Raw genomic sequence first — 72,089 nt, 5'->3', positions numbered from 1 at the left:
ACATATATATATATATATATATATATATATGGGTTCACTATAGAATACCGAAATTCCAAAATCCCAAGACTCTAAATCTAGAGGACCTGAATCTTGAGATTGCAGAATCTCAAAGATTAAAAAAACAAAAAGTAAAACATCCACCAAAGTATTCCGACCTGTATGCAGGGGGGTCTGTAATGACTGCAGCACAGTGAAGGACATAGCAATGTCCTCCACTATGGTGTGATAGTCACGAACCTTAGGGTTAGGGCATGGATTAGGGTAAGGGGATAGCTTTACTAACTATTCCCTTACCATAACCCGTGCCCTAACCCTAAGGTCCGTGACTATCCCACCATAGTGGAGGACATAGCTTGTTTTTTATGTCCTCCACTGTGCTGCGGTGTTTTCAGTGAAGTGCACTTAAGCAAAAGTTCACTTTCATTAAAGTGAACTTTCGCAGAAGTGAGGCTTCCTATTACAAGTAGTGAACTTTCGTTCTTGTAATAGGAATACATAAATATATATATATATATATATATATATATATATATATATATATATATATATATATATATATATATATATCAGTGATTATATTATGAATGGCTGACATGTTAAATGACTGACACAAAAAGTCATCAACAAAAGCATCAACCATTTATGATATCAACAGCACTATACAGTGTCGCAGAGTACATCGAAAAGGGAAATCTACTTCCTAACCCTACCATGCATTCGGCTCAAATTTGTCCGAACAGGGATAGTCTTATGGAAAGAAATTTTTAAGATAAACTGCTCATAAGGGATAGGGTCAGGGGCAGAGTTAGGGTAAGCACGTATTAGGATTGGATTGCTTCAACTCAGTAATGAGTGTTTTCCCTAACCCTAACTGCACAGCTGCAATATAACAGCAAGAGAACGTGATTCACCCTCATTTCCAGTACCTTTCTTAGATGTTATTGTGTGCGTTTATTCTGGAACTGAGCTGATAATCACCTGGTTCAGATGCCTCATTCTTCACTTTGCTGAGGAAGATCACCCTTGTCTGACGCTTCAAATCAGAAACTCCCTTACTTTAGACAATTATATTAAATTCTCCATCAGTAGCTAAGAGTAGCTCTGCTTCCCATTGAAAACTAGTCAAATAATTCACTCTGTCCCTTTTTTCTTCTGCCTCTCCCCCTTTATCTTCTAGATAGGTGTCCTGTTCTCCTCAATGGTGATTGGACTACCTAAGGGCCCTAATTCATTCACAGGAATGTGACAATGGGCTGCTTGCAGGTCCAACTTAAAAATCTCACCTAGCTTTTTGTTTTACATGGAACGTTTTGAAGCTGTGTCATTTCTTAACTGATTTGCACAAAGTACCTTCACATATCTCTAATCGATTTAATTATTCTACTATAGCTTGTCCCTGACAATTAACACCAAGGATTAATGTCATGTGTTTTTAACAAGCTGCTCTCTGTAGTTGTGGGTTTGAATTCCACAACCTCCAGTTCACTAGTGTGTGACTCTGAAGAAGGAACTTACCTGACAGGCCTCTTGGAAATTCGGCTAGGCTTCTCAGTGGTCTTCTGGACCACATGCCTAGCAGTTACCTATGAGCCTTTATATTTTTTTATGTCAAGTACCCCTTATAACTTCCCCTCTACCCACAAAAATTCTATCCAATAGGCATTTCAATCTGCATTTTGCTCATTGCTTCCTCTTTCTATTTGGCAATGAGCTGTATTTCTTCCATATAAGATTATATAACATATACAGAACTTATTTCAATGTATAATAAATTTTGAAATTTATATGCAATCTGTTTTTAGAGACAATGGCTGGAAATCAGAAGCATTTGATCCATTGTCCTATGTAAAATTGTTTGGTGAGTGGTGATGCATAGAGAGGGTCCAATTCATATATACACTTATGTAGGTTGATAGCACTACTCGATAGCACAGTCAGCATCATATGCAAATGAACATATGGAAATGAGCAACATTATGCAAAAGAGGATAAACACCATGGCAGCATAATTCAGAAACATATAAAATTGCGTGATGAAACATTACAGGTGGTGAGTTGCTGAGTTTGTACACCTTAATTTCCCAGTAAATGAAGACAGAAATCAACTTAAGGTGCTACAAGTAGCATGTGCAACATCTGGTCAGCATATGTTAGATGATCACCTTACAGCCTCCATGTCACTGATGGATCTGACCAATCCAGATCTAACACCACCTCCATGCAGCGACGAGTTTACCATTCCAAGCTCCCTGTGATGTGTATATCATTGTCTGCAGATTGCTGTTGAGCAACTCCCCACTAGCTAAGGTAGCTATATGTACTCTGCGACCCCCCCCCTTGACCTTGGCTCATGTACCGTTACTACCCTTACCACAGTAACTACCGTACATTTATCTGCTGTAATACTTGAATAGTGTCTGGAAATGATCCATGTGCTATATGCCCTGCCTAAATAAGTGGCACAATGAGCAGCACAGTGGCGATGGTGGTTTTTATCAAGATGTCATGGGGTTAATAATGCAGTAATTATGCTAATGAAGCAATATAGTAGAAATGTTAATTCACACACACATTATGTTAGTAGCCCTACAGAGCTCTAAAGGGCCCCTGTCTCCTTATGAACATGTATGGTAGGCCTCAGTGCATATTATGCATCCCTAAGCAGCTCCCTAGGTTTCTCCAAGGCAGCTTTACTGTATGTTGCCATGCCAGTGGACAGTATATCTGTTAGTAGAGGCACACTGCCATATTTACAAGCATGCATCTCACACATCCATTGTGGTTGCAGTAGGGCAAAGTGACAGTACGCTATAACACAATCTCATGCTACCTGTTAATGCACATCATGTGGTTCCTCAAACTTGCATTGTTGTAATTCAGTTACAGTTTCTCTCCTGGTAAGAGCTATGGCATCTGGAAATGTGGTGCAACAAGGTGACAACATTTTTTCTACACCTGCTGAGGTACTCACACGATGGTCCCCAGTACTAAGTGGATGCCTGGGATTGTTTTGGCAGGGCAGTCAGTCATACTACAGACATCCCAAACTCTGGTGATCAGTATCTGCATTATTACAAAGACCCGGAGAAGCACCACCTTGATATTCTTTACCTCTGGAAAGAAGAGTTTAGACAGAGAGAGCCTGACTTCTACAGTATATGTGACTAAATAATTATTTGCTTTACAGTGTACCTCGTGACAGTTATAAATGCTATTTTGTCTCTCTTTTTTCTTTTGTTTGTTTTTAGCATGGGAGGAGGTAGCAAAATGTAGACTAATCTGACAGGGGAGGCTGTCATGCCTGTCGAGACATCAGGATATGTGTAATGTCACTGTTCTAAATACCACACCTGTTTAGTGGTATGTGTTTGACATGATGATTACTAACTGCACCTGTGTGTCTAGTTTTGCTGAGCTGCAACTGCACCAGTGATTATACATTAATATTACTGTAACTTTAGCTGTGACTCTCATCTTGCTTTGCTTTAACTTCACTAGTACTTACAGGTATGCTTTGCTTTCACTTCATTAGTTCTCTTAGTTCTACTTTGCTTTATGTGTCTAAAGCTATGGACAAACAATGATAACAGCTTTCCTAGTGTGAGGCAGTCATGATAATGTCATTCTATTGTATGCTAGACTACGTCAGGTAGAGCACTGCACTTATAGGTGGAGGTCTATGTGGTGATACATTACCTGTTGGCATTGTTATGTGCGACGTACTTGTATAACATTTTGCAGGTACTCCACACTGGCCTTAGCAGCCACCCATTTTGCACTGCCCATCTTCTCTTTACACAGTCCATGCCTGTGCTAATTACACCTGACAAAACCTGAGCATACAAAATGCTTAGCTGCAGTGTAGTAATGCACTTGATATAACATTTGTCAGGGGATTGTGCATCGCCTGTGTATTCCTGTTATATTCTCAGGGAGGTATCATATGTGGTTTGGTGGCATGCTGAATGATGCATCCCAACATTGACAACTCCCAGTATGCCCCTGCCCATACCCTCATCTGGGGTGTACTGGTCATGAAATACAGATTGGCTATTCCTTTTCAGCTTTGCTGTACTTTGCACTCACTCTAGCTGAAACCTGTACAGGATTCCTCGTTCCTTTGCAATAGCGACAGTGTATGTTCTGTCATATCCCACCCTGTAGCCCTCAATGGTCTGTTGTAGATGTGCTCTATGCCTGTATGTCACCTCTGCATTGCCACTGCTCAGCTTAATGCTTTTTCTCATTCCTAGGCCTGTAGTAAAAACATGGTGCAGCACAACCTGAGGATCATAGCTTTTTTGTTTGTTTGTTTTATCACTACCATCTTTTTAATTTTGTGTTCCTTTCTCATTTATGCTCTCTTAATTTCTGTTTATGTTTTTGCAGTGTCGGCTTTAAAGCTAGATATATTGAAAAAAAGTTCACCACATCGTCCACCTGGCTCAGCACTGTGTGCTAGGACCCCAGAAGTCCCCAAGGGCAATATCATCCTGCAAATTATGATCTGAAAGGTCACTGGTGGCCTTGAATGTTGATTCCCTTGTAGGAATGTAGGCTTCTCATTAGGAAATGTCAGAGGTGGTCTCAGCGATTCATCAAAAAGTGGATGGTCTGGTGATGGGTGGCAGTCTTGACCATGTCATGGAGTCACACAGCTGCCTGGCCCTGATCAGCTGGCCACCAGTTAATGGATCCAGCCATGATGGAGGTCACAGAGGTGACTGACTTCTGGTTGGGCTCACTACTATGCAGCTTAGGAAGCAGCCCCCACCCTACCCTATCCCTCTTTATGGTGTTCCTCTTCCTTGTGTGCCACTCCCTTTCTCCATTTGATGTCATATCCTTCCTATCAACAAGTGTCCTCCCTCTGTTTGCTTACATATCTCATTTCTGGTCTCCACCATTTGTAATAGCACCTCCTTTGTCTGTCTTTGCCTCTCATTTATGTTTATTTATCTGCCCCTGCTGCCACATGTAATCCTACCTTCCTGCCCATACCTTCTTCATGTTACCTCCCCTCTTTAGCACTCTTAACAACAGATCAACTGTCCTAATAAAAAAAAAAATCCTTCTTCCCAAACCTCATCCACTCTTCCCTTCTCCTGCTTAAGTACAAGTTCAGGTTTATTTAAGTGCTTAAAACTAAGCACTGTCGCAAACAGTACAATAGAAAATAAATACATAATAAATAAATTCAAATATAATTAAAATAAACTAAGAATAACAACTTGCAGCTAGAGTTCATATACCAGGTCAAACAGACAGGTTTTAAGTGAGTGTTTAAAACTGTCAAGTATTAGGATAGAGCTAAGCCATTCTAGCAGGAAATTCTAGAGACATGGCTCCTGGGTATCAAAAATGAGCTCTTCAAGTACTAAGTCAGACCCCGAGAACTTCAAGCAATCAATGCATGGATGAATGCAAGGTGCAGGCTGGTACAAGCATACAAGTTCCATGAGATAAGGGGGGCTGAAGTTGTGTAAGGTTAAATAAACCAGAACAAGTTTTTTTATAGGTAAAGCAAGACTGAATATGTAACCAGTGTGGTCTCCATAACACCAGCATAATATTATGATGTCTATACACCCCAACATGTGGCCGAACAGCAAAGTTCTGCACCAGTTGTAATCAGTCAAGCTCAGTAGCCAGGAACTGCAGATATAGCGTGTTGCTATAGTCTAGGTAGGAGGAGACAAAAACATCCATAACCAGAGGTAAATCAGCAGGATGAATAAGATACTTAATCACTGAGATGTTCCTCAGATGGTAAGAAGAAGATTTGCAATGGCAGAGACTTGGTCCTTAAAAATAAACAGTTTGTCAAATATCACAGATCTTATACTTTACAAACTCCAGCTTTTCACTACTATACATAATATAGGGCAACAAAGCCAAGTCCAAAGAATTATGTATAATGGCATGGAAAGTGGTTGACGTCATCTTGCCATTTTGAGAAGATTATAAATCACCTAAATGTGGACGCATTCCAAGTCCGAACATGTTTCTTTAGAGCTGCCATAGAGTCTTAAGTGAAAGAGAGGTATAGCTAGGTATCATTACCATAAAAAGGAAATGTAATCTTCTACTTTGAATAACATGCTCTAGTGGGAACATACACATGGTAAACAACAATGGACCCAAAATGTAACCCTTCTGGCAGACTACGTATAAGGGGCTATAGTGAAGAAAATTAAATTCCTGACATAACTTATTGAATATGACCAGCAAGGTAAGGAGCAAAAACATTGATTAAACCTCCACCCCTTTCACCTCAGCTATCAGACCCCAGGATCATAGCAAGACTCAAGGGGGTACAAACTGAACATGCCATACACAACTTAGGACTAACAGGTGAAGAAAGGGTATCAAGATACAGTTGTATGTCTCAATAGTCTTGTTGTCCTACTCGTTGTTGCTCTGCTTGCACGTCTCCATTTCATACTGTCCTATTTACCCATTATTTTACCATTTATATTATGAGAGTTTTAGGGATTCTGCTATGAGGACTTCATCTGGGATGTCCCCTTGCCTGTGTTGCAAATGAGCTGCACAGCTTTGCACATGCGGATGTCCATCTTTTCTGATAGGCTACCTCTATTGTACCAACCATTGTGAAGTCCTCATATTAGCATGATGTATGTCTATTTATGCCAGTGTTGAGCCTGCTTAGACATATCTGGGCTCACCATGTATGGGTTATGTTGATGATAATACATAACTAATCCCTTTAGGCAGAATTGCATTATTTTAATAGAATGTTTTTTACTATACAGCTCTGTCACTGTTTTTTTTTCTTTTTTTTATCCTGGACAATGAGTATTTAATTTACTATTTATTTGTTTAACTTTTCTTGAACAGATTAGTATTCCTAGATATGTGCCCATTTTCAGAGGATTCCTGAAATAATATGTAAACAGATGGAGGGGACACTTGGTCAGAACACTAGGGAAATTATCCTGTTCTTTTTAGGGAGCACTGCTGACACTTTTGGGAGAACTGGAGAAGTTCTGAGTTGGATGAACTGGCAAAACCCAGCTTTAAAACTAAAAATATAATTGTAAGCTAATGCAGTACCTTGAAAGTAAGTATGGATGGCAGCAACATGAACACAGATGTCAGGCTGTCACTCTGCACTCCAACAGTTATCCAGTTATGCTGTTTTGTGTTGCTAATAATGTAAATAAACACAAATATTATGCGTTATAACTTACAAAATGGCTCCATAGTAAACAAAGTTAACACCTCATCAGCAATGAGCATGCTCAATGAGCATACCAGACACAAGGCATTTTGGATATTTGCATTTTTTAATAACCCATAGCTATATTCAATATCTGCAGATCCATATATATGTATATATTACATATTTAAAGCTGCACACTTTTAGCATCACATCTCCCTCTCAAAAAAAAAAAAAAAAAAAAAAAAGAGAGAACTCTAAGGGGATTCTCTCTAAAAACTGGCATTGCAATGGTCTAATGTTTGATGCACATATGTAACATTCTAAAAGTCAATGTAGGTATTATACAAATGGATTGCAAAACATTGTATACATTTGACAAGTGATTTTTCAATAGTAACATTTGAGGTAGTTAAGTAGCTCTTAACAGCAACATATAAGTGAGCTCAGAGGCAAGGAGAAAGAAATTAGTCATTTGGATAGGACTGCATTCATGATATTAGGTACATAGATTAGTACTAGGCTAACTGCCCTTATGAGCTATTTTAAGCCTAGCCAATTATCCCATGTGAGACTCTACTACTTGGGCATATGGACATTTTCACCAGACAAGAACCTGTGGGTGAAAAATGGTTCTTTAAACAATTCAAGCACTTTAGGTTTTGTCCAATGCCTCTCAATAGACAAGTCTGAGAGGCATTAGAAAAAGTTTCATTCAGACTTACAAATGAGTTTCAGACAGCCTGTGCATGTTTTGTACACATTTTGAATTTGAGACTTTCACTTTTATCTCAGAAAGCTAGTTGTTATTGAGCATCTGAAGAAATTGTAATGCTGTGATTAGGTATGGACTTTATCACCCATGGTTCAAATATCTGACCATTTAATTCAAAGCTTTCTTATTGAGATTCTTCGGAAATGACCTGGATATGTCTCTGGTTGCATCTCAGAATGGTATTATCATCACTTTGTGCCATGTATAAATTGGTTCATTAGTTTTTTTTTGTTTGTATTGAAACATCAGCTGTCTCCCACTTCCTATCCCCCTCAAGCTTACGGTGTGCTGACTGGTTTGGATGAAGGATTGGTAGAGTTTGGATGGGATATCGCCTATCCTAAAAACACATAAGAGTAATTTCCTCTGATTATTTTTCATGGAGGATTGAAATGAAATAGCTCTTTGTTCAAGTTTGGATGCCAAGATAGGTATATTAGTCCTGATTTGCCTACCAAACATGAGCAGGAGTTACTCTAGCAGTACTGTAGGGAGTAACACAGTAAGACATGAACATCTGTGATGATCATGTTGATGGAGATCCTTTTCATTTGTATGGACCCTTCTCTAAGCAGCTTTGCTGCACTGTCGATATTGAAGACTTGATTTTGATATGCAAGCATGAAGTGATAGTCTTCAGCAAATTGCTGCAGCCATATGAATACAAATAGTGTATTATTGTCTGTGATTAGTTCAATAGGTATGCCATGTTTAGTCAACTTTGTCTTAAATCTGGCAATAATTTGTTGGCTTGTAGTGGATTGCACATGCAATATTTCAATACTTCCAGAGTAATAGTCCACTACTACAACTTATCTCTTTCTTTTAAAGTCAGCAGCTATTTAATAACAATAACCATGTAGTAAAGGATCATATTCAGAGAGCTGTGCTCTGATGATGTAATATTTGTACATTGCATATTTTGTCTATGTCCAACAGTTAGGGATCTACCCTTACATATATAATGACTGTTTCTTACTCTTTGCCATGTTTGGCAGCTTGATTTAGCTGTTATGGCCTTTTTGTAATCACTGTTTGATTTGCCATAACACATTGTACATAGACAGTAATGTATTTTTCATTATTAGATTGCATCTGATCAGGTGCCAGGTTTCTGTACAAGAAACTGGGTCAAAACTGATTGCTTTCCAGGTACATGATTATAGTCTACCATTTAACTCTCTCAGTCTCATAAGCAACCTTTGACATCTTGGCAGTACTTTGTCCAGATGATAGGAATTAATCATTGGACCAGTGGTTTGTAGTCAGTGTGATAATGGAAATTCTCTAGCCCCAATAGGTATCTGGAGAACTTTTCACATGCCCACACACTTGTAAGGCACTCTCCTTCTGTTTATTATTATCTTGGTTCACCATTAATTAGCATTCTGAAGGAATAGGCAACAGGTCGTAAAATATATACATACATACATCTGGAGTAAATCAGCACCTAGTCTATTACTACTGGCATCAACACTCACAGCTGTAGGTTTTATAGCACCATATTAGGCAAGTACTGGAGCAGTCAATAGCATTTGTTTAATGTTGTTGATAGCTTGGGTTTAATCATTCTTCCATGAATAAGATATCTTTTTCTTGAGCAAATCTGTCACTGGAGCTCTGTGGATACAAACTGCGTATCAAAGCTTTCTCCTTCAGAATGTCTCATTAACATTCACTGTACACCATGGAGATAGCCCACTCTGGTGCCCTACATCTTCATGGCACAGCACTGAGGTAGGGTGGTCTTTGAATTAGAACTGGGTATTGCAAGGGGTAAAATGGGATTACCCTTCATGGTAACCTTTCTGAATAACACCAGTGGTTTCAAAATGCGGTGTAGGGATAACATTCAAAGTTTCTTAACTTTTTGGCCTCAAAGACAAGGGTGCAATTTCTGTGCAATGGAGTAGAGGGGTAAAGCCCTAACTATGGCCCAGGCCACCCAGGTCCAATTAGCTGCTTGAATGACTGAGGAGCTGGCAGGGAGGGATGAGGTTGCCTATCCTATGGGGAAGGATGTTTATCTCTGTGCTCCTTGCTTGGAGGCTTGGCCCATAAAGAAATGAGTAGCCTTTAGACAGTTCCCAGATTGGTGAAAGTCATAATGTAAAAAATCCCCTCATGATAGCATTTGCTGGCAAGAGCACCCCAGAAAGCCCCTTAAGTTTTACGCTGGCCCCAGTCTGAAATTCAGCATTATTCTGAGATGGTAATTTTATTCCTTTACTCTTTAATATTAATTTATGATAGCAGTTGTTAGACAATATATGGTTTATTCTACTTAAAATATAAATAGTTGTGTATTTCATCAGATGGATATCATTTACAAGCTCTTCCTTTTAATAATATGGAGCTGTTTACTATTAACATGCTTATTGTTTCTTTAACAAGCTGAATTAACTCAGCATGAAATTGAGCATTCCAGCAGTTTGTTTGTAAGGAAAGACAGATTCTACCTGTATTCAAAATCTTTCTAACTACTGTGGAGTGGATTGAACAAGAGCTGCTGATGTCATAGGATCATAGGAGGTTACAAGGCTATTGGCCCTGAGGCCCTTATAAGCCTAGCCAAGAGTTTAGCCCATGTTTAGACAAGTCAGCACCCAATGCCCCTGTCAACAGTGACATGGGTGGAATCCCACAGGTGTATTTTCTGTTTCCCATCCAGTTATCCAGGTCATGCTTAAAATGGGTTAAAGAGGTACTCTGTTTGATGTGGACAGGGAGTTTATTCCACAGATGGGAGAGTCTCTGGGACACAAATCTATCCTGCCAACAAGTCCTGTTGATGTCACAGACTAGGTTGAGGCCATGCGTGCAGGTTACTTGAGTGGAGTTTGACTTGCAGATATGCAGCAGTTCCATCAAGGTGGGGTCCATGATTGTCTTGTATGCCAGACAAAGGTCACCTCTGAGGAGTCTGTATGAAACTGAGTAGAGGGATAGGGCTTTTAGTCCGTCTGTGTAGGGTAGATGCTTGAGGCCCTGGATTCTCCTGGTGAGGAACCTCTGCTCTCCCCAGCTGCTGCATGTGCTTTGCGAGGTACATCCCGAAAGGGGCATTGTACTCAATAATGGGCATTATAAGGGAAGACTACAGGGATGTTATGACCTCTTTGCCCCTGGATGAGATATCCTTGCTTATGAGGTGGGCCATGTAGAAGGCTTTCAATTCAACAGAAGCCACATGGTGGTCAAAAGTCAGGTTGCTATCAACCTGGGTGCCCAAATCCCTCACAACTGGTTGCGTGCTTAGGACATTGTTATTAATGTGATAATTTGTGGGGACATCACTCTCTCCAAAGGGGATGTTGATGCATTTTTGGTATTCAGCTTGAGGCCATGTTTCTGGCACCAGTCATTTGTCTGAGTGAAACCCTCTTGGAGAATGTCCACATCACTAGGGGAATTGATGACAGCACCCAGCTTGCAGTCATCTGCAAACAATGTCAGCCATAGCCCACTAGTTTTAGCCTGCACCTCAGAAAAGTATATCCCAAATGACAGAGGCCCCAAGACCGAACTCTGGGGTACGCTGTTTGTTACAGGTCTACTGTTTGAGGTGACTTCCCCTATTTTGACTAGGTTGGTTCTATCAGTGAACTTGTTTGCTACTCATCTGGTAACATGTAGATTGATGCCTAGTTGAGAGAGTTTATATATTATGCCCGAGTGGGGAATAGTGTCGAAGGCTTTGGCCAGGTCAAGGTAGGCAGTGTGCACCGTCTTCCCCTTATCCATGGCTTTGGTGACTGTCTCAAAGAAGTCGATCAAATTTAACAGACATGACCTCCCCTTGACAAAGCCAAACTGTGTGGGAAAAAGTGCTTGGAGATTGCCAATGTCCTTATTAATGAGGTCCATGATAATCCATTCCATGGCCTGGCAGATCATGCTAGTTAGGCTGAGAGGTCTATAATTTCCCGGATCAGTGGATGCTCCACCTTTGTGCAAAGGGATGACAGTGTCTGTCCTCCACTCAGTTGGGATGAACCCGGTACTCAGGCTTTGGTTGAATAGGGCACCTAATGGTGCTGCAAGTTCCTGCCTGAGTTCACGTAGGATGCAGCCTGGGATGTTATCGGGTCCCATGGAAGCTGCATTTTTTGCCTTTGAGAGAGCAGTGATGATCTGTTCCCTAGAGCTAAGGGGAAGGGGCCAGGTACTGGTGATGTCCTGATTTACTGATAGTGGGACAGAGGCGTAAAGTTTTTACTGAATCTGTCAGCCAGCTAGTTTGCTATATCTATAGCATTTGTGTATGTGGTATCCTTGACCACCAGTTCTGAGCAGATCTAGTTGCCTCCTTTGAGGTTGCAGATATATGTGAAGAAGGCCTTATGATTGTCTCTAGTAGATGTGGCCAATGTGAACTCGAAGTTTGCTTTGCAGGATTTCACTAGTGCTTTTATTTGCTTGTTCAGGCTAAGGAGACATTGCTTCCATTTGGGCACCTGCTCCTTCTTGGTCTTGGGCAGCAATTTTTTTCCTTTTGTTAGAGAGTTTATTTATTGCAGATGCCCACCAGACAGGTTTACTCTTCCTTGCGGAGGATGATTTAGTCCTGTTCAGTATTCCTAATTCCATTCATCTATATAAATGCTTGTATAGTGCTTTGGTGTAATTTTGGATATTGGCGCCAGTTTCTACAGAGGAGGAGGGGGCTGTGAAGCTGTTTATACCATCCTCAGGAGGCTGTAATCAGCTTTGGAGAAGTTTTTATGTCTGACTCTAGCTAGAGGGGCATTGGAGGAGATGTTGACTTTGAAAGTGACCATTTTATGGTGGGATCTTACCAGGGAGAACAATACTGTAGGGATGCTGCAGTGATTACTCATGTTGGTTAATAACAAGTCCAAGATATTATCACCTCTTGTGGGGGTATTGACTAGCTATTCCAAGGCATTCGGATTGACAAAATTGAGGAATCACTGGGCATTTTTGTTCTGGCATGACTAGTTCTTCCAGTCTATGTTTGGGTAGTTAAAGTTACCCAGGATCAGGGTAAAGGGTTGAATCTTGATAGATTTGAACAGGTCCAGATAGGCTGATTGGGCATCTTGAGTCAGATTTGGGGACCAGTAGCTAGCTATGATTTGAATAGGAGTCTTGTCAATGGTTAACTGCACCTGGAGTGTCTCCTGCGTGTCATACTGTTTGACCAGCCTGGAGGTGTATGTGTCTTTAATATATATTGAAACTCCACCTCCTTTGGCTTTACTGCCCACAGTTTGGAGTCTGAATGTATGATAGGATGAGTAACCAGGTAAGGCTGGGGTGCTCTCCACAGCTTTGAACCAGGTTTCTGTAACTTCACAGATGTCAGCATTTTCCAGGGTTAAGAATACTTGCAGTGAGTGCAGTTTCATGTTTAGACTCCTAGAGTTTAGCAGTATGACCTTTAATTTGTGTTTTGTTGAAATTTGTATGATGGCAGTTTTAACCTCATCACTTTTGCTAGAAAAAGGCACTATGGGAGAGGCAAGAGCTTTTGCCAGAAGCCTGAAGCCCAGGTGAGACAGATGCAGGCCATCTCTGGCAAAGCACTGTGGTCTGTCAATCATATCTTCCCAGGCTGTCAGCTACTGGATCCCCCTGGAATGACACCAGAAACTAAGCCAATTGTTAAAGCCAATCATTTTATGTTTGTTTTGAGGCATCATTCTTGATGATGACAGAATGCTACCTAAGGTTAGGGACATACCTGCTTGGAACACATAATCAGCGAGCTCAATCATGTCTCTCTTCATATAGTAGAGGAGGTACATCTCAAGTCATTCAAGAGAACATGGACTATGACAGAGTCATAACAGTACCTGCTGTTGAGAGACTTGAGTGTGTATGTGATATGGTGGATTCTGGCACCTGACAGACAACTAACTGTAACTTTCTTTTTATTCAGCCTGGTGAGAGGCACATATGTCTCAGAATGGAGCCTCCTATAACTAATATGTTGGGTTTATGGTGAAACCTTAGTAGCTGTGAGACACAGGTGGACTATGCATGGTATGTGGTGTAGAAGGTTATGGAGATTGCGTGTGTTTTTGCCTCAGTGGTCTCCTTTGTTTGGGTATGTTTTTGTTGTGGACCTCCGCATATGTGGGTGTGTATTGTGTAGGTGTGGGTAGTGTTTGACGTGTAGTGATTGTGTTGAAAACCTTTTCGGTGCCATATATACTAGCTTGAGAGGGAGAGTGTATGGACTCTAGATTCCTAATGTAATTTCATCTCTCACAAATTGTGTTGCTAGGTGGTAGTAGTAGATGGTTGTCCGTGTACATGAGACAGTTACTACACTGTCTCAGGATGCCCATAAACCAGACTGGCAGGACAAACTGTAGGAAATTGTCCATCCATATTTGTCAGAATCTGAGGGAGAAAGGTCAGGAAGAGCTAAGGGCTGGGCCTAAAGCCCAAGTGCTTAAACCAAAACTAGGAGGCTTAGACTAACACTTAATTTAGACAGGCTATAAACAAGCAATAATAAATGCAACAGAAAAGATGCAGTTGAACACTTCAAAGAAAGTAGCAGGAAAAATCAAGATGAAGTAACAGAGTAGTAGGAATAAACACAAATACAGAACAATATAAGCAGCTGCATAAAGTTTTTTTTTTGTTAATAAAGAGGACAGGGAGAGAGGAGGAACAGAAGATAATTCAGGGTTAAGGGACTAGGGGGTTTGGCCTTCCCTGATGATCTCTGTATTCGGTAGAATGAACTAATGAGATGGAACTGGGAGGAGTGTCCCAGATCAAATTTATAGTAGGGACAGGCAACTGCAAATACCACCAACTTTAAGAACACAATAACAGTTGTGTGGGAGGCTGGGAGAAAAACACAATTCGTCCACAGGTCAGCAAATATATAAATGTAGACACAGATAAGTAAACAATTCAGTCGAGCAAAAATAAAGACAGTGCAGAACCCTGAACAGTTAGATAAAGTGCAAAAAATATACTTATAAGCTTTATATTTCTAGATTGTTTGAGAAGCACTCTCAGTCAATCAGGCAGAATGTTGATTCTAGCAATGGTATGCAAAATTCACACAAAGGTCATTTTTTTCTGTTTGCCTAGGACTGTTATTTGGACTTCTGAAACTGTAACTAACTAACTGTAGAGAAAGTTAAGATGAACATTTCTGGATTACAGAATAGTAGGAATTTATTTTTGACCTGACGTTCAGACAGCTTTAATAAGTAAGAGGAAACAACAATCGATACAATTAGATGTTTTTCTATAATCAGTCAATCTATAGGAAACATTTTGTTTTCTTTTCCTTTTATAACTACAATATTGTCTTGTGTATATATATATATATATATATATATATATATATATATATATATATATATATATATATATATATATTTATAGATATATATTCAAATCATTTTAAAAGTAAAGAATTTCCATTAATTTATAAAAGTCTGTGGCTGGTTTCTTATCTTATTAATGAAGGGCATCCTGTCAGAATTGGTATGACTGCTTGTGTCTGCTATTTTTAAAGGAAGACTGCTTGGCTAATAGCTATTATAATGTAATGCTCTGTGGCCTATTGTGAGAGCGCTCAGTGACTGAGCTCTTGATATCAGATTAATAATATTAGTGTTGCTGCATGTGCCAAAAATACAGGGAAGGAGTACCAGAGAGGTATCAGTAGTGGCTCCAGGCAAACATTGTGTAAGAGTGTACATTGATAAAATGGTTTGCTTAACTCCTAGTCATTATTTGTAAACTTGTATTAAAAGACATGGGGATCAGACTGAGATGTGGACAATCAGTGAAAATAATGCTGATCTGTAGATGGTGGTGTAAAGCTTATTTGGATGCAACATGTGTTTGTCACAAACCAAATAGTAGGGCAAATTTGCCATAAACTTTTAAGGCTGGCCACTTCCTGCATGCATAGATGCCGCTGGTGTGGATTTAAGGCTTTGTAACCTTTCCTGTCAGTACTGTGGGACAGAAGACATGCTTTCTTGCTAATCACATTACTTTATAGCAGTGGTGGAATTAAACCCCATCAATCCACCTTAAATATACAAGTTCCCCCTAATTTTTAACTGAATATGCTCAGCATAATTTGAGGAAGAAACAATGATGATGACTATATTTATCTGGTCATATATCTAGTTAGATCTTATTTTAATTTATTTTTAACTGGATAAGTGTGCTGATGAAATGGCCCTTCACTGACTCTTTGCAACCGCAAGAGGTAATTTCAATATGTATGTGTGTATATATATATATATATATATATATATATATATATATATATATACACACACACACACACACACACACACATATATGTGTGTGTGTGTGTGTGTGTGTGTGTGTGTGTGTGTGTGTGTGTGTGTGTGTGTGTGTGTGTGTGTGTGTGTGCATGTGCATGCGCTGTGTGTGTGTGTGTGTGTGTGTGTGTGTGTGTGTGTGTGTGTGTGTGTGTGTGTGTGTGTGTGTGTGTGGGTGTGGGTGTGTGTGTAGATATAGATATATATATATATATATATATATATATATATATATATATATATATATATATATATATATATATATACACACACACACGCAAATTTTGATTGGCTAACAATTGATCCTAAGTAATTCAAAGCCAAAGCAGTGAAAAAACAAAATACTTAGGCTTTTTTGCAAGCTCCTCTTGTGCCCCCATACCCCCTCTTAATTATATATAACAACTTTAAGATTTCCCTACAGTGGGGAAATGACAATTTTCCTGACTCCGATTGTGTACAATCTTGTATGGACTTAACACCAGCAGAAACAATCAAATGAGTTTTGATTACTTCTGCTGATGTCAAACACATCAGAGACTAAGAACATTTGATTATATAGAGTGGTCGCATATATATATATATATATATATATATATATATATATATATATATATATATAGATATATATATATATATATATATATATATATATATATATATATATATATCTATATATATGGGTTCCTATTGGAACATCGAATTTTCAATTGTTCGAATCATTAAAGGTTGACCTTTAATGATCGAACAATTAAAAATTCGAAATGTTCAAAATGAATAAAAAAAAAAAAAAAAAAAGTAAAGGGTGTAGGCAGGGGTGCTGCACCCCCCACACCCCCACTACTTAAAAATACCAACTTTGAGATTGCGCTACACTGTAGGAAAGGGAAATCTTCCCTTCCTGCACTGTACTGCATTCAAGTGCAATCTCGGAGTTGGTATATTAAAGTAGCGGGGTGTGGGGGGTGCAGCCCCCCCTGCTTTAACCCATCAGGGTACGTTGTCTTTGTTTTTTTTGTTTTTTTTTTAATTTCGAAGTTATGGAACTTCAATCATATGGTGTCAACCATATGATATTCGAAGTTCCTTAACTTTGATTTTCTAATACATACATGCACACACACATACACACACACACACACACACACACACACACACACACACACACACACACACACACACACACACACAAACACGTGTGTGTGTTTGTTTGTGTGTGAGAGAGAGAGAGAGAGACAGAGCGAGAGAGAGAGCGAGATTGACAATTTAATACAATCAATCCCAGTTTAACAAATTCCAGTCCAGATAATATCACAGCTGAATGCAAGAAATCTGAGCAACAAGAACTCTGAATGTGGGGACTTCCATACTCTCAAAGACATCAGTAATAGCATAATTTCACAAGCTTGGCGCTCACCTAGTGACAGCAGTCTCTTGTTCCTGTGTTCAATGCCTATCAAGCATTAAGATTTACTAGCAGCTGTGGATAAGTATCTGTATTTACCCAAATCCCAATTTTTCTTGCCATATTTTGTAATGTACAGTTCTGGAACTGGTTGAAGTCCTAGTTACATTCCATAAAATTAATCACCACATTGTACCCTACTGCCATCTCTGATGCCTTCAGAACATGCCAAATACCTTAGCCAAATAGAAAAGGTAACAATTGAACTAAATAATATTCTTGTGGATGACTTCCAACAACTACAAATAAACTTACAATTGTATGTTACAAACAGTGAATATGGTATGAGATTTCCAGATTTTGAAAATGTCAGTACACTTGCCCAAAATTTTCCTCTGGTCACCAGATGTATTAATCTTCTAGAAACTTTAATCACAAATGTTTCCTTCATTTGTACCACCTTCTCTTATTCCCCCCTCCTTTGTCAAATCTGACCATTATGCTGTGATTATCTTATAGGTTCATAGGTTCATAGGTATGTACTAGGCTATTAGCCCTAGGGCCTATATAAGCCTAGCCAAAAAAGTACCCTGGCTTTCACCACCCAAGAAAATTATTTTTCTGTGCCCCTGTCAAGGAGAGCCACAGAAGTGATCTCGGGGTGAATTTCCTATTTCCCATCCAATCATTAAGATTTTTCTTGAAGAGTGCTAATAAGGAGCTTTGTTTGATATAGATAGGTAGTCTGTTCCAGAGTATGGGAAGTCTCTGGGACAGGAATCTATCCCTCCAGCATGTTCTGTTTATTGTGGTTATAAGGTTTAGGTCCCTAGAGTGTATAGCTCAGAGGGATTGGGATTTCTTTAAGTGGAGCATATCCAACAGCTCTGGGTTTGACATAGCTTTGTATGTTAGGCAGAGATCACCTCTGAGTAGGCGATATGCGATGGAGTAAAGCTGGAGTTTTTTGAGACGATCTGCGTAGGGCATCTGTTTGAGGCCAGTCATCCTCTTTGTGTGGTATTTCTGTGGCCCTTCCAGTTGTTGTAGTTGTCCTATAAGGTACATACCAAAAGGGGCATTGTACTCTATAATGGGTCTAATGAGTGATGAGTAGAGGGGAACAATGACCTCTTTTTTTCTGGATGAGAAACCATTTGTGATGAGGTGAGCCACGTAGAAAGATTTCCTGACCACTGTGGCGATGTGATTATTAAAGGAGAGACTACTGTCCACCTGTGTCCCAAGGTGTTTTATCACACTTTTGGCATTCAGTAGACTACCACTTATGTGGTAGTTCATGGGTACAGAGTTTTTACCAAAGGGGATGACAATACACTTTTTGGCATTGAGCTTCAGGCCATGGCTTTGACACCAGGCATCTGTCTCAGTGAGGCCCTTTTGTAGTATGTCCACATCATTAGGAGTTTCAATTATGGCTCCTAGTTTGCAGTCATCTGAAAACTTTGTCAGCCAAAGACCTTCTGTGTTAGCCTGTACATCAGAGAAGTAGATACCAAACAGGAGAGGACCCAAGACTGAACCCTGTGGTACTCCACTTGTCACTGGTCTGAAGTCGGATTTGGAGACTGCTACTTTCACAGTGTGGGTTCTGTCTGTGAGCCAGTTGGCAACTCATCTTGTGACATAGGGATTTATACCTAGTTTAGTGAGCTTATCTATAATTCCAGAGTGGGGGATGGAGTCAAAAGCCTTGGTGAGATCTAGATAAGCTGTGTGAATCACCTTACCCTCATCTATGGCTTTGGTGACTGCTTCAAAGAAGTCAATCAGGTTTAGGAGACATGATCTGCCTTTTACAAACCCGAACTGGGTAGGGTCCAGAGTTTGGAGATTACCAATGTCTTGTTTATGAGTTCCATGATGATACGTTCCATGGACTTGCAAACCAGGCTCGTCAGGCTAATGGGGCGGTAGTTCCTGGGGTCTGTCATGGCTCCCCCTTTGTGGAGTGGGATAACAATCAGGGTGCGCTATTCAGTGGGCACAAAGCCTGAGGTGAGGCTATGATTGAACATGGTACTTAGGTAGGGTGCCAGTTCATTTTGTAGTTCATGTAGAACGCAGCCTGGGATATTATCAGGTCCCATGGCTGCTGTGTTCTTGGCTTTGAAGAGTGTGTTTTTTACCTATGCAGTCGTAATTACAGGAACTTTGCATTCTTCCGGTATAGAGATGGGCCCTCTAGGGGGTGAGAGGAGGGTAAAGTTAGCACTGAACCTATCTGTCAGGATATTGGCAATATCAGTGGGTTCTGTATATTTAGTGTCATTGTGCTGTAACTCAGAGCAGATCTGAGTGTTGCCATTGAGATTCTTGGCATAGCTATAGAATGCTTTGTGGTTGTCTTTAGAGTCAGTGGCAATTTTGTTTTTGTAACTAGTTTTGGACGATTTTATGAGGGATCTCAGCTTCTTACTGAGGTTGACCAGGGAGTTCCTCCAGTCATGGGATTTTACTCTTTTTTGCAACAGTTTCTTTCTTCTGTTGTAGAGTTTATTTATGGCAGAGGACCATCAGATTGGCTTCCTTTTTTTGGAGGATAGCATCTTGGTTCTATTAGGGATAGCATGATCCATGCACTTGTGTAAGTGCTTATAAAGTGAGTGCGTGTGTAGGATTCAGCAGTCATACCACTATTGTCCATCTGCATGGGTATCATGAAGTTTGCCACTTCTGTCTTAAGAAGTGTAAAGTTTGCTTTGGAGAAGGTTTTTCTGGTGTTTTCCCTAATTGGGGGTGGGGGCGGGATGTGGATGCCTTGGGTGATTAGCTTGTGGTCGGATCTGACCAACGAGGAATTGACCTCTGGTGTGGAACACCAGTTGCCCATGTTGGTAATGACCAGGTCTAGGATATTGCTTCCCCTGGTGGGAGTGTGAATAAGTTGATCCAAGGCATTGGAATTTATGAATTCCAGAAAACGTTGAGCAAAAGAGTTGGTACAAGAGTAGTTTTCCCAGTTAATGGTGGGGTAGTTGAAATCACCCATTATTAGGGTGTTGGGTTGTACCCTAATACTTTCCAATGTATCAAGAAATGAGGAGTGGGAATCCTGGGGCATGGTGGGGGGTCTGTAGCAAGCTACAATTTGGATTGCGGTCTTGCCCAGAGTTAGTTGCACTTGGATAATCTCGGATGCATTATGCTGTGCAACTAGCCTGGAGGTGTGGATATCCTTAATGAATACGGACACGCCTCCACCTTTAGTGCTTCGTTCTGGGTTAGATGACCGAAAGGTGTGGTATGAATTATAGCCTGGTAACGCAGGTGCTCTCTGGAGCTTTGAACCATATCTCTGTCATTGCACAGATGTTGATGTTCTCCATTTTAAGGAGTGCCTTGAGTAAGTGCATTTTGAGGTTTAGACTTCTAACATTGAGTAGCATTACCTTCAGATTTTGCTTGCTTGTACCTGTTACGGTGGTGAATTTATCATTTGAACCTTGCCTAAAAAAGGCACTATAGGGGGTGGCAAGAGCCTTAGCCAGTATCCAGAATCCGAAGGGCGACAGGTGCCGGCCATCTCTGGCAAAGCATCGTGGTTTGTCGATCATGTCGTCCCAGGCAGACAAATACTGGATCCCCTTAGAATGACACCAGAAGCTTAGCCAATTATCGGAGTCAATCATTTTGTCCTTGTACTGTGGTATCATTCTGGGTTATGGCAAGATGCTACTCAAGGCTAGGGTCATACCTGCCTGGGCTATAAGATTGGAAAGCTCCTCCATGTCTCTTTTTATGTAGTCCAGGGAGGTATGTCTCAGGTCATTCACACCAACATGGGCAATGACAGTGTCATAGTTGTACTTGTTGTGGAGTGACCTGAGTGCGTGCATTATGTGGTGGATCCTGGCACCTGACAGGCAGCTGACAGTAACTTTCTCCTTGTTTAGCCTGGTCAGTGGAACATCAGCGTGCCTTTTTCATGAAAACCTACTCACTGCCTCAAAATAACTTCCCTACAGTCAGGGATTAATTCTAAAACAATTTACTTACTTTTTATTGACTTCATTCACAATCACAGACTGCATAGCTTCTCAGCAAACCATGTATCTGTGGTTGCTTGCTACTCATCTGTTTTGTAGATCAGAGTGTAACGAGTGTGTGCTATGTTTTTAAGAAGCATGCGAGGCTGTGCGTGTATGTATAAATTCAAGACAATCCTTAGTGCCATTTTGTAGAAGCAGCAGTGAGTGAGCATGTATGATCACAGTACTTAGTTTGTATATATAAATTACTTAGTCATAGTCAATAAGCCAGTGATGTGTTTGTGTAGAATAAAACTACTTAAATTGAATTCATAAAGACTCATTTATTCATGTACCAACACAAAAACAACATGGTGTCAGAACTGGGATGGAAAAGAGAAGAACATTTGGAGCCATGAAATGTAAAGACAACAGCAAAGGTAAAACTGAGATAAAACAGTAGAAACACAACCAGAAAGAATTAAGGATAATGAAAATAATACAAATGATTTACTCGATGCAAAGAGGCACTAAATGGCATTACAAGGGCACATGTAACCAGCAGTGCGAGACTTGGGCATGGAGGTGAAGAAATTCAAACTGAAGGTTCAGTAATACTTTCATATTATTTGGCTGATAACTGTTACAACCTATTATTCTACATAGTCCAATGGCCAGTGCAATTTTTACTAGGTCTCAAAGACAGTTTGAAAGTGAATCTGCTTTCTTTTGCCAAAGAAGTTCATCATGTGAGTGCAGTTCCAAGTTCAAGTTTTTCTGAGGCCATTTTCTCAGCGTATGCTGATGTTTTCAAAGACAAGTTGGGCAGACTTTCAGTTGTGCAGTCCATGAAGTTAGACCCAGCAAGAAAAGTTCCAGTAGCAATGCAAAATAAAGTCAAAGCTCAGTTGGATAAGATGGTGCAGCAAGGTGTGATTTGTCCAGTCACAGAATCAACTGAATGGGTGTCCTCCATGGTAGTCATTCATAAGAAAGGCTCAGATGAAATTCAGAATACGCATTGATCCTAGAGATTTGAACAAAGCATTAAAAAGGTCATATCATCCAATGTGCACAGTTGAGGAAGTTTCAGCTCTAATACCGAATGTCACTGCATTTTCTGTTTTGGATGCAAAGAGTTCATTTTGGCAAGTGATGCTTGATTGTAAATCCTCATTTCTAACTACTTTTGGTACTCCATTTGGCAGATACAGATTCCTAAGCATGCCATTTGGAATAAATTAATAAAGTGAAGTATTTCAGCATGCAATGGAACAAAATTTTCAGGTTATCCTAGTGCCATAATAGTACACAATCTCTTAGCTGGAGGCAATGGTGAAGCAGAGCACGACAGAATACTCAAGAAAGTTCTAGACAGAGCATGTGAAGTAAATTTACAACTCAGTCCTTTGAAGTACAAATTCGGACTTCCAAAAGTAACCTAAGTAGGACATTTATTCACAAGTATAGGCTTAAGACCTGACCCTACCACACAAACAGCAATGCTAGAGATGTACGGGCAATGTGCAAAGTTTACAGCATTTTCTGGGTATGGTCAACTAATTAGGCAAGTTTACACCAGATTTCAGTGAGCTGAAAGCACCTTTGAGAGAGCTAACATGCAAAAATGATGTATGGTCATGGTTAGAACATCATCAGAAGGCATTTCATGACCTTAAGCAGAAAATTGCCACCCTACCTATGTTAAGGTACTATGATGTCAACAAACAAGTTGTTCTTTCCTGTGATTCTTCAAAATGTGGTCTAGGTGCAGTTATTCTTCAAGCGGCAGACTAGTACCTATGTATCTAGGACATTAACTCAGACTGAGATGCATTATGCACAAATAAAGAGTTTTGGCAATAGTTTCTGCATGTTCCAAGTTTCATGATTATATTTATGGTTGAGGTATTCAGACTGAGATAGATCATCAACCTCTTGTTACTGTTCTAAAGAAGTCTATGCATTCTGCTCTGGTGAGATTACAAACAATGATGCTCAAATTGCAAAAGTGCAATTTCAAAATGGTCTACACTAAAGGTAAATTGCTCTATCTGGCTTATACCTTATCCAAACTGCCTAGAAGTACCACAGAACAGCTTAATGCTGAAACTTTTGACTTTGATGTAATGTCAGTGCATAATTTTTCCACCACAAGACTTGATGAGTTAAGAGATCACACTATGACTGATGCTATTTCACAAAAGCGTAATCACTACATCAATGTTAGATAGTTGTCAAAGCAATCTAGTGTATCATTTGAGGTGCAAGCATATTTTCCTTACAGAGATGAATAGTTGATGGAAGCTGGTATTATTTACAAAGGTCTTAAAATTGTTGTTCCTGCTTCCATACAGCAAGAATATGTTCACATTTTGTATCATGGTCACCCAGGTTTGTTATCCACTAAAAGAAAGGCAAGAGAACTAGTATTGTGGCCTTCATTATCAAAGGACATTGATAGAGTTCTTTCTTCTTGTTCAGTATGTAATAGTACCAGAGCACATTTGTGAAGAGAACCGCTTCAGCTAAATCCAATACCTGAATTACCTTGATTTACTGTAGCAACTGATATCTTTGAGTGGAACAATCAACACTATTTGGTTTTGGTAGACTCTTACTCAAATTGGTTTGAAATTGATCTGCTACCAAACTTAACCTCAGCAGCTGTTATCACTGAGTTGAAACATCATTTTTCAGTTTATGGTAGTCCACACAAACTTTATTCTGACAACAGTACTCAATTTTCTAGCCAGTTGTTTCAGATATTTGCAACAGAATGGGACTTTGCACATGTTACTAGTAGTCCTGATTATCCTCAATCCAATGGTCCAGCTGAACGAGCAGTACAGAGTGCAAAGCAATTAGCTGAGAAGTCAAATACTGATGTATTCTTGAATCTGTTTAATCTCAGAAACATTCCTCATGATGATATTCTTGGCTCACCTGCTCAAAGACTACTTTCCAGACAAACTATAACTATGTTACCTATTTCATCCAGTTTATTGAAGGCTAATTCTAAGAGCAATAAAACCATCAAGGCTCAATTGTTTAAGAAGCATAATATCCAGAAATCTAGTTATGACAAATTGAGCAGAATTCTTTCGTTGAGGGAAGGAGAGATGGTACGAATCCCGACAATGAAAGGTTTTGAATAAATAGGACAGATTACAGGCATCTGTGCCTATCTGAGATCCTACTTGGTAAATTCCGAGGGTGTAGCATATAGGAGGAATTGCAGACATCTTCTTTCTGTACCAGAACTATTATCACTGCAATCACATTATGTCTGTGATGCAAACTCTAAATCGAAGAATGAGTCAGTAATTGTTTCCAGACCAGAATGTGTTCAAAAGTCTGATTCTGTTCCAGAAAGTAATTTGAACATTCCACAGGTCAACCATTTTGCAGAGACTGTTCCAGTTGCTAAATCTGATTCCCAATTTTATGTTATACGATATGGACAAGCTTCTAAGCCTAGTGTGAAATACACAGCAACATGGACTTGATTGTATATATCTTTGTACTTAGTATTGTATAATGCATTTCTTTAGATTATCTGTGATTTCTGAATGTCATACAGTCTCATGACAAATTGCATGATCTATTTCTCAAAGAGGGAGGATGTAGATCAGAGTGTAATGTGTGTATGTGCTATGTCTTTAAGAAGCATGCAAGGCTGTACGTGCACGTATAAATTGCAGACATGTGCAATCCCTAGTGCCATTTTGTAGAAGCAGCCAGTGAGTGAGCATGTATGATCGCAGTGGTTAGTTTGTATTTGTTACTTAGTCATAGTCAATAAGCCTTTACAGTGATGTGTTTGTATAGAATATAGCTATTTAAACAGAACCCATGAAGACTCGTTTATTCATGTACCAACACGAAAGCAACATGTATGTTATTTCCTCTTCAATAGATACATCAAGGCATCTGTCCATCTGAAGTAAGCATAATGGAATGGTTAAAATAAAACCCATAAGGTGGAACTCCCACATCAACTTATTCTATATAAAGCTTCTGTCAATCTTTAAAATATCTCCATTTCATTATTATAAAATGTATTTTATACTGGTAAGTAAGTCACTCAAGCTAACCCCTAGGAAATGCAAGGAAGGACTTCTTCAAATACATTATGAAGCTTAAGAAGAACCAATAGTATCTATCTGTGTACATTTTCATACTGAACTTACCTGTCTATGTACATCCTTCCCTGACATTGAGACCCTCTGTGATCCTTCTCCATTTTCATCCCACCCATCCTTCCTTTTGCCTTCTCATTCCTCTCTTACGCTTCTCTGGTCTAAAAGCCACTCTGGACCAATTGCCTTTGGCACTTTCCAAAATTAAAAATCCCAGTTCTATGGGTCCCTACACTATCTCTGGATCTGTGCTGAGAAGCATTCAGCCCCACCTATCAAAACCCCATAATCAACCTTCAAATTGAGTTTTTCTCCTGGTTACATCCCCAAAGTGTGGAGAACAGCTTTTGTGGTACTTCTACATAAAGCTGATCCAGCTCCTGATGCTAGAAACTATAGGAATGTTAGTCTTACTACGATTATATGCAAGGTTGTGGAATACATTATAGTTGAACTAATAAAAGACAATATACTTGACATTGTATCACTGGATATATACCAGTTTGACTTTGTAAAGGGTAGATCATGCCTGCTCAAATTAGCTGAGTTCTTTGAATGGGTTACCAAAGTCATAGCCAAGGCTTTCAATACTATCTTTATCACTGGGATTATTGTCAAACTACCCAACTCAACATTAACCAATGTGTGGTATGCTGAATGGGTAATTGACTATCGGGCAGAACTCATACTGTTAAGGATAAGGATATTTGTTCTAGGCAGAAAAATGTCACCAGTGATGTCCCGTAGGTCCCTGGCCTGGATCACGTTCTCTTTAATGTACATTTCTGTGATATGAATGCTTTTACTAAGGGGCTACAAGTGGCAACGATTGCTGATGATTGCAACCCAACGGCTTTCTCATGTTCCATCTGATATGCATCTCCTCCAGCAAGTGCCAGTGTTCTAATTATAAGCTTCCCTCCAAACACAGTGAATTCTGCAGAGATTCCTTTGGTAAACTTAAAATAAAATGAAGATAACTTTCTATTTCAACCGGACACAGTCATCAGAGGCTTGGCATCTATCTTGATAAGAGATTTTACTTTGACCATCATGTCAATATCATGGTTGAAAAAATCCTTCTACCTTGAATAACTTATCATTCAAGGCATCTCCTCAAGATTCCAAAGAAGCTGTAGTCTCATGTGATTCCTCCTTTATTGGCCCATCAGTGAATATAATGCCCACTTGAGAAAATACCTTGCTAAGCACCTAATATAGCTTAAAAGACCTCAGTGCTTCCTCACCAAAATGATCTCAGCACCCTTTGATAAAAGCTCTGTCTGTCTAATTAGGATTGTACAGGCTTCATAGGGTGTGCTCTATGCTTAGCCTTCTGTACTATGAATGACCTAACATTTTTTGGACTCCTCAAACTAAATCAAAAGAGTGGCAAAGCAAACACCAGTTCTACAGACCTAAGCCTATTTTTCCACATCAACCTTGCCAGATCCAGATGGAGGAAGGTACCTGTCCTCCAACATATTCCCCATTTCTGAATTAGCTGTCCTTACATATCAAGCAGAGTACTCTCTGTCAATGTAAATTCAGCCTGGATGACAGAATGGGCATTTGTAAATTTTCGCCTGGTATATATGGAAGAATCAACTTAATGAAGAGCACTGTTGTTCTCCCTCCAGTATTAGGTGCTATGGTTGAGCTTTCCAATTATGTCCTTGCTCAAAAGCTTAGCAAGATATTATGAACCAATATATTCTTATTATTTGGTAGGAAACTGAGTACTCAGAGAAAACTGTCATAGATGCAGAGAATAATGCACGCCCCACATACATAATTTATTGTCATCTCACCATGCTATCCTAAGCCAGCTGTATTATAATTAAACATACAATGGATCATCCCTGAAGTGAGATAATTGTGCCTAATATTAGTAGCTGTTTCTTCCAGTTAGCAAATTAATAAAACAAATAAATGGAGATGTAACTGCACACATGCACAAGAGTGTGCACATATTTATTCCATTTATTTATATATCTAAATCATTTATTTATTTACTTGCATTTTTTGCTAATATAATCTGTCTGGTTAAAAAACACCCAGTTTCAGCAGAGGCCCTGAGGCCCTAGGCAAGACACTGCAATGAAACAAACAAACAAAAAAAGCAGTAATTATTATACCCTGCAAAGAAATATCATACAAATGTTTAAAAATATAGTACAGAAAAATGTATATGACATAAATGAATAGACTGAATATTGGTTTACAATAGAAAGAAGACTAAAAACAAACGTGGAGAAAAGCTGACTAGCAGTTGTGATGGGAGAGACCACGATATTATGGAAAGATTTAGAATGGACTAAGCAAAGGAGGGTAGTAGAGAAAGGTGAAGTAAAATTTGTAAACAGGATGACTGTAATAATTAGGAAAGATGTAGATATGTAGGCAGCGATAGTCACTTGGTATATGTAAAGTGTGAAGGTGTAGGTTGCACTTTATAAGGAGATTGTTAATTCATTAAGAGGAGGTAGACAGTTACACTATACACTTGAAGTGGTCACTAAAGATACTGGGGAAATGTGTGTGTGTGTGTGTGTGTGTGTGTGTGTGTGTGTGTGTGTGTGTGTGTGTGTGTGTGTGTGTGTGTGTGTGTGTGTGTGTGTGTGTGTGTATGTATACATGTTATATATATATTTGATGATGTGAGGTATTGCCAACTTTGCTTTGAGAAGTAGGGCAGTGGATGTGTAACATATGCCAGCATAGCTATCTGGGTTTTTATAAAGAATGATATGTCATTTGTATATCAAGCTGATTTGTACAGATGTTTATATTGAAAAACATATTTGTAAAGCTGCTTGTGTTAAAAATGTACCAACAGTGGGTTCTGCTTGACAGAAAAAAAATACTCCTATACATCAGAATGTATTGTAACTGTTGAAATGAATATATTAAAACAGAGGATACTGGAAGAGAAGAGGTTAATCTCAGTCCAGCTAACTTCAAAAAAATAGTCTGAAATGAAATTACCTTGTTTAGGCCATAAAGATTGTATCATACAATTCTGATTGCAGCCAGAGATAAAATATCTGTGAAAACCATGACTAGGAATCTTTCTGCATTGTCCTTAGGAATTAACTAATTGCTACCCTGGAAGGGTGGAAGCTTTTGAAATGATTTTATAGCTTCCAGATGCTATGTTAACACATACATGCAAGATTCTAGCTCAGTTTCTAGTAAAGGGGGTAGGTGGGAACTAGAAGTCAGGTGAGGAGATGTATATGATGTCATTCTGTAATTCAGCACTGAAATGATGTTTTAATACTAGATGAGACAGAAGTCTCAGGGCAGTCTGTTTATGAAGCACAAAACCACACGTCCAGCACCAAAGGGTGATAGAATCTGGGTTAGAGTCTATCCAGTTTTGTCTGGATAAGGCCAATATTTATTCACCAGGTTTTAATACCCTGCTTGTCAGTCTGACCGAACATGTGTTAACCAAGAATGCTTTTTATTTCCATGGTAGATGTTACTGGCAGGTGAAAGGGACCACTATGGGAGTTTCTTTTGCCCCCATTTATGCTGACCTACTCATGGGTTATATCGAGGAACAAATCTTTTATGACACTAGCTACAATTTATATCTTGATGAGATTGACATCTGGCAGCACTATCTGGATGATTGCTGGATGGTGTGGAGGTGGGATGACACATATTTACAGGAATTTGTCCAGTACCTTAATGAATATAAGTGGGGTATTCAGTTTACGTTAAATTTTCATATCAATCAGATTACATTTTTGGATGTTACTATTATTAGAGAATCAGACCATATCCACAGGACTGAGGTTTTTAGTAAACATCCCCAATACAACACCTTGCTTCATGCCAGCAGTCACCACCCATGACACATCATCCGCAACATCCCCAAATCCCAATTTCTTAGGATAAGGTGCATATGTTCCTCAGATAACTCTTATTCTCATTTTCAACAGGATCTGAAAAATAAGTTTTTAAACAGAGGATATGACATTGGCAATATTAGTGAGGCTAGTCATTTTGCCTCACAGCAATTCAGATCTTCTCTATTGCAATATCAGCATACCTCCAGGGATGACAACTGAGTTGAGCCGGTCCATTTCGTCACCACTTTCAGCTGAAACATTAATACCTTAAGGCAAATTATTGATCACCATTGGGACATTCTTATGGCTAATCATAAGCTTTCTGAGCTTCTTTCTTCAAAATGCCTTTTTTGTTATCAATGGGGTCCCACTTTGGGCTCCTATTTTAATCATTATAAACATAAGATGTCCTCCGATACACAGCAGATTACATTACTTGGGGACACATTGGTGGGGTGCATACCCTGCGGTCATTGTTCAGCATGCATTCACGTACTAAAGTGTAAACAATTTACTAGCAGCAATACATCTAAGGTATATGATGTTTTGTGTTTTGGTAACTGTAGCACTGACTGGGTCATATACTTAGCCACATGTTCCTGCTCTGCTTTCTATGTGGGGCAAACATCTATGTCACTGAGTGTTCATATTTCCTAGCATCTCTGTGACATAAGAAATAAAAGAATGTCTAGTTCTTTATTTAAACATACTATGACCCATATCACTGCACAGCTTAAATTTATTATCATTGATAAGGTCACATGGAATAGAATGTTTAAGACAGGCTGGCATGCTATGCTAAACAAAAAAGAATCCAGTTGCATCATCAGGTTTGGGCCTTTGTTCATACCTGGCCTTAATGAGTTAAGTTGATCATCCAATGAGATGCTTGTTTTTTAATTAGGATGACTATTTCAATGCATTGTGTGTGCTTTATATTGTTATTGCACTGGGGAAGGCTGATTTTTTGCTGAAACCGGTCTGTTTACATGATTTAATTTTATACCATTTGCTGGAGCTGCCACATTAAATTGAATAATTTCTATCACCCTTTGGTGCTTGACATGTGGTTTTGTGCTTGATTCACTTGGTTTGGTCCATACACCTGCCTTACCTGCAGATCTTCTTGTGTGGAACAGTCTGTTTATGAAACCTGACAAAGAAGGACCGCATACCCACTTCATCTTGCCTTGCTCTAGTAAGTGAACTAGGGGACAGTAATTCTTAGATCATTCAGGAAAATATAGTGAGATGAGTTAAGCATTGTTTTCTGTATCTGTGTGCATCTTTTCATTAGTGTTGTTTTTAATATTTCCTGTGATTAAACCTCTGGTGTTTATTGTAACTAGATGTTTAGTATTTTCATGTTCTTTTATGATTTATTATTAAATATATTTAAATTTTCACTGTGGCTGGTCTTTTAGAGAATAGTTTAACCTTTGAGAGTACTTATATTTATTTGGTGACACTGTGGCCATTTCTGAAGGCTTTGCTGCATTGGTGAAACACTACCATTTGTATTAGAATAAATTTTACTCAGTATAATTAGGTACCCTTGTAAGAGTCTTAGAGTAGCTGACTTTGGAGTGTTCTGGTGGCAATACCTACCTTATAGTCTGTGCAGATCTGTGCCAGGCTTTCCCAGGTGTGTGTGTGTGTGTGTGTGTGTGTGTGTGTGTGTGTGTGTGTGTGTGTGTGTGTGTGTGTGTGTGTGTGCGAAAATCAAATCTCAAAGAGTGTGTGTCAACTACTTGGAGCAGGGACACAAAGCATTGGTTTCACAGACAGGGTGGTGTAGGACTAGGCTTGGAACACTTGGATGGGGACTCAACTCTACAGCTGTGTTAGTGGGGAGTCTTATTTGGGGCCTGGAGAGAGAAAGAGAGAGATAGAGAGAGGGAAGCCCAGCCCCAGGATGAAGTGTGTTCCCTGTGTACTCTTGCTTGGTGCAGAGAGCTGCATGTGGAAATTCTGTGTATCTATCTTTGCTCTAAGTGAACATCCCTCACTGGTGTCAGTGGTGAGGATTAAGAGTCCTTGATTACTGGCCCACAGCAGGGGTTTCACAATATATTAATAGATATATGTGTACATATATTTGAAAAGAAGCAGTCACCATAAAATGCAATGCACCGAGAAACCAGTAGACTGCTGATTTGTAACTGAAAAACATTCATTGATATGTTTGCTGTCTTGCTTTGCTTCCTATATATTATTCATACCCTCTTTTCTCTGCATCATGTCTATGACACTAGCGTAATAAATTCCTTCACAATATGAAGCCTGCTTACCACAGAAGCCCTGCAGTGTATTGGCTGACCAGTGGTTATCTCCTGATTCAGCTTAAAAAGTTATCAGTATTACTATGTCTGTAAGTGAAATACTGTCATAATATTCTTCATCAAAAAATTATTTAAATGGGGAAATGCAAAATTGTTGACCACAGTTTTGAAACTACTTATGAATGATTCTGATACCACAATTCCATTGTAGCTTACTAGATCACCACTTTATATTTCTATTATACAAAGAAATGATTGTCTACAACACAAGCCATATTATGAAAGGCTAGAGAAGCTGGAGTTGTTTTCCCTAGAAGACAAGGTGGAAAGACTATTATCTGTTTCCACTTAATAATTAAGAAACAAATATTCTGATAGCATATAATGGCTGCGCTGCCTACCAAGTCTGTTTGTGTCCCTTGCGTTCTGTATAAGATGTATCTTATTATCTTCTTTCCAGCATAATAATTGCCTCATGCCCTTCTTTCTTGAATTCTTTCATTTTTTTCAATGTTACCAGCACTTTAGGGACATTTATCTAGAGTAGTCCATTCCCCTTGTCTTTCTATGTCTCATCTGATCTTCCATAGTGTGTACTCAAACTCTGTCCTTTTGCCCCCCCCCCCCACACACACACACCTTTTGAAAAAGTGGTCACACCTGGCCAGTGGAATCCTTAGAGGTACTTAAGTATTTGATATCCTTCTCTTTGTTTATATGGCTTGTGTTGAAGAGCATGCACTGTTTTGTTGTGTCCCTTGCGCTGCATCTATTGTTTGCATAGTGCTACTGAGTTTTAACAGCCATCTGTACTGACAGACAATGACAAACAAATTATGTTATTTTAGGGTTGCCTTTTCTTGTGCATGCTTTCTATCCAATGTTTTCATTTGACAGCTTATTACAGTAATTGCTAATCTTTAAGTAATTTGATGACTACAGCTTTTTTCTGTTTTGGTTGTTTCACATTCATTTTTGCACTCCTTTTGCAGGTCCCAGATGTTTCAGCTGCATATTTAACATAACATTTTTATATACTTTGTCCAGTTCTAAGACCACTGTCACTATGTCTGTACTTTTTTGTACTTGATCTTTGTTGTATATCTGTATCCCACCAACAAAAAGGCATGTTTATTTCTATAGTTCTATAATGTCCTTTATACAGGCAGTGAGAGACCATGTCTCAGTAATCATTGTGACACACAGTGTACTATACAAATTTATGACTGGGTAAAAAGATTTTTTTCATTGTCAGGGGAATAGTCCCTTCCTCTTGATGTGACAACCACATAAATTATTAAGTTGCAGAAGGTTGTGTAGAAACCACTGTTTGAGGATGCAATGGAGGGCATTTCCCCCAAGGAAAACAAGAAAGTCATTATCATTGTTTTGTGTCCTTTATTCAAGAGGCATCTTGATGAACTGCATTGTTTTTTGTAAATCCACACCTTGTTAGCAACCTTGACTGAAGATAAATGCCATTTTGGTACCCATCCTTTCCCATGACTGTTCTTCATTTCCTATGGTCATGTGTGTTTTCTTCTGTCTAATAATGTATCAGTCCTATATCCTATTGTTGATACATCAGCTATCTGATTTGGTCACTTAATTTTGGTAGCAATATGTCAATATCTGGCTGAAATCTAAATAGACCACTTCTACAACCCTTTGCTGGTTTGCATTCAGAGTTAGCCAGTCACTGAATTCTATTAGATTTGTGCAGCTTAACCTTTCTAATAAGAAGCTGTATTGCCTCAGGTCTAGTGGTCTTCTGGTTTCTGGATATGCCGCTGTTCTCTATTATCATGGACATTCCATGAGTTTAATTACAAATAAGGTCATAATAACATGTCCATTGTTTGTCATCATCTGTCTTTCTTCCATTCTTGTGAAGAAATTTACATTTGCCACATTCTGGCTTCCAGAAACATTACCCTTCTCTCATGATCTGTTGAAATAGTAGTATTCCTAATTTTCTGATCAGTTTGCAAAGAATTTTGGAATGAATCACATCAGAATACATTGCTTTATTTACTTTTACCTTTTTAAGTTCCTTTATGACCATGTTCTCTGAGAAGTGGCTGGGATTGGTCTCATTTTACTGGCTACCTCTACTGTCTGGATCTGATAAGTCTCTCTTCTGTATTTCACTTCTGCAAACACCAAAATATATTATTAGGTAACCTTGCTTTAACACTGTTTTCTGGCAATATCTCATCTATTTTATAAGTTTAGTATTCTTCCTTTTGTATACCTCTCAGTTGTCCAGAAGTTTGCAGAATGTCCAGATTTTTATCTCAGATTTTAGTCTGTTCCTCACAAAATGTAAGATTTTCTGGGAAATTATTGAGGACTGAAGTCATAAAATTTTGACAGGCACAGACATCATATATTTCAGAAAATGCACCTTTTAATGCAAAACCTATAACTCTAGCAATGTTATGAGTTTATAAAAGCAATATTTGAAATTTGTCCTTTATATGTCGTCTTTGTTCCCACCAATTATTTTTGGCATTGTCCAGAATTCTTGTTCGGAAAGGTTGAGCACTATATCCTTTTGTTGCTGTTTATTGCTTGTGTTTCTAAAAAGCATTTTATCATGTTTTTGAATGAATTAACTAGCCTTTCCCAATTTTTGGCTTTTGCTTTTCTGAATATTATTTTTGCTTTTCTTTTTTAGCTGGTACTTTTGTCTGTATTTACTTCCTATGTTGTTTTAAAATTCATCATTGATATCCATTTTCTCCAAATCTTTGTTGACATGTAATTTGAGAACCGCATTTGCTTTATTTCCTCATGCCAGTGTTTGTTTCAGGCAAAGGTTTTATAATTCTGTGATGACAATTTTGATGTTTCCTTGTTGCTGCCATAATACATTCATCTAGGTTTGCTAGAACTTTTCTGAGACACTGAGCCATTTGGTCAGTCTGCTCCCTCCAATACAGAATTTTCAATTTTGTTTGCCATGGCTCTGTCATTATGTTTATTCTGAACTCTCTGATGATCCATTATTTCCGAATGTTTTTTCATTTCAAAATGTTAGATCATCTCTCCTCCTGCATTTCAGAATACCATATTCAAAGTTTATCTTTCTTGAGTATTTGCTACTACTAGCAGGCTAAGGCCTGTCATTGTACGGCATCACAGCAATCCTGCTGTCAGCGGTGGTTCCCTATCAGTTCAGGAAAAAATCAGTTCAGCGAATGGCATTTTCAGTGCACCTACATTGAACATGCTATTTGTCGAACTGTTCATACAGAGATCGCAGTACAGTGAGGATCCGGAAATTTGCCTTTTTCCCACTGTAGTGCGATCTCGGAGTTGGTATATATAATTAGCAGTGATGGGGACTGGAGCCCCCCACGAGTGGAATTCGATGAACAGCATGATGAAATGCCATTCACTGAAGTGTCACTTCAATGAAGTGATATAGACCCCGTTGGGTGTAGCTGCTGCCAGGGTATTTAGAGTAATATCGTGCATAATAAAGCATCCCATCAGTAATGCCTGTCCTTCTCTGATAGGTTCTGACATTTTTTCTTTCTTCTGATTCATCACAAGAAGGAATTCTGTGCATAACCTAGATATGGTCTGTACTGCTTTTCATATCTTCATTGAGAATCATACTTCTCTTCCTGCTCATGTTTGTTGTATTACCAGGATTTTGTAATTACTAAAATATCTAGACATTACTCTTCCATTAAAGTTACTTCTTCTGGAGTATCTAGACATATATATCTGTATGTCTGTCTCGCCTTCTCTATCTCTCTATTTTTTTTTTTTAATCTTCACCACTGGTAATGACTTGCTTCCATTTTGTTAATTTATCTGTAATGTGATGTACATATCTCTAATTTGCCTGCTAATCTGAAAGGGCAAATTAGGATTTCTGTGCTTGCTTTCTGGGCTTCCCTGTTGTTGAATATATGTGCTTTTTGAAGAAGGACTAAACCTATCACTTACAAACCTCATCTGTCCAGGAGAAATGCAGATCATTCCTCCAGTATTTCTTTATTTATTTAACATTTCTTTGCTGGAAAGTCCAATTGGGATACAGCCCATTTTCAGCAGAGGCCTGGGGTAAAATGACCCAGGCGCATGTCTTTGGAATATTGGAGGAAACTGGACCATGTGGAGGAATCCACTGCAAATGCAGGGCGGGCATGCCGAATCTGCACAGAATGCACCCTAGCCAAGAACTGAACTGGAGAGCCTCTTGCTGTGAGGTGACAATGCTAACCACTGCACCACTGCATAGCACCAGTCCGCCATAACTAATGATTCCCTGCCCACTGATTTGTGACTGCTTTTATCCAAATGTTGAAAACAGTGGCATAGTAATTATAAGCCTTGCTCGTGCCATGGAGAGATAGTTCATTATATGCTATGGGTAGGTGGCAGCTCAGAGAATGCTACTGTGTGTTATTTGTCTGACCCCTCTCCAACTTTCCAGACTCTGCCTCCACTGTTTGCTGCTCATTTCTTTCTAGTTCATTTGTCTCTAGATGGACTATGACCTCTTCTTCTTTGCCTATCCAGCTGCTCATGCAGTCTGTATCACTTGTTCCCTAATCCTCATAGCCATGTCAGAAGGCAGGATCCTTAGGACCATATTATCTCTATCTGGTATTTGTACCTCAAACAGAAGATGGTTTCTCATTCTATTTGTTTATTCTGTTCTAAGAAGATTATCAACAGTTTCCTCATTTATGAATTCTGGAGCTACATAGACAGACCAGTACGTGCCACGATGGCATATGGATTTTGAGGAGGTAGAGTGGTGGGGGTGTCTCTGTTCCACTGCCCTCACACACATAAGCACACTGTTGTCCATTTTCTCCACTTTCTTGGAAGCCTCGGTGGCAGTGGTGCTGGTATTTGAAATGTTGCAGTGGGATTAGTACCCTTAATACTGGCCAGTTCTTTCCAGAGACAGGAACCTTCCCTGTCAGTCTCAACAGGTGGCTGCATGTGGGATAGCACTATATCCTCAAAAATGTTTGTTAGGAAATTGTGTCTCCACAATGACTGCATTGAACCACACCCATCCTATTCTTTGTTTACTAACTTAACATTTGCTCACTACTCCTCATAGCCATGTCTCAGGTCAAGCACCTTAGCTCCCTATTATCCCTATCTGGCATTTGTACCTCAAAGAGAAGCTGTTTCCTCATGAGGTCTCTTCTAAGGAGGTTTTCAACACATTCCTCATTTATGATTACTGGGGCTACATAGACAGACCTGTATGTGTCACAAGGGCATATGAATTTTGAAGAGGTAGAGTGGCAGAGGAGAGTGTGTTCAGTAGATGGAAAGAGTATTTTGAGATGCTGATGAATGAAGAGAATGAGAGAGAGAGAAGGTTGGATGATGTGGGGATAGTGAATCAGGAAGTGGAACAGATTAGCAAGGAGGAAGGGGATGAAGAATGGAAAGGCTGTTGGCCCAGATGACATACCAATGGAAGCATGGAGGTGCTTAGGAGAAATGGCAGTGGAATTTCTAACTAGATTGTTTAACGAAATTTTGGAAAGTGAGAGGATGCCTGAGGAGTGGAGAAAAAGTGTTATCTTTAAGAATAAGGGTGATGTGCAGAGCTGCAGTAACTACAGAGGGATAAAGCTGATCAGTCACAGCTTGAAGTTATGGGAAAGAGTAGTAGAAGCTAGGATAAGAAGGGAGGTGATGATTAGTGATCAGCAGTATGGTTTCATGCCAGGAAAGAGCACTACAGATGCAATGTTTGCTCTGAGAGTGTTATTGGAGAAATACAGAGAAGGTCAGAAGGAGTTGCATTGTGTCTTTGTAGACTTGGAGAAAGCATATGACAGGGTGCCTAGAGAAGAGTTGTGGTATTAGTGGCAGAGAAGTATGTAAGAGTGGTACAGGATATGTACGAGGGTAGTGTGACAGTGGTGAGGACTGCAGTGGGAGTGACAGATCCGTTTAAGGTGGAGGTGGGGTTACATCAAGGATCAGCTCTGAGTCCTATCTTATTTGCAGTGGTGATGGACAGGTTGACAGATGGGATCAGACAGGAGGCCCTGTGGACTATGATGTTTGCAGATGACATTGTGATCTGTAGTGAGAGTAGGAATCAGGTTGAGGAGACTGGAGAGGTGGAGATATGCTCTAGAGAGCAGAGGAATGAAGGTCAGCAGGGCTAAGACAGAATATATGTGTGTAAATGAGAGGGAGGGTAGAGGAATGGTGAGGATGCAGACTTGGGATCAACAGTTCAGAGTAATGGTGAATGTGGAAGAGAGGTGAAGAAGAGAGTACAGGTAGGGTGGAATGGGTGTAGAAGAGTGTCAGGAGTGATTTGTGACAGACGGGTACCAGTAAGAGTGAAACAGAAGGTCTACAAGAGGGTAGTGAGACCAGCTATGTTATATGGATTGGAGACAGTGGCATTGACAAAAAGGCAGGAGTCCGAGCTGGATGTGGCAGAGTTAAAGATGTTAAGATTTGCACTCGGTGTGACTAGGCTGGATAGGATTAGGAATCAGTATATTAGAGGGTCAGCTCATGTTGGACAGTTTGGAGACAAAGCAAGACGAGATTGCATTGGTTTGGACATGTGCTGAGGAGGGATGATGGGTATATTGGGAAAAAGATGCTAAGGATGGAGCTGCCAGGTAAAAGGAGAAGAGGAAGGCCTAAGATAAGGTTTATGGACGTGGTGAGAGAGGACATGCAGGCGGTTGGTGTGACAGAGCAAGATGCAGAGGATAGGAAGAAATGAAAAGAGATGATCCGCTGTGGCGACCCCTAACGGGAAAAGCCAAAAGAGGATGATGAGAGTGGCAGAGTGTGTCCCCTCTTCTACCACCTTCAGCCTTGATAAGGAGAGTGTTGTCCAACTTTTGCACATTGTAGTAGCCTCTGCAGTATTATTGCTGTTATTTGAAATTCCACAGTAGAAGTCTCCTAGATATTACTCAGCTTTTCCCAGATACAAGAAAACTTCACTGTCAGCTTCAACAGGTGCCTTCATGTGGGTAACACTGTATCCTCCACAATGCCTGTTAGGAAACTGCATCTCCACGACCACTGCACTGAACCTCACCCATCCTATTCATTGTTAACTGATGTATTGCTTCTTGGCTGACTCGGTTTATTTACTTACTTAACTTCTTTTCTGACCTCTCTTTACATTTCACATTTTCTCTTATGTCCATTATCAGAATCTTTCTAACTTTCCTTGTTTGAAATTTTCTGATTTGCCCTACATTTTGCATATTGGGAAAGATTTAAACCTCTGGCCAATAGGAGAGATTTTGAATTCAATAAATCCTCTCTGAAAAAGTTTCTTTTTCCTGCAACAGCAAGTATCTGCTATCTTGTCAGGGGCTGGCTTTATTAAAAGTCAAGTAATTTCACGAGAAATTGAGGTCTGTGTGTCAACTATGGATGCTAGGATTGACTGTTGAATGACAATGGGAACTCCAAGTCCCACAGATACACAGCATGAATGATCAATTCTGCAGGCAGACAATACAGCCTTTTTCTTTACTCACAGTAATGGACCTTATCACAGCAGCCAGTCAACCTTAAATGTAAAAGCTAATAACCAATAAAGACAGGCCATTGTAAATTCCTAATGTCAAGTAATGTCATCATCACATGAGTGGATGTTGATTTGACAGGCTGTACAAGTAACTATTCACCAGTAAGCACAAGAAAATGCTTTCCACTGTGTATAGTTTCATAAAACTTATGTTGATAACCAACAACTTGAAAGAAAAAAAATATAGAAAACAACAATGCCAGTAGGTAATAGTGGTTTAAAATATATTGCTACTGTTATGCCTAGACTACATGTGTTGCAAATTGCAGTGTTTAGACTTGTTAGGAAGTTGCATCTACTTTGTTATTTTGTAAATGATGGATTTATTAATGTTCCTATTAGTACTGCTTTAGGTGGAGATTCTCTGGGTGAAAGTATAGAAATGTTTTTCTTGTAATTCATTTTGTGAAATGGAGACAAGTGAGAATGCATACTGTTTATTGGACACTGCTAGAATTAATATAAAAGTAGGTGTATCCCCCTTTTATTAATGAAACTATAACGTCATTCTTATGTACGGTAAATTTCTCATTACAGGAAGCATATTTTGTATTTTTGAATGAAAATAAAAATAACGGCACGAGTTACCATTTAACTAAGAATGAATGACTGGCACTTAGATCTATGAGTGAGAGTAAGGATGGAATTTTAAACCATCAGATAAGGGTAATAAAGTGGTAGTCATAAGTTGTATGTAATATTTAAAAGTGTGCTGTGACAACCTTGCAAATAAGGAAGTGAATAGAGATGTTGGTTGGGCTGATTATGAAGCAGCTTTAGCTAATTTCGATGATTTGATCCAGAAAGGATATAGACTGGGATATTTCACTGCAAAGGATATAGAGACAGAGTTTTGTATGGAAGGTTGTACCATGGCAAAGTTTTATTGGCTTCCTAAAATACATAAGAGTTTTATAGACCCACCAGGTCATCCAATTGGTTCTACATGTAATTATTTCTTACATAATGTGGGAATTTTACTGCACAATCAGCTGTTGCCAATAGTAGAAAAATTGCCCTCATGTAAAAGACCCATTTGATTTTTTAAATAAAGTAAAATCTGTTAAATGAAGCGAATCAAAGTATTGGATAAGAATAGATGTCAAGAATCTTTATACTAATATTTCACATAGTTTGGTATTGAGGCACTTAAATTTTTCTTAGTAGATACTCCTTTGGCTTATTGTCTTACTGATTTGGTGTACGTCTGCCTCACGAACAACTATTTTCAATTTAATGGTACTTTATCATCAGATTGAAGGTACAGCGATGGGGGCATCATTTACCCCCATGTACACTAATCTATTTATGGGGTTATTTGAGGTAGATTATCTTTATAAAATGCAATTTTTCAACATTATGTTGTCAAATACTACCGATACATAGATGATCTGATCTTTCTGTGTGAGGATGGAAGACCTATGGTGGAGTCCTTTGATCAGGATCTACACAAGAATAGATTTGTTATAGCATTTGATGGATTGCAATATGGAAATAATGTTGTTTTTCTGGATGATGATCTAGGGGGAGAAAGGGAGCATTAGAACTAGAATCCATAGGAAGTTTAATAACATTAATCATTTTATGGATGATAGAAGTTGCCAGCCCCACCATTTGATCAGAGCACTTTCATATAATGAATTATTACGCATTAGTAGGTTAAGTAATAATTCTAACAATCTTACTGAGGAAATATCTAAAACTTGTGCAATGTTTGAGATGAGGGGTTATAATACTCATTCCATACAGATGGCCATAAAACATTTAAATCAAGACCTGTGCCCCACAGTTTCTATTAGGAATAACGACATATGAGCTAGAAGTGTAGGTAGTAAAGTTGATGACCAAGTATTTTTTGTTACTACATATAGGTTCATAGATTAGTACTAAGCTAACTGCCCTTGTGAGCCATTTTAAGCTTAGCCAATTGTTCCTTGTGAGACTCAAACCCTGCACCTTGTGCTTGCAAGGCAAACACCTTAACCATTAGGCCACCCTCTCAACCCTACATAAAGTATTTAGAGAGAAATTAACTGCGATCGTTATGTTTTACTGAGATTTTTTTTTTGCAAGATAAATATTTACAGGAGCATTTGCCTCAAAGACCTGTAGTCTCTTACAAGAAAGGCAGAAATGTTCATGTGCAGTTTACTTTTCCAGCACAAATGCTGGGAAAACAAATTTCTGAGTTTGGACTTTATTGTTCATGTAAATTTACTGTGCCAACTTTTCATTATATAAATGATAAAATGCATTCTTCTTGTGACACTTATAGTTGCAATACAGAAGGGGTTGTTTATGTTTTAAAATGTGAATGTAACCTATTATATGTGGGTGAAACTAAGCAAAGTTTTTGAGTTAGATATTTAGAACATCTCAGAAATATTAAGAACAAAAAGTTAGAAAGCTCTTTAGGGTTACATTTTATGACTTGTAATGGTGGGGATAGTAAAAACCTAAAAGGTACTATTATAGGAAGGGTAAAAATTGTTCTAGGTATGTCTTTAAAAAATAAGTTGCTTCAGAAAAAGGCAGGTTTTATTCTTAAATTTGGTACTTTGTTCCCAAAATGGTTAAATGGGGAACTAAACTGGAAATGGTTGTCATAATTGTTTAATTGTTTGATTGTTTTAATTAACATTTTTTGATATAAATAGATGCATTATGGGTATACGCGTTTATACTCTATCAAAGGCTGTTTGTCCGAGGTGCTAGAGTGTATTTGCTTTTTATTAAACAGTTTGCATCTTCTGGCATTGTTGTTTTTTAAACTTACGTTGATGCTTGCCTGCAATGCTCAGGGTAGTTCCAGACATATAAGTAGGTAAATTCCTGCTGTGTTTTTTTTTTATGAGACATAATAAGCAGGCTTTTAGGTTTGTAGGTATGTAATGGGCTATCTGCCCTTGTGGGACATTTTAAGTCTAGCCAATTTCCCTTTCAAAAGTGAAACTAAAACCTTGTACTTTGCATCTCTGAGGTAAAGACATTAACCATTATTCCAACCAGCAATAGCACAGTTATTTCATTCAGTTCTCTACTGGCAGGGAATATGATTTGCTCTTAGCTTAGCTTGTGTTATCACAGTTTTTGGCAGTTCTTTGTGTACTGTTTCAGCACAACTTTTTTGCATTCTGTTGAAAATGAACAGCCTTGTTTTTTTCATTAAATGTTTACCATTTGTTGAAACTCTTTTCTCCTGTTTACAGCCTTTATAGTTCTTTATTGTTTATGCTTTATTTTGTTCATGTTCTTATGCCACATACCTTTAGTGCAAAATTCCTTAGTTATTATACTGGGTCTTTGCTTCAACTTCTATCTTCCTCAGTGTAACGGCTTTTAATACTGTGTTCTATGAATGCATACAAACAAAGGTGTTCATAATGACTCACTGAGACTCATTTTGTGAAGATTCAGTAAGTGAGAACTAAATTGTTGCAACTCAAACTTTTGATAAGTAAAAAAGAAGTTATGTGCTCACCATAAAGTTCCATCTGTGTTGTTGATCTTCATTCATTCTTGACGAATGGGACTCAGTTCCAATCTTCAGAACCGGTTCAGCCATTATATAGCTCGTGCCAGCCAAAAAGTCTTAAGCTAAGACTCTGCCCATAATGCCCCTCTCTTCATTACCTCAGACCGAGTTTGCAGATCATAGCAAGAGTAAGTACAGAAAATGTAAGCAGAAGCAATGTCCAAGGTAAAAACTCTATGTAAACCCAGGACAAGGTTTTGGTCTCACAGGAAATCTACAGGAGGGGTAGATGGGTGGGATGTCAAGAATAAATGAAGATCGACAACACAGATGGAACATTATGGTGAGTAAATAACTTCTTTATCTGATGTTGTAAATCTTCATTCATTCTTGATGAATGGGACACAGACCCCAGTTACTTTAGTTCCTGGCTGGCATTATGGAAAGATATAAGGATGCTCTTCCCCTGGAGACCATATTCAATTTTTAATGAGTGATGAAGGTATGAGGCATAGCCCAAGTTGGAGCTGCACAATGTTTGTCCATAGAAACTTTTGAATGAAAAATTGCTGATGTGGCAACTGATCTAGTTGAATGCGCTTTAACAGGCACAGGTAACTTTTGGTTGTTATGTGCATAAATAAAGATAACAATCTCTCAGCCATTTAGATAAGGTCACTTTTGATACAACTTGTCCCACCATTGGACAAGAAAAAGAAATGAACAATTGATCTGATTTCCTGGACTCTTTAGTCCTGTTCAGCTAAAAACATAGTTGTCTATGTATGTCCAGTAAGTGTAAGCAATATTCACCTTTGTTGGAAAACTAGGCAAATAAAACTGGTAATTCAATAGTTTGATTAATATTGGATTCAGAGACCATCTTAGGAAGGGTTTGTTCTCAATGATATCCTGTCTTTGTGAAAGATGATATATGGGGGTTTTGCACATAATGCCTGGATCAAAGAAACTCTTCTGGCGGAAGTGATGGCTACTAGAAAAAGAGTTTTCCGGGAAAGGAATTTAAGATGACAAGTAGCTGCCAGTTCAGAGGGAGGTAGTACTAAAGATTGCAAAATTAAGGTAAGATCCCACAGAGAAAAGGGATCTTTAAATGGAGGTTTTAGACATAAGGCATCTTTGAAAAAGACCTTGCACAAGTGATGGGAAATTAAAGGATAGCCATTGTAGCCATTATGAAAATTGGAAATGGCTACAAACTGGACTCTAATCGTGGAAGCAGAAGCTTCTTGGTCAACAGAGTGGCTAAAAATTGCAAAACATTTTCAACAGACGTAGAAAAGGGATCTAAATTGTTTTCAGAGGCCCAAGTTGAAAATCTCTTCCATTTACTGGAATAGACTCTCCTGGTGGAAGGCCTATGGAAGAGCAGAATAATCTTTTGTACTGGGGAAGTTATATTATTCTGTCTGGTGATTAACGAAATTGGAGGAACCAGGCTGTGAGCTTGAGAATACACAGATCAGGATGCATCAATCCCTGTGGGTGAGAGAGCAGGTCTGGAACTGGGTCCAGAATCCATGAATGATGACTCAAGTGATGCCATAGAAAGAGGAACCAAATTAGGCTGAGCCAGAAGGGAGCAATGAAAATTACTTTGCTTCACAACCTTTGGGCTTTCTTTAGGAAGAGGGGTATTAGAGGAAATGGGGGAAAGGCATAAAGAAGACCCGAGAGCCAATCAAGAAGGAGAGCATCTCTTGGGGACTCCTCCTGAGTGGGGATTAGGGCAAAGTAGCTGCTGCACTTGTTGTTCACTGGGGAGGCAAAGAGATTGCAGTAAGGCTGGCCCTATCAGTGAAAGATTAACTTTGCAACTTTGGGATTGAGAGACCACTTGTGAGGCAGTACAATGTGTCAGCTCAGCATGGCTTGTCTGCTATCACGTTGGAACTCCCCAGGATATTCATTGCCATAAGAAAGTGGTTGGAAGATATCACCCATTGCCACACTCTGAGAGTTTCCCAGCAAAGGGGGTAGGATTTGGTTAAACCTTATTTGTTGATGTACCATACCATTGACATGTCTGACTGGATTGCAACTGTTCAAATGAAGTCACATAGTCATATAAAGGCTGGAACACCACTAAACAGTAAAATGTAAAAGAAAAACTGGAGCTTTGGACACAATGGCTTAAAACTTTAATAAATGTCAGTAAAAAATATAAGCCCTTTTCCGGTGAACATGTGTCTTGAAGCCAGTTCTTAAGTCTTAACCCCCTTAAACAATAATATTTACGTCAGACAGGTATGTACCTTTTTCAAGATACTATTGGTTCTGATAAGTTTTCCATGTCACTATTTTAATATTCATGTTTTAAAATGGTGTGTTGATACACTAAATCTTTACTGGCCAGTTACCTGCTGCAGTGGACTGTGTTTTCAAATTGGAAGATTGTTTTCATTGGAGAATGTCTTTTTGAATTTTGTGTATGTATGTAAATATCTATATATATATATATATATATATATGAGTTCACTACATAATCTCGAAATTTTGAAATATCGAATTTCAAAATCGCGAGACTATGTAGCTGAAACCTCTAAATACTGAAAGACTAGAAGCACGAAATTCAAAATCCCAATGTTCGGAGATATTGAAGTAGTGCTTCTGGTGTTGCAGTTTGTTGATGGATAGGTGGAAGTTCAGGTAAGTATCTATGTGTAAGTGTGTTGGTTAGGGGCTTTCGTGTCTGTCAGTGTGTGTTGTGACTGTGATGTGTGTGTGTAAAGGACTGTAAAATGTGTGGGTGTGTGTTTCCCTTGTGTGTCTGTTTGTGCAATCTCGGAGTTAGTATATTTAAGTAGGGGGGTGTGTGGGGTGCACCCCCCCACATGGTGGGTGCAGGGGGGCTTGCTTATCTGTAGTGTAGGATGATATGTTTGATTGTGGGGAGAAGTTGTGTGTATGTTTATGTGTGTTCTGTATGTGTGTTGTACATTTGTTATTTTGAATTTTGTGCTTCTGGTCTTTCGGCATTTAGGGGTTTCGGCTATATAGTCTTGAGATTATGAAATTCGATATTTCAAAATTTCGAGAGTATGTAGTGAACATATATATATATATATATATATATATATATATATATATGTGTGTGTGTGTGTGTGTGTGTGTGTGTGTGTGTGTGTGTGTGTGTGAGTGGTTTGTGTAACTTTTTATATGGTCTGAAGAAGCGAGTTTATTTTCCATGAGAGCGCTTGCTTTTTTTACTGAAGTTTATTAAAGTTTTAAGCTGTGGATTGCAACTGATCCCAGAGGAAGAGCAGATTGAAAGGCTTGCAATGCTAAGAGCACTGCTTTCATTTCCAGGACATTGATGGACAAGTTGGCCTCTTGTGGAGACCATGTGCTTTGGACAGTTCTTCTCAGATAATGCCCCCCACCCCACCCCATCTGGGAGGCATCTATGTTCACTATGGCCTTGGGATGTGGGGGACGAAAGGGATGGACCATTAGGATTTCTTCTGACTGCATCCACCAGGATAGATCCTTTTTGCAACGTCCTGTTACTAAGATCCGGTGAGTCATCTGATGAAATAAAATGGACCATTGGGAGGCCAGAAGCCATTGAAGTATCCTCATGTAAAATCTTGCCAAGGGAACCAAGGTGATGGCTGCTGCCATAAATCCTAGGGCTTAAAGGACTAGTAGAGTGGACACTTTACTTTTTACTAGAATGAGCTGTACTTAAACCTTATCTTTTGGAGCCTGTGAAAGGGTAGAGAAGCTATACATGAAACTGTGTTGAGGTGGGCACCTATGGAGTCTTGGTCCTGAGTGGGAGACAGCTGTAACTTTTCATAGTTAACTGTTATGCCCAGGGCACTGAACAAGTATATGATGAAGTCTGTGGCTTGAAGCAGTAGATGCCTGGTAGGGGAGGTGAGGAGCCAGTCGTCTAGATAAGGAAACACCTGAAATCCATGTAGTCTCATGTGAGCAGTGACTGCTGCCAAGCATTTGATGAACACTCTGAGGGCTGTGGTGAGGCCAAACGGCAGTGCTCTGAACTGATAATGACTGGCTCCCAGCCAAAAGTGGAGATACCTTCTTGAGCATTTCTCCATCTGTATGTGTTAATATGTGTCTTGAAGGTCTGTAGAACACATCCAATTGTTTTCTGCTAAAAAGGGAAGAATCCAGAATTTCTGAGGCTGAGGTCCAGTACTGGCCTCCAGTTTCCCCATCTTCTTTGGCACTAAAAAGAACCTGGAGTAAAATCCGGATCCTATCTGGTCTGGTGGGACTTCTTGGATGACTCTTTTCTCTAGCAGCTTTTGAACCTCTGTGGCTGCTTGATCCCTCTGATTGGGTGGAACACTAGGGACTTTTGTCAGTGAGCTTAGGAAAAAGGTAAAAGGGATATGTTAGCCTCTGGTAGGTAATGATTCTCTGCACCCAAGTATCGGAGGTTATTTGTTGCTAGGCTGTCAAGTGCAGTGAGACTCTGCCCCGACTTCTTCCAGAGGTAAGCAATCAGGCCTCCTTTAAGGACTGCTGGTAGGGTTGTCCAGAGAAGGAGTCTCTAAAGCCCTGGTTTTGCAGTCCACCTCTACCACAGGGTCAGCGTCTTCTGTTTGAGCTCCCCACTCTTCCCTGAGGGGAGCTACCACCATGTGTGTCCTGGAAAGGCCCTTGGGACTTCTTGAACCACATTATTGCACTCCTCTGATCTCTGGAGTAGGATCACTAAGGAGTAGAACAATGAATGCCTGCAGTAGACAGGGCCTTTCCATCCTTTTCACACCTGGCTAGTGTGTCTTTTACTTTGGGGGCGAACAAGGATGAGCCGTCAAAAGTAGCACTGATGAAGGAAGACTTGAAGGGCTCCACAAATTCACACAAGGACAGCCAGACATTGTGCCTTATGGCAATGCCAGAACCCGCTGTTCTGGTCGTACCCTCAGCTGCATGTGCAATGAGCCACATGGATGAATTCAATATAGATTCTAGAGTGGCCACCTGAGAGGCGATCTTATTTTGCACCTTGTCAGACACTGCTCTCATGAGAGTATACAATAACTCTTTGATCAGATCTCTCTGGAGTCTAGTAAAATGAGCCATGAAGTTGCCTGAGTGCAAAGACTGATGAAGCCTAAACCTGCTTTCCAAAGCTTTCCATCATCTTAGACTCCCGGTTAAGATGATGGACAGTAGAACTTTCATCAATGAGTTCCTTCTTGGGGGCAGCCACCGCCAACTTGAAGCTTTGGTCTGCGCTATCTTGTTGTGGAGATTGCTGTCAGCTCTGGACCAGACGATATGGTAATGTGACACTCTGATGCCGGAGGAACCAGCTGAGAGCCTATAGAGGCTAAAGCTCTCACTATAATCTAGAAGGTTTGAGCCCCTGAAAAGGAGTGGAAGCCTGGAACCAAGAAAGACCACTTTGTAACCGAGTTCACACTCCACTGCAAGACTCTGTCCTCTGAAGCAGGAGCCAGGGAAGGCCCCACAACAGACAAAGTCCTGAGAGCCAACGTCAGCTCCACATAAAAAACAGGAGCTGATCTGAGACCCTCAGAACCAGCAGCTGAGTCTCGGCCTCGAGAATCTGCCATTAATGAGGAGGGAACCAAAGAAGTCAGAGCAACATCCAGTGCCGAGGTAGGGATGCCTAATGACACTGGAACAACTGGTACTGGGGTTATTGAAGTGCTGGGCTCCAAAGCCCAGGTGGAAGTCAGAGAAGGAGACAGTGTAGGAGTCCTTGGAGAAGATACCCCAATTCCAGGAGGGAGAGGGGCCTGAGAAGGGGCAGGAATACCTCTGACCACCAACAACTGATCCACCAGTCTCACAATGTCTACCTAGGAAAGACTCCTGGAGGATCAAATGGATAATCCTGAAGGAGACTCAGGTCATTCCAGAAAGGGGATGGGCAACTGGCCAACAAAGGGGTCTATGGAAGGTGAATACCTCATCCTGAAAAAAAGATAAGGTTTTGGTTTTGGCACCAAGGGTGTGGGCAGAGTGTGCTGAGGCACATTGGTGAAGTCGGCACAAAGCCAGAAACTAAAGATGGGTGGAGACATGCGTGAATGGGCGTACCTTCGTTGAAGGTTGTACATCAGGGCTGGCAACTCGGTACGTAAAAATCTGCTGCCAATCATTAGCAGACCGGAGTTCCACTGTGGTGACCCCTAACCGGCAAATGCCAAAAGATACAACAACACACATGGCAATGAAGTGGAAGATGTGGAATCTCGAGAAATAAGGATCAGGGAATGGGTACTTTAAAGAGCAATCATTGAGCATCAATGTGTGATTTAATTAAACTTTTGTAGCTAATTTCACATTTAAAACACTGCCTGACAGCTGCACTGATAGTCATAGCTTTCTGGGTCTTTATGTTAATTAATGCTGCCTTGCAGCTATTTTGGCTGTTGTGTTGTTAAATGAACTGTAATTGTGGGGTATAAAACCCCCAATGGGCTGGATTGCCACTTCCTCTTAATAGTATTCTTTGTCATTTCAGGAATTAAGAATGTTGTTATCCTTTAAAAGGACAGTTCCACCCAAATGTGTATTGCTTTTCTCATGCACAAATTGCATTACGTTCCTTTTTAATTCAGCAACAAGAATGTTAAATATGCAGAAAACATTGTTTAAGGGTCATTCCATTTGTTTTATGTCTGAAGCTGTTTCTCTGTGGCTTTTGGTGTGAATCGTGTGGTTTCTTTAATGGAATAATGGTGTTTTCTACGATGTTTATTTTATGTGCACACATACATAAATACTGCAGGCGATAAAGTGTTACTGCTCAAGCATATATTGCATCAGTAGCATTGTTCTTCCCCAAAACTCCTTAATGCTGTAAGTAGCAGAGAGTAAGTTAATTGTTTGTGAAAATATTATTGCATTTGAGAAGACCTATTTCTACTATTGTACTTCCAATGCTGTTAGTAGTGCTATCAGTGATGGATAGTTTCCTTTCTCGCTGGAGCATAGTAGCTAGTTTCTGGAGAATGTAGGGCATCTGAAAACCAAATAACTATCAAGTATAGAATACATGCAAGCAGTTCACAAGCAAACTATTCTTAAACATGAAAGACTAATTCCCCTTAAAAACAAATGCCACCATCTAATAACATATTTAAATATTTTACATATACTGCAGCATGCACAGCACAATGCATACATTTGTTCTTAAGGATTATGATTTGGATGGAGTGCTGATATGTTACAGTGTAACAAATCAAGTATGTGTCTAATAATACAACATAAGTGCGTTAATCGCACAAAGGCATTTTATAACTCAAGAAAGAGTCTCATAATTGACAATGAAAATGTGCAGCCCTTGGATCTTGCTTTGTTGTTACGATTGCTCCCTGGAGTTTGTTCAGTTTTGGGTGGCTATCTGTAGGATTACAAACATATTCAGTTTGATGGAGTGGTTTGCATCTCTTGGAACTGTGCCATTTTTCCATTAATATGTTTCTACTGACACGGAAGTCAGCTGTATGTTTGAATGTGAAATTATGAGCCTGAAAGTGGAAACCTTTTTTTTTTTTTTTTTTTTTGTGATTTTGCAGGTCTTCATTGGGAAGGTATAAGCTTCAAGATGGGACTTACACTGTTATGATTCTGGAAGTTCATCTGCTTATTATTAAACACATATTTGGACCTTTCAGCCTTTATCTGATCTAAATGTAATCCCTCTTGCTTAGTGTATCACATCCCATTGACTTAGGTTCATAGGTTCATAGGTAAGTACTAGGCTATCTGCCCAAGGGCATTTATAAGCTTAGCCAGAATGTGTTGGCTTTCACCATCCCCTTAGATTAAGTTCCCTGTGCCTCTGTCCAGCAGAGCCATCAGTTCCCTGTGCCACTGTCCAGCAGAGCCATTAGTTCCCTGCGCCACTGTCCAGCAGAGCCAGTGCAGTGATCCCCGGGGTAAATTTTCTGTTTCCCATCCACCCATCAAGGTTTCTCTTGAAGAATGTTAGTGAGGGGCTCTGCCTGATGTATATTGGAATCCTGTTCCAAAGCATGGGGGGGCTCTCTGGGATAGGAATCTATCCCTCCAGCATGTCCTATATATCATGGTGAGGTTTATATCTCTAGAGCGTGTGGCTCTCTGGGATTTGTTTTTTTTTTTTTAGGTGGAGCATGTCCATCAATTCTGGGTTGGACATGGCCTTGTATGTCAGGCAGAGATCACCTCTGAGTAAGCGGTATGCAACTGAGTACAGCTGGAGTTTCTTGAGTCAGGCTGCATAGGGCATCTGTTTGAGGCCAGTAATCCTCTTGGTGAGGTGCTTTTGTGGCCTTTCCAGCTGTTGCAGGTGTCTTGTAAGGTACATCCCAAATGGGGCATTGTACTCTATGATGGGCCTAATGAGTGATAAGTAGAGAGGCACAATAACCTCTTTTGTTCTAGATGCAAACCCTTTTGTGATTAGGTGGGCCACATAGAAGGATTTTCTAACCACCTTGGCAATATGATTATCAAAGGAGAAATTAATATCTACTTGGGTCCCCAGATCCCTTATTACATTTTCTGTATTTAGGGGACTACCACCTATGTAGTAGTTTGCGGGTATTTTGTTTTTTCCAAAGAGGATGACTATGCACTTATCCACTTGCTTTTAGTATTTAATCATTTAATTTGATGCAGATCAGTACTTATTTTTCATTTCACATTGGCAGGCTGTACTTCAATGCTACATATTTTGTCTATATTTTATTTGCTTTTTATGTATTCTACATTCAGTTTGTAAGGCTGCCTAGATAATAAGCACTGAAATTAACAGGAATTTGATGTTGAGAAGCATGCAATAAGTGGTACACACACATGTATAGAAAGCTACTCATTTCGTTTCCAAATGTGGGAGACACCATGGCATGAACCTCTTTTACTTTTCTGTGCATAGCTGTGGTGGCTTTTTAACAGATAAGAATGTAGAATAAACTATTGCATCAAACTTTATTCAAGCAGCCATTCAAAAATACATCAGTTATTAGTCAATGAAACAGACAACTGTCAATTCAAGAGACTTCTGTTTCAGTATCACTTTCAAATTATTCTACAGAATGCAAAGCACAGAATCAAGTAGTCACAGAGAGTGTTATAATGAGATTCACATATTAATCAGGTTTATAACTCCCCTACTTTACTTCCTTGTTTTATTGTTTATTGGCAGTTTATGATCAGTATTTTTGATCAATGAAAGGGCCATAACTCAATTAGATGGGGCAGAGGTGCAGCAGTAGCATTGTCGCCTCACAGCAAGAGGTTCTTCAGTTCAATTCTCGTCTGGGGTTCCTTCTGTGTGGAGTCTGCATGTCCTCCCTGTGTTCGTGTGGGTTTCCTCCGTGTGCTCTGGTTTCCTCCCACATTACAAAGACATGCATCTGGAGCCTTTCTCCCCGGGCCTCCGCTGAAAATTGCCTTTGTTCCAAGTTGGACTTTCCCACTTAACAAATGATAAATAAAAAATTCCAGTAAGGCTATTTAGAAGGAGACTTACATAAAGCTTTGTTCTTATCTTATATCACATGATCTATTTGATCTTTGTCACTCTGGTTTTAAATCTAAATACAACACTGAGATACTTCTCACTTTGATTGTTATTGACCTTTGATTAGAAAGAAATGAATGGATAATTTAAATATTGGTGTTATCTTCAGTCTTTAGACTTTTTTAATAATGACAGTCATGGAATATTGATGGAGTACTTGTGCACCCACTGTTATATTTCCAGGTCTATATTAATTCATTGAAAAGTCACTTCAATGAACAGCATTTCATCAGAAATGTCGTTCATCGAATTACACTCATGTGGGGGACTGTGCTCCCCACACCCCATGCTAATTATATATACCAACTCTGAGATCACTCTACAGTGGGGAAAGGGCACATTTCCTGATCTTCACTGTACTGCGATCTCAATATGAAAAGTTTAACGAACGTCATGTTTGATGTAAGTGAACTGAAAATGCTGTTTGCTGAACATAATTTTCGCTGAACTAATAGGCACCTGATATTTCCACATTAGTTCTAAAGTAGTTTACCTCTTCTCTGAGACTGTACTCTGTGGGTTTTTCTGATTCTAGGACAATGTGCTGGGTGCTTCTGAGCTTGATCTTAACTCTATTATTTATTAATGTATGTATGTATGTATTTATTTATGTACTTGTGTCTGTTTATTAATTTATTTTGTTAACTAGGTAAGTCAATTAAGCACAAGTGGCTCTTTTCAGAGGTGACGCTGCAGCACTCTGTTTAATAACTTGCTCAGAGTTATGTGGCATTTAAAAGGAGACTGAGAGAGATTCAAACTCATGGCTATGGGATAATCCTTCTTCTTAGCAGCTCAAAGCTTTCTGTCCTGCATTGTCAAACTGCACGCATACTGATTTTAAGTCATTCAAGGCACAGAGGAATTCAGCTGTATCTCACCTTTTCCAAGTAGCATGTGTCTGATTTTACTACCTCACAGAGCTCCTGGGATACCAGTTATAGATGTGCATGGCTTTTTAACTACACTCTTACTGCATAAATGGATAACTTGCTTAATGCAGCTTTAAGTTCATCTTTATTTTCTACTGTTCAGATATAATAGTAAATGGTTACAGAGAATTACTCACTGCCCAGGACTGGGACATCTGCTGTATTGTTCTGCATTCCTCAGGTCATGTCCACTTTAGAAGATGAGGTCTCTATCTTTTAATGCAGTCCATAAATTGTAACACGTGACCTTAAAGGCAAAAAAAATGTGTAAAACAAATCATTCTAAACTGCTAAACTGATTAATAAAGCACATAAATGTCAGTTACATAGGTAGATGCAGAGTAGCACTGCATAACATTACTTTTTTAACTGACTGCCTTAGTTGATGTCCTGGCCTATCATACTGGTGTTTATATCACAATACATGAGAAGTAATGATTAGTTAGAGTGGCGAGTAAAACAGCCCTTTATAAATATCACTAGTGAACAGAAGCCGAATTGTAAACACATTATTGTACTTTAACTAAAAAAATCCCTTATCAGGGATAACTGAGAAAATGTTTTAATGACAAGCTGAGCCAAACATTCTCTTCTATTTTAAACTGCCAATGGCTTAGGTTACCTTTTACAATTTGTCAATAATAAAGTCCATTCAAGATGTGACTGCCCTAAGAGGTAAAACAAACAAGAGCTTGTTCTGAAACAAATTCCTATTCATGTTCTATTTATAGCTTAAGAAGAAACAGTTCTTTTGTTATGATAGTTTTTAATTCCATCTTACCTGGGTAACATAGCATAACAAATGAAATGTCTCAGGGGAAGACAAGTACTACGTGGCAGATAGTACAATACAGCAGTGTGTCTGTACTGAGCAGCAGTCAGACTTGTCTTTTCATGTGGTTATCAGGCTCATCTATGAATCAGATAGGATGTACAGAAAAAAGAATGTGTATGTGACATTTGTGCATATGTGAACCTTAGCCTATACTTTTTTTCTCCATAGTATGGAGATATCCAGGAAATATCATATGGATTCCAGTCCTATGACAAGTTACTGCATTGGGGTTCTAAAGTATATCTGATCAGTGACAGCCAGAAAATAAGAATGCAAAGGTTACACAAGAGAAGGAAAAGAGTACCTAATGAGTACTCTGCAGTGCAAAGGTTACACAAGAGCATACCTCTCAACCTGGAAACATAAAAAATCTGGACAAGGGCCATGAAAAATAGGTACAAATCTGTACGCTGATTAACATCTAATTTGCATACATAATTACATAACCCCACCCACTCCAATGGAATTGTGGGATACCAACTTTTGAACACAAAACTGAAGAATAGGCAACCAAAATATGGCACCAGAGTCCCCCTGCAGCCATTCCAATGTCCCATTACCTGGCTATTTCACCCCATTTACCATAAGCAGTAATGTGTGCATACTGCTTTACTTCTACAATGATTATCTGGATTTTACTTTTACATTTCGCAGCACATCAATGCACAAAACACTAACAGACATCTGATAAACAAGTCAATACGGTCTCACAATGAAAATAGACTTGGCATTAAAACTTCTCTGCCCTTAAAACTCACATTTATTGAAACAGCATTGAAACCTGCACCACATCCAAAGAAAATGCATCTGCCCAGTGGTGGATAAAGATTACCTTTGGGCTGTTTTCAAATCATTGGCCCCTTGCACACAAAACAAGAAACATTCATGTGTTCTTTTCTTTGATATATCTTCCTGACTTTACTAAGTTATATTACTTGTATAATACAGCACACTTGTTAGACAGAGCACATTTTAAATTTATTGTTTGAATGAACATTTTTCCAGTAGGCTGTAGTGTAGGGAATGAAAGAAAATGCATGAACCAATAATTACAAAACTGCCCAATTCAGAAAATGTCCATTATAAAAGTTTACTTCCACACCCAAACTATAAACAGAATGACAGTAGTGTAAGCCATAGGCATCTTGCACAGCTTCTCGCACTTATTTTCAATTTCAGTTTTTTTTTGGGGGGGGGCAAAAGGTTAAAAACCAGGGACACATTTTAAACATTACATGTATAATTTTGGAAAGTTTCTAGAATAAAATGTCACCACCATGCATGTTACTGGCAAGTTTTGAACCCAGAACACTATACACTACACTCAGTGCAATATACCACTATGCTAAATCAGCAGTTTAAACAATAGGAAGACTGAAACTTAATGGCTTATCATTTAGTGAATTCAGTTCTCACTTCTCACCATAGCTCTCAACCTCTTAGCACAAAAAACCTGGACAAGCAACAAAGCCAATAATGAGAGAATACAAATTCAGTTGTCACCATAGCTCTCAACTCTTATCAAAAAAAAAAAAAAACAAATCTGGCCAAAGCTGAGAAATGGTGGTGGCTAGGGACTTTAGGCTCTTTTTACCCTGTACCAAAAGGTACAGGGTTTGAGCCTAAATACCTCTAGCCACCAGGTGTATTACATGGGGGCATTTTCACACACGCACACACACACACATGGAAAAAGTTGCAATCAGTAAAACAATTAACATCCTATTAAACATTAATTAAGCTACATAAATACAAATGGTCAGTTACTGTACTGCATTTTACTCTGATGGCATTTTATGGATGTGGTCACTTCTCCCAGCACTACTGATGTAACACCGGAAGAGAACTGAAGAAAAAAGGAAAACAAAATATTGTTATATGTGTGTAACTGAGTTGCTGTTGCAATTGAATAAGTTAAACATAATTAGAAAATTATGCAAGGCATCATAGTAGGAATGGTCAAGTTAGGAGCCCCCAGAAGAAATAGATATATTAATATGGAACCATGAGCAGGCATTAGGCAGCTGATGTTTCACAGGACTACTGAAATCACAAGTTTCCACTCATGACTGAGGCACATAGTGTAGCATTCACTTTGGTCTATAATAATCTCATTTCATTTTATTTCTAATACAGCTATAAGTGGATATAAACTGCAGTGGGAAGACTTTTGGCTGGTACTTTCTTGTTAACCCCATTTTCCTGAATTTTCATTTTATTTCTAGTACAGCTATAAGTGGATATAAACTGCAGTGGGAAGACTTTTGGCTGGTACTTTCTTGTTAACCCCATTTTCCTGAATTGCTTTCACTGGCATGTCTGTGATTTTGAAGAAATAGCAAATACAAAAAAAAAAAAAAACACAGTGGTTTGGCTGGGGTGACACTGTGTGGACCAATAAGTAGCATTGCTGCTTCACAGCAACATGTTCTATGGTTAATTCTCAGCTGGGGTTTCTCCTCTGCAGAATGTACATATCTTCACTAATAGAAGGCTAATTGCCATTACAGATTTACAGGGTTTCCTAATACATAAAACCAGCTAAGAAAAGAAACAGGGCGAGACAGAATTGCAAAGGCCTAAACCAATTAACTATAATTTTTTTGGTTAAGAATGGCACTAATACAATTTATAACTATATAAAAGAGAAACATGGCACAATGGCAGAGTATTAAGAGAAAATACACACACACACACACACACACACACACACACACACACACACACACACACACACACACACACACACACACACCCTTTGTTCCTTACCTAGTCAGATTTAAGTCCCTATTCTCTCGGCTCAGCAGCAGCGACATACCCTTGGCTCCTTACCTAGGCAATATATGAAACGGCAGCAGCTTTAAGTCCCTATTCCCTCGGCTTAGCAGTGGCAGCAACAATACAGCAGAAGCAAAGTCCCTCTCAGCAGCATTCTCTGTCCGAAATGGGAGGCAGGCTCAGGCAGCACCAAAGTCAGCAGTTTCTGTCGGAAACAGCAAAGCCTGCATTCTCGGCCACAACAGTTCAAAAGCACTTCCCTAGTTCCCGCGTTTCTGTTTGAACTTTGAAACGGCAGCAAAACCAGCATTGTACTCTCAGCAGCAGCCAGCAACAATTCAAAGTACTTCCCGCCTGCTCACAGCCAGCCAGAAATGATGACGTGAGCTCCTTGAGCTCAGTTCTGACTGGCTGGTAGTGCTGACGGAGCTGACGTCATCGCGCACGTGATGACATCGGCTCCGACAGCGCGAAAAGTAAAAAAATAAAAAAAACAAAACCAAAGAAATCGGAAATGAAGGGGTGCCACTCGGGAATCGTGGAACCCCTTCATTTGGACCCCAAAACTCGGTAAAAACCGAGTAATTCGGGATGGTTGGGAGGTCTGCACAAGAGAAGGAAAAGAGTACCTAATGAGTACTCTGCAGTGCAAAGGTTACACAAGAGAAGGAAAAGAGTACCTAATGAGTACTATGCAGTGCAAAGGTTACACAAGAGAAGAAAAAGAGTACCTAATGAGTACTCTGCAGTGCAAAGGTTACACAACAGAAGGAAAAGAGTACCTAATGAGTACTCTGCAGTGCAAAGGTTACACAAGAGAAGGAAAAGAGTACCTAATGAGTACTATGCAGTGCAAAGTTTACACAAGAGAAGGAAAAGAGTACCTAATGAGTACTATGCAGTGCAAAGGTTACACAAGACATGGAAAAGAGTACCTAATGAGTACTCTGCAGTGCAAAGGTTACACAACAGAAGGAAAAGAGTACCTAATGAGTACTCTGCAGTGCAAAGGTTACACAAGAGAAGGAAAAGAGTACCTAATGAGTACTATGCAGTGCAAAGGTTACACAAGAGAAGGAAAAGAGTACCTAATGAGTACTCTGCAGTGCAAAGGTTACACAACAGAAGGAAAAGAGTACCTAATGAGTACTCTGCAGTGCAAAGGTTACACAAGAGAAGGAAAAGAGTACCTAATGAGTACTATGCAGTGCAAAGGTTACACAAGAGAAGGAAAAGAGTACCTAATGAGTACTATGCAGTGCAAAGGTTACACAAGAAGGAAAAGAGTACCTGATGAGTACTCTGCAGTGCAAAGGTTACACAAGAGAAGGAAAAGAGTACCTAATGAGTACTCTGCAGTGCAAAGGTTACACAACAGAAGGAAAAGAGTACCTAATGAGTACACTGCAGTGCAAAGGTTACACAACAGAAGGAAAAGAGTACCTAATAAGTACTCTGCAGTGCAAAGGTTACACAAGAGAAGGAAAAGAGTACCTAATGAGTACTATGCAGGTGCCACATAGTCAGTGTGCTGAAATTTAGCCGCTAAAAGTGCATACTTCCTCTAAAATCTTTAGTCATGTTTATCTTTAAAATTCATCTTGCATAATAAAGAATACTGTGCTTACCACAGAGCAATTATTTTGGTCCATAAAAAACAATTTACTCCCTACAACATGCATGCACTACTTCACTTCAGTTTTAATTTACTGAAACTTTTGACTATCAGTTAACCAGTTTGTTTACTTCTCTAAAGTGTCAACAACTGTCAAATACAGAAAGTATTCTTTCACCAGCATTGATCAGTAGTCTATTTCTTCGCAGACACTGCTGTAACATTAAATTGTGTCTCATAAGCTAGAATGCAGGAGGAAGCAGATAGCAGAAAGTTAGCTGGGCAAGAAAAGACAGATCTGGAAATGAAGATACAACAGTGGGGCAGGAAGCAAGATAGGCTAAGAAAATGTGGGAGGGGACAGCTAGAGTGTAGGAAGGCATGGACAGAGAGAGTCAGGCAACTACAGGGATATGGAGAAGTAGAGAGTGAAGGGAAGCTGGAGACAAAGTAGAGCCATAAAATAAGGAACGAAGATGGGGTGGGGGGGCAACCAGAAAGGACATTATAAAGAGAATGATGTCATGGTAGAATCCATGTCTTTAAGGTCACATGATAGCATTAGACATTTGTGATGACTGATGAAGAAGTGTTCATACATAAAGAAATATCCGAAGGGAATAACAGGAAAGTCGATAGTGTGGAAAACTCATGGGGGGTATTATAACGGAAACCTAGCAGCAGCGGTGTATAGAAAGAAGAGAATTAACAGGTGTGCAACACAGGGAGAAGTTTAATTGACAGGGATAGTAAAGAAGGTTTTGATGGTACACCAGAATTGAAAAGCAAGTGAGAGAGAGGTAGTAACATAGGGTAGGAAAGGAGGTAAAAGAGGGCAGCCAAAATAGGAAATGACAAGAAGATTTCAAAGACAAAGACTGGATACTTAGTGACCGCAGGGATTAAGAGTCAATATAGAGGATTATGATCAGTTTGTCAATCATAATGAGCATATTATATGTTTGAGACATGGATGCCAAGAATTGCTCTTGTAGTGAATCTTGGCATCCATGTTGAGAACACATAATTTTTCATTATGATCAGAGATCTAGATATAATTCTTTGCATAGCATGGAGATTTATCTTCTCCATGTACTACTAGTTAGTGAAAAATTAGATTAAAAAAAACACTTGATGGCAAAGCAGTGAGGAATTGGTTGATGTTTTACATATTCCCTGTGTAAGGGAAGTAGTTTTAACCAAAGTACTGGGTGTACTTCAGCAGAGAGCAGGCAGAGACAACAGTTGAAATTAAGTCATTTCATGCCATGTTGTTGTTTTCTAGTCAGCACTGTTTGCTTTTAGTCCAGACTTGATGTTAACAGTTTCGAGAGGATGCTTAACAATCCTATAAGCATTGTTAAGGTCAGGTCTCAGCACTTAACCAGGGTATTATTTAATAATTCTTTTTAACATAATCACTGTGCCTCATGTACTACAATATATTTTCTGCTAGTAATCTATAATTTACAATGGTAAATGTCAATTATGATTGGAGCATATCTGCCCTACAAAGGCCAGTTACTAGTATGGTCCCCACAGTTAGGTGCTGGGACACTTCTTTTTGGCATTCACTTCTCTTATTCCAAACTTTGAGCTATAATCAACTCTCCAGAGGACTCCCAGAGCTTCCAAGTGGCCTTTACATGTTCAGCACTATGGTTGCATGACCATGATCTAAAGCTAAATGGTAAAATGAAATGCATTGTATCATGTCCTTTGGGAAACTCAAACACCCATGTATCATCCACAGAAACAATACCATCCCTCCCCCATATAGACATGATTATTAGTGGCCAAGGTACTTTTGCAGGCAATAAACTCTCCTTTGACCGTCACATATCTGCTGTCTCTCTCCCTAGTCCAGCTGATTGCTGGAGCTATATCTTCTAGATTCAGGGAGCCTGTCATCCCTCTTTAAACTTCTCTTACAAGGTACTTCATGGAATAGAATGCTCAATTTGGCATGCATCTGTCCAAACACATGGTTCAATCTGAAAAACAACGTTTCCTCAAATAACAAATCAGGGGCTTGAGTTCCATGAGCCAAAGAGAAGACCTTATGTCTCTCTCTCTCTCTCTCTCTCTTCTGTCTCATACAAACTCCTATAGGGGTGTCCTCTACCTTGGTTATAAAATTAGAAAAGAACCAGTTCTGTATGACATTTTAAATGTCTTCCAAAAATGTGTAACACAACAGAGACCCACACACAAGACCTAAGCCTTGTCCACAACATTAATGGAGCCTTCTGGTGGGGTAGATACCTCTTTCAAAGAATTCCTCTCCTCTGGATCAGACTTCCCTTTATATCAAACAAAGTAGCCCCCTAACACTAATCAAAGACAGTATAGATACGTTTTAGGGTGAATGCAAGTTCACCCCAGGTCTGACCCCTTGATCCCTAATCTAAAGTGGTAACAAGTAATGGGATTTGCAGAGGCTAGGCTAAAATGATCCAACCAATCATATGCCTAATAATAATCTATGAAACAATGAACTTGTAAGTTGACACCCATTTCAATTTTATCAGCCTGCAGAGTTTCATTAAAGGCTTTGCCAGTTTTTGAAAGAAAGCAGCAGACTACTTGTTAAGATAAGCAACAATTTTACTTGCAGTCAATGCACAAACTGGTTACCTCTGACAACAAGATTGTCTGTCTTTAAATTAGCATAAGCAGTCTTAACTTTATAGACAGGAGCTATTTGGGCACTTATACAAGCTTCACGGATGTCAGTAGTCACTAAACTTACACTGGCAATGCAAATGTATAATTTTACAAAAGACAGACCCCTTTCAATGACATACTGAATTATGACATTGCCCATTAAAAGATAACTTTCTTCTTTAATTTTTATGAAGCATAATGTTAGATTAATAGTTGTTACTGTTATCTTGTCGTGTGTTTTATCTATAAGCAAAACACTGTCACCACCTACTCTCCCGTACATTGTGGTATATTAATCTTCAAAGAGGTGAAGTGCTTCATTTAAATAAATGCATGAAACAGGCTCTTTCATTACTGAAGATAAATGAAGTCTGGCAACAAACTAAGTTGTCTCGAGACATCTTCATGGGCGGGGCAGTTAGGTTAATTTTAGGAGGAGTTAATTGGGTTGGGGAGGTGAAAAAGTTAAGTGGAGGCAGGGATGTTTGGGAGGAAATGAGATAATGATGGGGAGAGGCTTAAGAGGTTTAGTCTAGTGTAGTTGGGTTAAGCAATTACATTTTGGCATGAACTTGCTAAGGCAAGGACACCCAGACGACCTGTAGGTATGTCAGGAGTAAATTTAGGCCTTGGTTTACTGGTTGGTGGTAGGTGGCCTGGTATATAGGATGTGTATTATTATAAGTGGTGAACTTAAAAAAAAAAAATTTTGTTAGGGAGTTTTGAATTTGGGTGGAGGGGTATGGGTTGTATTGGGATCATTGAGGGCTTTATGGATTTCACCTAGCGGATGGTTGTTTTGTGGGGTTTATGGATGATGATTGAGTGGATCGTTGGTTGGTGGCCGGCCATTTCTTCTTGGTTTGGCTGAAGAGCACTGCTGTTTAGGCTAATTTTCATCTGTCCTAGGATTGACAGCTTTTGACTGGTGATTGCCTTTGGTGATTGCTACTCTCTCAACACACTGATGCAATAGTCATGGGTAAAGGTGTTAGCGTTGCAACACCAGTAGGCTAGGATGCTCGTGACATGGCTGGCAGTCCTGTTGAAACAGTGTTTTATTGTGGCCCGTAGCTTACAGGAGTGGGGATGTTGCTTCAGTGTGGTATGGTCCCTCAGTGCGCTTTGTTAGACAGTTACAGTGTTTTAAAGACCACGCTAAAGATCTTTCACTACGTAGGCATCGCTGATGGGTTGCACCAAAAAAAAAAAAAAAAAAAAGTAGAAAGTTCTCATGGGGGTGGTTCCTTTACAGGCTGTATAGTGGCTTGTTCCCAGGAAGGCAGCCTAGAGTGATGGTGGCTCTCGACACATGTGCAGAGGGCTTTGGCCAGCCAGGAGTGGCCTTAGGTCAACTGGTGCCCTAGGCAAAAGGGCTCCACGGCACCCCCTACCACACTTCCTGGTGCCCCCATCCTTGTCTTACTACACCACATAAATAGTGTAAAAGCACCCCTGCTAGAGCGGCGCCCTAGGTTGCCGCCCAGTAGGCCTATGCCTAAGGCCAGCTATGTGGCCAGCATTGAGGGGGGGTTCTGTGGGAATTCCGGGGCAGAGATTTTGGTGCGAGGTGGACTGTGCGGGCCCTAAACTATTTAATCTGGATGGACTCCTGAAGTTTTATTTTCCATACACTGTAATGGATGGTTATTTATGAATGTTAAAAATATTAAACTCTCAGTAAAGTTAAACTTATTAGACTGCACATATTCTTCTAGATTGCCATAAATTCCGATTGCAGAACATGAGAGACTTAAACTGTTTACATAAACATATCACTGCATGGCATGGTAAAAGAGGCAGGGATTTAGTTTCATGTTTTATGTCTACTGAAACAGTCATCTCAAACTGATCAGACATACCATTATTACATTAATATCATATAGAAAGGTGCAACCAGCTGTTATAGTCAGACAGTATCAATAAGAATATCAGCTAAATACAACTGCTGAGATATCAGCATATCAGCCACTAATTGCTTCTTTTAATCTGTAATTCAAAGCGACCATTCTTTTTAAGTAAGATCATCTGCATTCTGCTCAGGTGCTTACCGTTTAAGGAATCAATGCACAGCACACCTGTCAAGCTGGTAGTGCAAGAATTTTAGAGAAAGCTAAAAATAATTGGGTGGGGGCAAAAGCCAGAAACCAGCTATAGATTTTAAATACTGTTCCGATTCAATTAATTTCAAGAATAACAGAATGTATTAGCATGCATTTTCTGAAGGATGCGATGTCTGGTTCTCAAATGTCTGTCATTATTTAGTGTTTTCAATCCTCCATGATTTGCCTGGAAACTGCACATTCTTAGTCCTGATTTGCTCACATGGCTTTGTCGGTTTTCTAGCGGGCGGCAGGGTGCTGGCCATGGAGGTTGTGGGGAGGCCTTGTCTTTTGATCTCTGCCGACTTGATGGCCGAGGTGGGGGGTTGGTTTCATGCTCAAGCCTGGTGGCATGGTTTTCGTTGGTCAGCTGAGCAGCGGTCTCAGTTGCAGGTTTTTCTAGGATGAGAGTCTGCACCTCATCTAAAGTCTGCCATTTTAGTTTATCCTTTTGAGTTAATTTTCTGCACTCAGCATTTTCATATGTAATCTTTAACATGTGCAACACAGCTATTCAGAAATTACAAATAATGTATAAAGAGACAGCATGTCAGAATTCATGCAAAACACTATTTGACACTCGTTTGTATGATTAGATGTACAATATGTCTGGAAGCAGCAAGATCATTCCTGAATAATTGTTTGAACCTATTCTTTTGTTAACAATTTGCAGGGTTAAACAAGCTAGGCCTCTCCCTGCAGGGTTCTTTAATTAGCCCAGTGCTGTTTCTTTAAAATGCTTAGTCGCCAAGTATGAATCATGCAGCTTCCACATTTTATAGTCTTAAATTAAAGGCTAGCATAATGTATAAACTCTGGAAGTTCCATGGTGCCTAATAACAAGTAATTCATTTCTAGTATAAAAAAAATAAATAAATTAATTAATTAATTAAAAAGGGCTCTATTTTGCTATCATCCTTAAAAAAATATGTAAACCTTTTGTGCCATGATTCTGCAGGTGAAGAAATAATGGTATTTGAAATATGCATTTAACAGCAAAAGTTCGGTAAAAAAGATCATATCATTGTCCTCAAAACTCCAAATGGAACAAATGTGAATCCGTATATTTTCAGAAGATTATTACCCCCTTTTCAAATTTAATCCTTTCATTTTCAATCAAGAAGGCCCATCATCAGAAAAGGTATGGATAGTTAGGGGAGGCAGGAGTTAAGGACTAATCCCATGTGGGATGACACATAAATTACTACTGGGGCAGCCTGCATTAATGTCCACCTGCAGGAATGAATGCATAGGACTGGGGTGGAAGCAGTTATATAATTCTACAGTTCTCTCTGACGGATGAACTACCTTGGAATTTAGTCAATATAAACTAGCACATATAACTTAAATATTAAATGTAAATAAACTAGTTGCAGGGCTGTCTTGGAATGTGCGTTATATATTTTAGATGACTTACATGTATTTTCTTTCTTACGGATGGGGGATTTGGAATGCTGCCGCTATGGTTTGGAATAAGTGGGTATAAGGCGGAGCCTGCTCATTACTATTAGAGTTTAATGCTGTCCTTTTCTTTGTAGATGGTGGTGTGATGAGTACCAGTTGTGGCGATACAGTGAATTTGCAGATAATGGAAGCAGTGGCAAGTGAGGAGGTTACAAGGGGTACACAAGTGGGCAACAGTTACTGATGGAAGTAAGTGGATTTCAAAGTTGTTGAGTTTTGGTAGAGAATTTTACACTGCTAGTCAGAGAAGGACAGGCATTTTGAGTTTATGATATCAGAGTTAATGGGTTGTACAATTTGTTCTATTAACCGTTAGTATGTTAGATTAACGTTGAAAGTTTTCCCTGCTTTTGGGCATTTGTATTCAATAGTAAAAGGGACTACGTCCGTTGGCCATAGGTAAGGATTTGATGGGGTGGCAGGGGTCCTGGTCAGTGCCTCCATGTTAAGTAATCATGGTATGTGTGCACATAGAATTTATAATTGTTTCTTTCTTTGCAGATTGCTGGAGTGCAGAAGGCATCATGTGGTGGCTTGAAAAGGGGATTTGAAAGGTGATGTTTTGATAGGATGGACATTCTTGCCACTTGAATGGGGCACAAGGAGGGTCTGAGTAATCATCTTAGTAAGGCATGTTTGAGCTCTGTGTTTAATTAGTGGGAGCTGATTATTGCATTGGTATAGGGGGTAAGTAAGGAAGAGTTAGGTAAAGGGGGTCAAAGAGGACAGCTATCAGGGATGGTTTATGGGGAGTGTGGGGATCCCACAGGATGCGTAGAGTCACAAAGGTCATAGGAGCACAGGAACTTATTAGGCTACAGCCCTATGGCTCCTGCAAGCAATTGAAGTTCAATCCTTGCTTTCTTTGAACCTTGGGTGGTCATATTCACTCATCCAGTTGTTTGAACCGTATGTAGGGGAAGGGCCAAGGAGGTGTTTGACATGATACCGGACTTTGTTCTTAACGGGTGGCATCTTGGGGTGACAAATGTGTCTCTTGAGTAGGTGGTGTTGGTGTTACATGCCAGGTTAAGGTTTTACAGAATAGCACAAGGATCATTTCACTTGGGGTTTAGGTGAATTTTGTAGATAGGGTTTTAGGAAGCATGGTAGGTGGCTGTGTTGGGGTAGGTTTAGAAACTGGGTGCATTGTTACAGATGAGTTAGAAGGTTTAAGGAAGCCTGGTGGCAGGATAAGGCAGCTGTAGGATACTAGTGCTATAGGTAACATAAGGAAATTGCTTTTGAGGGGAAAGGTTAGGGGCAGACAGGGGTAAAGAATGGTTTGGTGAGGAGTGAATTTGGGAGGTTTTATGGCTTGGCACGTAAAGTATTTCATTGTTGAGTATAGGTGAGTTTTCAGGAACTAGGTCAAGGGGTGCTGGATTTCTGCCCTCTAAGGTTACAATGTTAAAGTTTTGGAGTTAGACTATTCCCTACGGTAATGGAGTAATGGAGTTGTTGCACATATAGAACTGGGTAGTAGGTGGGCTAAGGTGATATGCTACGGTTAACAGGGTCTTGGGTGTGAGACTTGCTACTAGTTGTTTGACTGGGTGCCGTCTTGAGTTCAAGGGGTTATAGTTTGTTGTTTGTTGTGGTTATAGGCTGTCAGTACATTTAGGTTGAGACATGATTTCTGCTTTGAAGGCAGGGGGCTAAAAGGGTATGTGTTCTCTTGATGTGGATGTTCCAGTGTTACAATGGGGTCACTGTAATCCTACTTTATTTAGTTTCATTAGGGTGTGTTTCAGTGATGGCATGGCAAAGGGGTTCATGATGGGATTCTAAGGTGCTTTACAGATGATGGGTACACCAAATGATGTTTGGCTTGACCCTTCCCTTTATGGGAAGTGGATTGAACAATTTTGGGTAGAAGGGAGGGGGAACAGGCTGGTCAGGCTGGTTGGTGGAGAAGAGGAATAGGTTTCCCTCTTCTGTTCCCCCTCTTGTGTCTGGATGTTCATTTCAAGGATCTGGGGAAAGGAAATGAATAGTTGGAGGAAGCTTGGTGAATAGATAAGCAAGCTGAGGTAAGGATAGTGCTTATTTGGTTGAAGGTAATTCAACGGATGGTGTATGAAGTGAGTTGGGATGCTGCTTCATAGGTAAAGTAAGCGAGCAGAGGTATGGACCCTGCTTGTTGGGCAGGGTTAGTAGGTATGCTGCCCTGATTAACATTACAATGAATGGTGTATGAAGGGAAATGCTTCATAAGTAAAGTAAGTGAGAAGAGGTATGGACGCTGCTTACTGAGGTATGGTGAGTAGGTATGTTGCTCTGATTAACATTACAAAGATGCTGTGCTGTATTTAGAATCAATTATATCATGAATAGTTGTAATTTATAAAGTTGGTGATCAAAGCTATGTTATGGAAATCTAATAATGGTCGTCAAATGTCATTTGGTGTGATGTGTGTTATTGAAGGGGACCGGGACAATGTAATGGATATACATTTGTTGTTATTGCTAATGTACATGTAGGAGGCTTAATTATTAGATTTTGTCACAATAATTGATTTATTTTCAAACAGAAGCTATTCCTTTTTAAGTTGCTTCCCAATATGTTGTGTCTTTCGGCTTTTCCCGGTTTGGGGTCGCCACAGTGGAACTCCAGTCCGCTAATGATTGGCAGTTGCTTTTTACGTGCCGAGTTGCCAGCCCTGATGCACAACCTTCAATGAAGGTACGCCCATTCACACATGTCTCCACGCAGAAGATGCTCTAGCTGAGAGTCGAACCGAGCTTCCCAATATAAAGAGTTTAATAACTCAGATTTACTTAATTTTATATTAAAATTTTATTTAGATTTTATGTAGATTATTATGTCTACTACTTTCTTCAATGTCTTAGTTTACATTTATATTTAATGCTGGAGTATCACTTTATGTTGTTTGTCACTGATGCTTGTAACCTCAACAAACTGTTCTCACTTAAGGGCATAATTGTTCCCCTTTATAGTTAGTTTATCTAATTCTCTTACTATTGATTTTTCATTTTGTAATCCTTCTAATACACTAAAATCCATTAATTGAAAACATGATCTCCTGTGAATATAGGTGCCCCTTTTCTTGAAATCTGTTTCATTAACCTACAGCTGTGAAAAGTTTAAGTCTAAAATATTACTTCAACATGTTGAGAAATTGGTACATCCCAGCATTCGGTCAGTCCAAAGTAGATGAATTAATCTTGTATAAGGTGTCAACTCATACAGGATGCACACACTTAGCCTTACACACCACACACACCTATGGGCAATTTGGAAGAACATTTTTTTCAACATTCCATCTCCAAAATGTGGAATAATACTTTTCAAAAGGTGGAAGAAATCGACAAAATACAAAACACATACTGATAGCTTACTAACCACTCCAACTAGGAAGCTCTCTGGATGTTTAAAATGGGTTACTTTATACCTATAACATGTTCTTTTGATGGATTTATATGATTTAGTATTATTTACCGTGGGTATCATTTAAAAATGTCTTAGCACTGAATGTGTAACAGAACCTTTTAATGTGGAACAATGTGGGACATAAACTTTTTAAGACTCAGAATACAGAATGTTCCTCATAATGAGGTACACTAAGGTAAGTGGAAGAACACAAAGTCATTTATGACATATTTTTGGGATGTGAGAAAATTCTGTATCATCTAGCTGAAACTTACATGAGCATGGGGAGAAATTGCAGGATACAAGATTCCAGCCAAGAATCAGTTTAGTGAACAAAGCATTGTTAGACAGCAGTGGTAACCACTATGGCACTGTGCAGCATGAGTTCACAATTCACATTGTTAATTACTGAGTTCTAAAACTATTTTACACAACTTTGTGATGGAGTACCTTCTGGAATGAGATAGAGAAAGCATGTCAAAGCTGTGCAAATACATCTACAGACTATAATAGCACTGACATTTGTGCAGAATACAAATGGAAAGCTATGATTTGAAGAACAACAAAACATCAAAAGTTAGAAAATAATACTATCGATTGTGGCCAGTTAATAGTAATAAAATAGTATGCCTAGCTGTGTATGTCAGATGCATACACTCACGCTTCTATTGACCAAATAATTGGTTGTGGGTCACGTGAGTCAAGTGGGTTATTGCACTTGTAGTATTTGAAATACTATATTCTGAAAATAATGCTAAGTGATTCAATGGCAAGTGGACTCACATTTTGCACTAAAATTATGTAAACTGCGAATTAAAAATGCAAAATTACACTTTGGAATACATGTACTATATATGATTTTGCAGGGATGTTGTGCCCCCTGCATTACCACACCCATGTGTGGTCTATGCCCCCACTAATCCCATCATATTACATATATAAATCATGAGCTTGTGTTATACTGGGATTAAGTGAATTTCTTCTTTTCTTTGAATATGCTATGTCCTTTACTCTGATATACTTCAGTCTTGGATTTAAGAGGCTATGGGAGTATATAAGGGCTATGCAGACACACACACACACACACACACACACACACACACACACACACACACACACACACACACACACACACACACACACATACACAAATGACATATAGTAGAACTATGCGGTGCACACCATGAGGGCTTTGTACAAACAGCCATGAGATTTTAAGGGAATATGATTAAAATGTATAGTCCAGGGTGGAGTCATCAAAGTACAGTCCACTGTAACAGATGAACAACTTTCAAGCAACCAAAAATGAAGAAAGACAAACACTGCTCAGGAAAGGAACTCTTTTAATAGGCCACGTGAAAAACTAAAACCAGAAAAATTCACAAAGTACCTTAAAATATAAATGATAAAAACAAGGTAGCTCACTGAGATAAGTGCTTTTGTCCCATCTTTTATGGAACTTCATCAGATGAAATAAACATTTTTACAACTGTTTAAATAACCTGCTTGACTCACATGGCCCACAACTAATTATTCGGTCACTAGAACCCCACACCATCGCACCTGGCTTTTTCAGTCAAAAAGTGGTTTCATTGAACTACAAAAACAGAGGCATGTCTTCCTATAATCATATCATACCATTTTAAAAAAATGTTAAAAAATATATCCACATTTATAAAACACCTTCATCCTTTTGATAAATAAAATAAAACTGGACTTCACCTAGTCAGAGATTTCAGTTTTAGTAGACATGTAATAGAGCATGTCTCATTTAGTCTGGGCCAGCTATTGGCCTTAAAACTTAACTGCCAATGTAGTGCTTGCCTTTTTAAATGTAAGGTCCATGAACCTCCCCTTTTGTTTTGTTCCACCTTCTCCATAATTGCAAATTTAAGTGTGCCTGGAAATGGTAGAATGTGATTTGCTAGTGCATTTGCTAGTTTTCCATTACTGTCATAGGAATGTTCATACATCCTTTTCTCTGAGCATTGTCTCTGTTTTTCCAATATAAAAACATTTGCAGTGTTGGCATAGTGCAGCATACACCTTCACTAAAGCAGTTGAACCTACCTTTAACCTGGTGCACCTGTCCTCTTATCTAAAACTTATCACCAGTGTTAATAAGTTTACAAAAGGAACAGTGCCCACACTTCCCCATGTATTTATTACCATTGGTAGTTTTTTTTTCATTTGTTCAAGTCGTTAACATGTTTTGTTAAGGTTAAATCACTTTCTGAAGACTATAACTGCTTTCTCAACTAACTATCGTGGAGGTCTCTCTCTTTTTTTTTTGTTTAAAACCCAACTCACCATGTTATTTTCTAAGTTAAAGGTTGTTAGAAAGGTAAGAACACACATCCCTTATTTTTTGATTGTTCCTGGTAGTGGTGTCCTGTTTGTGTGTCAAATGTTGACCAGTTAATATGGGGACATAAAAATTATTTTTTCTTTTAACTATGACTTCTTGTTTTATTTTTCCCACAAATTCCTTAGGGTAACCATAGATACTAACAGTATACATTCTTCTAAACAATGGGATTATTTTGTAACCATCCATGCCACTCTAACGAACTATCCTTTCATGATAGACTTTTTTTGTGTCAGAGGGTGTGAGCTGGAAAAATGAAGAAATTAGTTAGAATAAGTTGATTTCTGATAGATATGTGCAATGTGCTCTCTAAGTTTTCCATCATTTTCAAAAAGGACATATGTTCATAGGTTCATAGGTAGGTACTAGGCTATTGGCCCTAGGGCCTATATAAGCCTAGCCAAATGTACCATGGCTTTCGCCACCCGAGGAAATTATTTTCCTGTGCCACTGTCGAGCAGAGCCACAGAAGTGATCCCCGGGGTGAATTTCCTATCTCCCATCCAATCATCAAGATTTTTCTTGAAGAGTGCTAATGAGGAGCTTTGTTTGATATAGATAGGTAGTTTGTTCCAGAGTATGGGAAGTCTCTGGGACAGAAATCTATCCCTCCAGCATGCTCTGTTTATTGTGGTGACGAGGTTTAGGTCCCTAGAGCATGTAGCTCATAGGGATTGGGATTTCTTTAAGTGGAGCATGTCTAAAAGCTCTAGGTTTGACATAGCTTTGTGTGTTAGGCAAAGATCGCCTCTGAGTAGGCGATATGCAATGGAGTAAAGCTGCAGTTTTTTGAGACGGTCTGCATAGGGCATCTCTTTGAGGACGGTAATCCTCTTTGTGAGGTATTTCTGTGGCCTTTCCAGTTGTTGTAGATGTCTTGTGAGGTACATACCAAAAGGGGCATTGTACTCTATAATGGCTCTAATGAGTGACGAGTAGAGGGGAACAATGACCTCTTTTTTCCTGGATGAGAAACCTTTTGTGATGAGGTGTGCCACATAGAAGGATTTCCTGACTACTGTGGAGATGTGATTATCAAAGGAGAGACTACTGTCCACCTGTGTCCCAAGGTCTCTTATCACACTTTCGGTGTTAAGTAGACTACCACCTATGTGGTAGTTCATGGGTACTGAGTTTTTACCAAAAGGGATGACAATGCACTTTTTGGCATTGAGCTTGAGGCCATGGCTTTGACACCAGGCATCTGTCTCAGCAAGGCCCTTTTGTAGGATGTCCACATCTTTTGGAGTTTTGATTATGGCTCCTAGTTTGCAATCATCTGTGAACTTTGTTAGCCAAAGACCTTCTGTGTTGGCCTGTACTTCAAAGAAGTAGATACCAAACAGGAGAGGATCCAGGACTGAACCCTGTGGTACTCCACTTGTCACTGGTCTGAA

Source organism: Protopterus annectens, chromosome 2.part1 (genome assembly GCF_019279795.1).
Source record: "Protopterus annectens isolate FY-2018-M chromosome 2.part1, PAN1.0, whole genome shotgun sequence".
NCBI lineage: Eukaryota > Metazoa > Chordata > Ceratodontiformes > Protopteridae > Protopterus > Protopterus annectens.
Note: the sequence above shows the minus strand (reverse complement) of the source record.